The sequence below is a fragment of the Kogia breviceps genome, chromosome X, assembly GCF_026419965.1.
Source record: "Kogia breviceps isolate mKogBre1 chromosome X, mKogBre1 haplotype 1, whole genome shotgun sequence".
NCBI lineage: Eukaryota > Metazoa > Chordata > Mammalia > Artiodactyla > Physeteridae > Kogia > Kogia breviceps.
The window spans coordinates 104,542,124-104,614,212 of NC_081330.1; the positions used below are offsets into that span (position 1 = coordinate 104,542,124).

General features: G+C 37.6%; 1 protein-coding gene across 1 annotated transcript; it reads left to right on the plus strand.

Annotated features, from left to right (window-relative positions):
• The first annotated feature begins 7,929 nt into the window (after nt 1-7,929).
• On the plus strand, nt 7,930-37,383 carry TMEM47 (transmembrane protein 47). The gene is made up of 3 exons (XM_059050291.2): nt 7,930-8,438; nt 23,757-23,897; nt 33,959-37,383. Exons 1-3 carry the CDS (start codon nt 8,213-8,215, stop codon nt 34,135-34,137), a joined length of 546 nt encoding a protein of 181 aa, XP_058906274.1. The 5' UTR covers nt 7,930-8,212; the 3' UTR covers nt 34,138-37,383.
• The last annotated feature ends 34,706 nt before the right edge of the window (nt 37,384-72,089 follow it).

The following is a 72,089-nucleotide window of genomic DNA, read 5'->3' on the forward strand; positions in this document are numbered from 1 at the left end:
AGGAAGAAAATGGTGGTTTTTAAAAATTCTCTTAGCAGTTGCTTTCATGCAGCTACCTGCAGTAGAGGTTGAGCCCTGAGAGACCTGAGAAGATGATGTAGATTAGGCGCTTTCCAAATTTTAACTTGTACACTGATCACTATGGATCTCACTAAACTACAGATTCTGATTCAGTTAGTCCAGGGAGAGGTCAGGAATCTGCATTTCTAGCAAATTCTCAGGTGACTCCAGTACTGCTGGCATCTGTGGACCACAGTTCGAGGGGCAAGGATTTAGAGCCCTAGGAATGAGCAGATGGAGAGAGAAGGAAGGGATGTGGGACTGACAGTGAGAGAAGAGAGGACAGATGCGGGCTCTGATGACACAAGCAAGACGTGGAAGGCTTTCCTCTTTACAGTGTAGCATCCTTTCCTCATAACTCCTTAAGTCATCAGAAAAGTTTCATAAATTCAAAACTATACGGTGGGCTTCCCTGGTGGCGCAGTGGTTGAGAGTACGCCTGCCGATGCAGGGGACACGGGTTCGTGCCCTGGTCCGGGAAGATCCCACGTGCCGCGGAGCGGCTGGACCCGTGAGCCAGGGCCGCTGAGCCTGCGCGTCCGGAGCCTGTGCTCTGCAACGGGAGAGGCCACAGCAGTGAGAGGCCCGCGAACCGCAAACAAACAAACAAACAAAAACTATATGGTGCTACTTGATGTGTTTTTCCTGGAAATTTGGTGAGGGCTGACATTTGCACCTAGGTTGGTTAGGGGTAGAATTGAGCATTTGACTAGATGCAGAACCAGATACAGAGAAGAACAGAAGCAGCAAGGATTTGGGAAAGGATTTTGGATACTGAAGGATCATGAAATTATAGAGTCAAACACAGTTTACCTAAATCTCCTAGGGACCAGAAGGTCCTTAGCTGACATCTGGCTTATGCTAATATAATAATTATGATTAGTGTTCACCATATGCCAGACATTACACATTATATAGATTACCTCATCAATCCCCACAACAACTCGATGACATAGGTATCACCCTATTTTATAAAGAAGGGATCTGAGGTTGATGGCAAGCCCAAATCCATATACTCAGTAGGTTCCAGAGTGATTATCTTAACATTGATCTGGCTGAATCAAAACAATCCCCATTCTTGTTTACCAAAGACCAGAAAGCCTGAAAGGAAAGAGGGGAAAATGTGAAACAGGTAAAGGAAAAGTTGAAAAAAATGATTCAGGGAATGACAAAAAGCTCTGATCTTCATATTGTTCTGATATTTCTACCAATATCTGTTTGGACCTGAATGAACTGACATTTTGAATTTTGACAGACTACTGATGAATCATGCAGTACTCACCAACTTTACAAATTTTCAAAGGTGAAATCTAGAGGTGAGAGTTACACTGGAATACAATTCCTAAGAGGATCTTTTTTCCACTAGCCTCAATCCCCCAGCATTGCTGACATTTAAGACCACCTTTTGGAAATTCCAGAGAGAAATAGCTTAGCTGTCTTCTTCTACTTGGAAGTGTGAATATAAGTTGCTCCAGGTACTCTCCTTTCTACTTAATATTTTTTAAATTTCAGGTTTTCCTTCAATTAACTTTGAGCCATTGCTATACTTGAGATGTATGAATTGGGGTTAATTTGTTTCCAATCGTGAGTGTGAGTGCTTCAGGCCACAAAACAGAGGAGGGATCCACACTTTCTAGTGAAAGAGAACTTTCTTACACTACTGAGTCCTTATCAGGAGGGCGCTTGTAAGGGCTTCCATTTATAACAATTTTGAGACCATCTATGTTACAAAAAATAAACACATGGGAGAGGATAAAACAGTGCCAACCATCATGGATGAAACTATTTTTGAGATGAAAAACTGACACTGTTGCAGTCTAATTTGGGAGGGGAGGTTCTAAGCAGGCACTTCTTAGAATTTTTGCATCAAGTCACAGGTGTCTTCATTTAAATGTCCAAGAGTAAAAGGTCTCTGAAAACCCAGCAAGAAGTGCACAAAGATGGCTTTAGACTGAAATCTAAAGTCACAGAGAAAGCTTAGCTAATGGGCTCCAAAAAGAGCAATGGAAAATGTGAACAACTTCCCATGATGATTCCTAATGATGATGATCCATCTCTACTCTAACTTCCCTTGACCTGTGTTTAAGTCAAACCCAAGTCATGATTCAACACTAGTCTCCTTCGAGCTTCACCAAGCAAAATCTAGACCTGGTCATCCTACCCCATTATTTTTGAGGCTTCCATTGTTCCAATTTCGATTTAGTCCTCAAGCATGGGGCACAGCAGGAGAGATGTAGAAATGATGTATCCTGATGATGATGGCCAAGGATAACTGAAATGCCATCAGGATGAGAATATGTGTGTAGGCATGCATTTGCTTCAGGGTAACCGAAAGTTTCAATTTATAGTTGTAGAAACAAAGAAACCAGAAGTTTAAAAATGCAGTCATATACTCCAATAAAATGTTTTTTAAAAATGCAGTCATGAAATACTAGAAGCACTTATACTTGGTCATTTCTCCACAAAGCTCTAAGTGAATACAAATAAAATATAAATATGGAGGAAAACTTGTGCCATAATTGATTTTGTTAAGAAAATAGAAGCTTGAAAAAGAGATGGAAGAGGCATTTAGAATTAATCCCACTGGGAATATTCTGATTTTCCCTGTATTTCTAATTCCCGGGCATCTGACACACTTCTTTCATTACAGTAAACATATTTACTTTAAAACTAATCATCCTTCAACTCCAGTGGCCTCTTGTGTTTTCCCTTTCATGATTTATTTCCTTTCTCTGTGGGCAAGTAAATTATTATGGTCATAGGTGCTATTATGAAATAAGAAGTAACTTGAAGTCAAAACTCACACATAATGTGAAACAATGAATGTGCTCTTATTGACTTAAATCTAACAGATTCAACATTATACATTTTTAAATCATAAAAGACATTAGAAAATGATTGAATATAGTTATTTGGATGTGGAATTCTTCATTTTCATCAATATTCTTTTTGTAAAAGAGCAGAAGTTGTAATTATTAATCACAATTATTTGTGATAACTCTAAGCCAAGAATTTTGCGACAACAGAAGAAATCTCAATAATGCAATACAGAACACATCATAACCTGGAACTCTCTTGGACCTTATTAATTATCATAAATAGCAGGCAGGACTTATTATATCGTGGTTTCACTCACATCAGAATCCTTCTAGCATGGACCTCGAGAATGGAATTATAGTAAAGAAAGTAAACCACTGAAGTAGTCTTTGTTTCTAAGTTCTAAAGTATTTTGCCAACATTATTATCTGATACACTGGACAAGCAGCTGGAGGATATTTCTAATCTTTTAATGGTTGCTTCATAACTTTCCCCTCCATTCTATTTCTTCCTCTCTATAGCAAACTAGTGCCTGCTGTAGGAAGACCTTTCCAGCAGCTGGAAAGAGAAGCATGACTTAAAATTGCAGAGCCAAATTGCCCTGTCCCTGATGGATAAAGCTTACTTTATATGGATGGTGACCTGGATTCAGAAAAACTGGATGACACCTCCCCACTGCCTACCTAAAGAAGGGGCACAGGATTGACATTGACCAGAGGCTGCTGTGACAGTGACAAGTTTGGTGACCTGAACAGTGTATGAGATTTGCTGGGATCATTCCTGAAAACAGTACATCATTTCTCCCTTCCTAACTGATTACATCCCTTCTGAGTTATCCCAAAGGACTGACCTTAGTAGTTGTACCTTTCAACTGCTAAGCAAAGGTAGAGATGGTGCCCTTGCTGACAGGCTGTGAGCAGACAATGTGACATTTACTTCTCTTTATTCTCTCAAGACACATTCAAAGTCTGGAACGTGCTGCTCCTTCCCCCCCCCCCATCTCTTCCATATCCTCTACCTCACACCATGACACTTCCCTACTTTTCTGAATGAACTTCCTAATCTCTTCCATCTGATTTCACCTCTCACATTGCTGCCCTGTTTTTCTGGCCTGACTGATGCAAGCCTGAGGCGGATCTCTTCCTTTACTTCAGAGTCTGGGAATGACTCCTTTTTGCCTTTCCCTGGCTATACAACTCAGGAAGAGTTCCATGTCAGAGTTCTATGACTCAAATTCTCATGGAGCTCCTATACCGTGGGATAGAATTTGGGCCCTTAGCCTTTGCCTCCCTGAGGTCTAGGGATAGGGGTGACCATGGTGATATGGTGCCCAGGCTAGGTTCAGGTGAAAGAGGGGGTGTCTGGCCTTTTGTGTGGCACCATAACGAAGGGCCAAAAAGTCATCACTTCTAAGAGATCTCTAGTAAATTCGCCTAAGCAAGGGACTCTTTCTTCACAGTTCAAGGTAGGCCCGTATCATTTCTCAGTTATGGGTCTTTTTTAAAAAAATTTATTTGGCTGCACTGGTCTTAGTTGCAGCATGCAGGATCTTCATTGCCGTGTGTGGGAACTTCGTTGAGGCATGCGGAATCTAGTTCCCTGACCGGGGAACCAACCTGGGCCCCTTGCATTCAGGTGCAGAGTCTTAACCACTGGACTACCAGGGAAGTCCCTCAGATATGGGCCTTTTTCAATTCTTGTTTCTACTCCCCTCCTACACACACACACACACACACACACGCATATACACACACACCTTAGCTGTCACCTCCCATCCTACTTCCAGCCAGATACCTTTTTTGTTTTTTGGTAGGTTTTCTTTTTTTTTTTTTTTTTTTTGTGGTACGCGGGCCTCTCACTGTTGTGGCCTCTCCCGTTGCGGAGCACAGGCTCCGGACACGCAGGCTCAGCGGCCATGGCTCACGGGACCAGCCGCTCCGCGACATGTGGGATCTTCCCGGACCGGGGTGCGAACCCGCGTCCCCTGCATCGGCAGGCGGACCCTCAACCACTGCGCCACCAGGGAAGCCCTTTGGTAGGTTTTCATTCAATGTTGACTATGGTTAGAATCTCTGCTCCACCGTTTCCCTTTTTAGAGTAAATGCAGGTCCACCATCTCTTATATGAAACCTCTGGGGCCAGCTGTATTGAGGAACTTTTTCAGATTGTAGAATGATGCTATGGTTCCTATGTTGTAAATTAGACAACACCCAACAGGGTTTGTGGCTCCATATTTATTCACACTAAGTGGGATAAACCAAAACCATAAATAGCCTCACATTAGTTTGTAATTGTTTTTTGCTTTTTGTTTTTTTATTTGTTTGTTTTTACTAAATGAGTTTGCTACAAACTTATGAAAAGAAAAACAAAAAACAAAAAAAAATACCTTCTGTCTTGAGAGCTTTTTGTATTTTTAAAATGAGGATTAAGGATTGGTGATCTGTATTATGCTGTGCAAATTCTACACATATTAAAAGAAGAATGGAGTATTTTAGGAGAATTTGGCTTTTTTTGTTAAAAATGGCTTATTTTTCTAATTTTTGAGACAGTACAGAGACAATTTTATAGGTGGTACAATGAAGGATGGAGTTGTTCAGGTAAGCAGTTTAGTACAAGCGGGAAAAACGAAGCAAGGGGAGGGTGGGGCCGCAGGAGGAAGGAAGCCCAAACTAGATGGAACGAAGATAAAGAAAATACTGGCACATTGGGACTGGAACTTATTAGAGGGCAAGTGATAGAACTTGGAGAAAAAAAAGATAACTGTGAGGGCATAGTCAAGAAATATTCTAAAATATTATTTTCAAATGTACCTTATAAATCCACGAACATATATCCAAGGTAAAAGAAAGATATCCCAAGCCTGGTCCTCCCTATTAATCGTCCTGGTTTATAACTTTGCAGTGTTCCATTAGGAACTGTTTTCAAGGGGGCTTCCCTGGTGGCGCAGTGGTTGAGAATCCGCCTGTGGATGCAGGGGACGCAGGTTCGTGCCCCGATCCGGGAAGATCCCACATGCCGCGGAGCGGCTGGGCCCGTGAGCCATGGCCGCTGGGCCTGTGCGTCCGGAGCCTGTGCTCCGCAGCAGTGAGAGGCCCGCATACCACCAAAAAAAAAAAAAAAAAAAAAGGAAAGGAACTGTTTTCAAGGATAAGCACGTAAGCGTCTTTCTCCTTGAAAGGTTGGGAGGCCAAGAATCCTGTTGGAAGTTAGAGGTTCCGGAGCTCAGAGTGCTGTAGCATTCTTCGTTAAGTGCGGTAAATATCACGATGGAGAGGTAGGGGAACAAATGTAAGAAAACCATGTTTTTTTTTTTTTTTTTTTTTTTTTTTTTTTTTTTTTTTTTTTTCGGTATGCGAGCCTCTCGCTGCTGTGGCCTCTCCCATTGCGGAGCACAGGCTCCGGACGCGCAGGCCCAGCGGCCACGGCTCACGGGCCTAGTTGCTCCGCGGCACGTGGGATCCTCCCGGACCGGGGCACGAACCCGCGTCTCCTGCATTGGCAGGCGGACCCCCAACCACTGCGCCACCAGGGAAGCCCACCATGGGTTTTTATTTCACATTGGGTTGGTTCTTATTCTCGTCATTTGACACTAAACTGTTTTTTGCATTCAAAATGTTGCTTCGGTCAAAATGTAGTCAGCCCTATGGAAAGATGTGATTAGAAGAAAAGAAACTGTTATCCGCAAAAAGTATGAACTCCTGCAGCGTTGAGGATGGTGTTTCATTAAAAGAGAGAAGGCATTTCTTCCATTCTTCAGATCTTAACCACTATTTTTTGGATTTCTCCCCAACTTTTGCAGACAGTGAAAGATCTGGGAACACCCCTACCCCCAATGAACTATCAATAAGTTGTTTCTTTTATAGGAAAAAGGGCAAGTAGTCAGAGAGATACAGGAGACAGATAACCTACCAAACACAAGCTGAACTATAGTCAGTTACAAATTGCAAATTCAATTTCAATGGGAGTTTATTCCTCATGTACAGGGGGAAAAATAGAGCATCTCCTTAAAAACAGAGACAAGGTTGAACTGGGCTGAATCCTTAGCCCCAAGCACACAGTAAATATGCGTAGATTCATTACTTAAAGATATGCCACTTTTCCTATGCCAGGCCCTGGGCTAGGTCTTCGGGGCACAGGAAAAGGTTAATGCCATGGAGGGATTCAGATCCCACTTGGCATAATGTAAAGCCGAATGAATAAAGGTTTTAGGCAACGTGCAAAGAACACAGCAGCGGGGAAGCAAGTAAGGTTTACATCACATTTTGTGGGAGCTCTCATTCCCATTTTAGCTCCTGCGTTCTTTCGTTTCACGCCGCCCTTCCTAGGGGGCGCGAAAGGAGGCGAGCCCAGAGAATAGAAGCCGCAGTAGGCCGGCGGGTAAAGTTAGGAAATAGGGAAAACTGGCGGGAGGGGGCGGGTGGGGGAAGAGATCGCGTCCAAGACTGGGTCCATACTGAGTTTGAAAAGAGAACAAAACGCCTTTTGTCACTTTTCTCCACCTTCTTCCAAATCCCCCCGGGATGAGAAATTGGCGGGGCGGGAGGGGGTGTGTTACATCGCTGAGAGAGAACCTCTCTTTGCTCCAATGGCCACAGCCCAAGAAACCTAGGAATCTACAGCTGACGCCTTCTAGAAAAGGACCCACCCCAGCTCGCTAAGAAAAGGAAATCCACGTGACGGGAGGTGGGGGGGGGGGGAGGCCAGGCGACCCCGGGGCAAGCGCGGCCAGGGGCGGTCCCGGGGGCCGGGCAGCTTCGAGGAATTGCCCCGCGCAGCGGTTCGGGGGCAGAGGGCTCGCATGGGGTTCTGTTCGCGCATCACACTAGGGTAGAGGACTCGCTGCGCGCGCACAGCGCACGGGGGGCAGAGAGAGAGCGCACCCATTCCGCGCGCACCGGGTAGGGGCGGGGCGGGCGCAAGCCTCTCGCGCCGGGAGTCTGGAGCCAGTAGCCGGAGCTTGACGTCGGCCCGGGCGCTGACCGCTGCCCCGCCCCGCTCGGCGCCGCCTCCCGCAGCCGGGGAGGGGCCGGGGCGGAGCGAGCGAGCGGGGCAGCGCCGGGGCGGAGCGGGCGCGGGCAGAGCGCTGCGCGGGGCCGGTGGCGAAGGTCCACGGCGGGATCGGCGTCGCTGCGGCTGCCCACGACCCGGTCCCCGGCCGGCTGCCCCGCAGATCCACCTTCGTGGCGCGGCTGAAAGCGCGCGGATCCCCGAGGGAGCGAGTCCCCGCGCGCGGCTGCTCGGCTGCTTCCCTCCGTGGGAGGTCGGGCTCGCGGCTCTCCGGACCCGCCTGGCGTCCTCGTCTCCGGCGGGGCGGGCCGGCTGCGGCGCCCGGGACATGGCTTCGGCGGGCAGCGGCATGGAGGAGGTGCGCGTGTCGGTGCTGACCCCGCTGAAGCTGGTCGGGCTGGTGTGCATCTTCCTGGCACTGTGTCTGGACCTGGGGGCCGTGCTGAGCCCGGCCTGGGTCACGGCCGACCACCAGTACTACCTGTCCCTGTGGGAGTCCTGCCGGAAACCCGCCAGCTTGGACATCTGGCACTGCGAGTCCACACTCAGCAGCGGTGAGGGCCCGGCGCGCCGCGACCCCTGCCTCCCGCCCCGGACCGCCCCGCTGCCTGGACAGCTACCGCCTCTACCTGCCTCTCCTTCTGTGTACCCCACCCTAGTCCGCCCCCTCCATCCTGGCCCTTCGCGGATCCTCGGGCTCCAGCCAACTCCCTGATCTCCACCCCTCACCTCTCCCCAATCCCGGTCGCCAAACCCAGTACAATGTCCCACGCCCTCTCTTCCCGTGGCCATGCCTCGGGCTCTGGAGTAACACTTATGCTATTTGGGGTAATTGTTATCGTTTAAGGCGAGAACCATGTGGCTGTGTTGAAAATGCAACGCCTTCCACACCCGCGTTAAAAAAGACACAAGCAAAAGCGCCCCAACTCACACCAGGATGCTGTGGGTTCTCTCTGCCTTCCCCACTTCTCTCTCAAGGAGGAATTTGCCTGAGTTTACCTCTGAGTGCCCCCGTTTCTGCCTATTCTACTCCACTTTACCTGGGTTTTCCCGTGAGTTTCGGTTTGGATTTTAGTTCCTTAAATTTTTGAGGGATGTGAAGAGTTGGGAGAGGGACAGGCTTTAATTTCCTTGCCTTTTTTGGTGACACCGTCCTTGGTTGAGAGTTGCTCTTCTTTCTTTCCCACTCCAAATGCCTCTTCAGCCCTCCAGATCTTTCTTGCTCTTCTGCATGAGGTACTCACAGATGCCTGGAAAGTTGTGGCTTATTCAGCCAGCACTGGAAGCAGCAAAAGGATGGGGTGGAGGACGGAGAATTAGGTAGTCACGGAGGGCCTTTACCGCTTTACTCTCTCCTTGAGCCCCGGTTGCCTTCCCCTGCCCTCCCAATGTTACGCCCTTAGCAGAAATCTGACAACTTCCGATTTCTTGCTGCAAACCCCTATTCCTCGCTAATCTTGATTCTTCAGCTGCTGGTGTCAGTGCAGAGAAAGGGGAATAAAAGGCAGGACCAGGCTGTGATTTTACACACTTACACGCGCACCCCTGAGAAACTCATTAAATTCCTTCGTGACAGTTTCCTGTCTTCTCTGGGACTATTTATAAAGCTTTACTGGAAACGTGTCAAGTTCCAGGCAAGTTGAAATAGGACAAAGAGCCACAAAAAATCAGATTTGCTTTTGTCTTTGGTTTCTTGTTATAAGAGAAATTAGTGCACTTGGTTTAGTTTCTTCCAGAAATTTGTCTGTTTACAAAAGGCTTTTTCTTTAATATTACCTCAAAATTTCCATTGAAGGATTTCGTCTTTGTTGCTTAATTTACTGTGGAGGGGACTGGTTGGCAGCGAGAGGTCAACATTTAGGTCTTTTAATTCTTTCAGGGTTGGTTGTTTACAACTAAAGATAAAATAAATTGGTAAAATGCCTTTCTTCAGTAACCAGGGGATCCAAATAAACTTTGGAGAAAATATGCTTTCTTTCCCCTCTCCAATAGAAATGGAAATTTATGTAGGAATGCCAGCTCCAGCATGTCTCCTTAGCAACGTGAATCTTTTGCCCCTTTCTCTCTGTCTCTTGAAATAATAGCCCCCTGATTGCATAAAGACTTTTCAGATAGGTAGGAGAAACAAGCTTCAACTCCCATTTTCTTTTCAGGCCCGTATCCTTTTCTCTCGGCCAGGAATGTGGGGAATGGGGAGAAGCCAGCTCGAGTTTGTGGCGCGTCTGCAGTGTTTGCTAATCTTTCCTTCATTGCCTCCATACCCATTTATCTCTGCTTTTTTACTCTCTAAGCAAGGAAATAGGGAGACACAAGCTTAATGCAAATATAGTTGTAATAGGACTCTGCAAGGTAAAAATCAGAGGCTGGTACAGCTTCTGATTTTTTCTTCTAAACCCGTTATTCTACCCTCTTGCTGAAACTCATACTGCAGCATTTATTTCTTGTTGCGTTCCTGAAAATAAAATAGTTTTCATCCTAGAAAAAGTATACTTCAGAAGCAAATTGGGCTGGTGGAAATGGTTTTGTTGGAGGCTATCTGGAACAAGTTCTTGACTTTCTTTATGTAGTAGCAGTTCGTTTTTCCTCCCCAAGGTGGTGGTGGACGGGGAGGATGCAGGAGGAAAGGAAACAAAATCTGGAAAATCGCTCATCTCCCCACTTTACAAAGTCTATTTTCTTACAGTGTTTGGTGCACTTGAAGCTTCTGTGCACCAGTATTCTGAAACAAGGGGGAAGCTTGAAGTGAAATGAGCAATGTTTTCCTTGCCCGTTCCAAAGGGCAGGCAGCTTTTCTCAGTCTGTTTGCTGTGTTGAATAGCAGAAAGCAGGGAGGGAAATGTCTTCTCTGAAGATTTTAAGAGATCCACTTCTTTGTCTCGTGAAATGAATTACCTCAGGAGGAACCACCAAGGACAGTTTTACTGAAGGCCCTTTACCAGCATCTTCAGGGCTTAATTAAAACCCTTTGTCTTAATTAGAATTGAAACTGCCCGTGAAGAGGCAAGCTTGTAAATACAGAAGGGAAATTTCAGGAATGTTTCTACCGATGACAATATGTCCTACTTAGGCCTAGTTCCTACGGAAACTTTCCCCTCAGCCATTATTTTTAAAGCCGCATTTTAATTTTGGTACCAAATGTGCATCGTTTGCCGCTTATAACCTATTTTATGGTTTTAAGCAAAAGCAGAACCATTCCTTTTGTGTCCTAGTGTATTGTAGGTTGCGTCAGCACTTCTAGTACGAACCAGTAATCCGGGTGTCAGTCAACTGTAATGCTTTTCTCCGGTGTCCCAATTCAGTGTATGGGGGACTATCCAGGCATTCATCTTTAAGCTGTACATTTTCCAAAAAGACAAATGAGAAAATGGCTAATAGACTGTCATTCACGGTGGAAACAGGAAAAAAATAAATAAATTAAGTATGCTTGTTAGGAAGTTTAGGATAGGTAGTACTCCACATGGCTGCTGGCCACAGAATTTCTAAGGATGATTTTGGCAACCTTTTAATACATCTTAAATATTATTTTTAAATGATAGTAATGTTTTAGACTTTTGCTTAGTCGCATTTAGTTTTGATAACTTTTTCCCTAGAATCTAATTATAGGGTTTCACAGCCATAGCAATTATAAGAGAATCCTTAGTACAAACAGGGTTACTCAAGTGTATACAGAAAGCTGACACCCTAAACTTTGACTTCAAACGTACTGTATAACCTCTAGGGTAATTTTATGCTTCTTCTTTAAAATTTATAAATACGTAGCTATTTCACATAAATCAGATTGCTTTTTTGATGTCTGTGTTATTTACTGACTAAGCAAAATGTAAGGGTGTGCAGATGGCCAAATGAACACAATTTACTGAGAGTAATTTTGGGATATAACAAGTGGCATTTATCCATCTTTCCATCCACAAAATACTTGATTAAATAGTTGGTTCCTTTTTCAAGGAATATTAACATTTGCGCACTGTCCTAAAAATAGCTGCATTTGTAACAAGTCACTGGCAGTTTTGAAATGGCAATGCACTGTAGGCTAATAACAGGTGAATATTATCATTTTCAGTTGACAAGGGGTTCTTTTAAGAGTGCTTTGTAGGTCATTTTTTTAAAACTCTGATATAAAAATCCACTTCAAAAGGCATTATAAGAAAACCTGTCTTGGGTGGTAGTTTAAGATAAACGGAACTGCCTAAACACCTGCAAATCTTGGAAAATCTGAGATACAGTGATTCTGAGTTCAGATGTGTATCATCTGTGTATATTTTGAGTCCATATCTTAATTGGGAAACGAATTTCATTGGAAAACTTTGCAATGTGATTTACTCCAGGGAAAGTTCAGCTTGTTGCTTGAAATGAGTTGATATTGATGCATGTTTACAAATAGCTCAGCAAGCCTGGAGGTCACAACAGTTATACTCTATTCTGGCTGCCTAAAAAAGAACAGAAGTAGAACAAATGGAATTTTATTTAACCTATACAGCACAGACTGGTGGAAAATTATTCAAAGAGCAGCACTTAGCACCAAAACTTTCTTGATTAATAATCCAGAGAAAACCCAGTATAACATTTCAAGATCTTGATGATGATTTCCTTTTAAGGTCTCCTAAGACTCTGAAGTTCCCCAGATTGACTTTTACAAAGGACATTTTAATTTGTGGGCAGATATAATTCCTCTTTTGTTCACATTTGTAGAATGATTGTAATCTCCAGGGAGCCATTTAGATCAATCTTTGTCAGCTAAGGGATTTGATGAGTATGTGAGAAGCCTGGCCTTTCATAAAACCTTTCAAAACAAAACCAAAACAAACAAAAGCATATCTCAAGCAATAGATTTTGCCTGCTGTCAGGAATAAATTTGAAGAATCACTTTCAGGTTTCTGTTTAATACTAAGCCCACTTAGTGAGACCGCAAAGTACTACTGGATATATTCGTGAAAAGGATTGTAGGTGCTCCAAAATAAGTCCCTGGATTATATTACCTAAATATCACAGTAAACTTCTTTATGAACTCTGATAAATTATAACATAATCCTCTAGGAGGGCAGAGTAGTGTTGTGAAGAATATATGAGGCTTTGGATTCAAACTGCCCTGAACTTGACCACTTACCAATCATATGACCTCATACAGCTTACTGTCCTCAGATGATTTGTTATGAAGATTAAATATGCAAACATACCTGCTCATTAGGGTTGCATTTCTTCCTTATATATTCAGAGAAGCAAACCCAAAGTGATAATTTTTTTCAATAATTGAGGACATTTTCCTCCTTAAGTGGTAAACTTTTTTTGCATTGAATGATGAAGTACGTTGTTAGTCTCAAATTTAAATTTTGATATGTACTTCCCAGCATCTAACAGTGCTCTTGGTAAATCGTGATCACAAAGTTATTGTCTAATAGCTACCTTTTATTCAGTACTATTCCAGGCCAGACATCTCTGTTATTCCCAGTGTTGAATAAACTTGCAGTTTAGCTAATGTTATCTCCATATATTATTGAGGAGACCAGGTATTTTTGTAAGTTTACCAAGTTCTCAATCAGTGGTAGGGACAGGTTTTCTCCAAGAGTGTTCCAGTTATTAATGATGGAAAACAAACCACCCCCAAAGTTAGTGGTGTTAAATGACAGTTATTTTTTTATGCTCATGACTTTTGTGGGTCAGGAATTCAGATAGGGCATAATGAGGATGGCTTGTCTCTACTCCAGGATGTCTGGAGCTGGAGCTGAGGGTGATTTGAATGGCTGGAAACTAGAACATCTGGAACTGCAGGATCCTCTTCCAAATGGTTTCACGGGGTTTGACTTATTGTTTGGAATGGCTGTGAGGCTGGACTCAGCTGGGACTGGCCTTTCTAGCATGGTGGTCTCAGCATAGTTGGACTTCTTACAGGATGAGTAGTTTTGCTGAGAGCAAGGGTTCAAAGAGAACCAGTCTCTGTCTGAACCAGCCTGGGAAATCACAGAGGAGCCATATGTATAGTCCAGATTCCAGGGGAGGAGAACTGGGCTCTACTTCTTGATGGAGCATTGTAGAAGAGCATGTAGGATAGGAAATGCTCTTGGGCCACATTTGCAAGTATAGTCTGACACTGGAGTCTAGCCAGAAAAACTGCCCTCAACCAACACATGGTTTAACGATTAGTCGCTTGTATGGGGTTACTCTAGATTTGGAATCAAATGAGCTAAAAAACTTAACCTGTCTACAAATAGAGAAGGTTTTTCTCTATATATATTCAACCTTAGGTCATTTTTGGATTATAGTCTCAAATGATCAAGGATCAAAGTGATTAAGAATCTGAACTCTTAATTTGCTACTTCATGTTTCATGATAAAATTTCAGCCTTTCTTAGAAGGTTTTGTATGAGTCTGACAAGATGGTTTGTACATGAACACTAAAATGTAACAATTCCATACAGGAGCCAAGTTTTGTAGTGCTAGAAAGGTATGAGAATTGCAGGGATGTTTTTTGTTTGCTTGTTTTTTCATTATTTTAATAACATGATTCTTCTCTTGATAATTGCCCATATGTTGAATCACAGAATCACAGCACATTTGGAGTAGAAAAGATTTTAAAAAATAATCCTGCCCGATTAAATTGATTGCATGGACAAGAAAAATAAGGCAAGACAGAATATTAAAGACTCAACAGAGAGATTGTACTTAGCCATAGTATTTTTGCAGGGCGGGTTTTCAGAATTTCCAGTAATATTGCAGACAACTATCTCTTGGTATTTGAAGGATTGTTGAATACTATCATGTATGGAACTTTGGATGAAGAAGTTAAGAACTACATGTGAAACAGCTGTCTACTTTTTAGAAGATTATTTATCATCCAAGATTTGATTTCCCATAGAATTTAAAGAGTCTTCAAATAGACTCATTTATGTTGAAAAGTCCATTAAATTTTAGATGTTTATTATCATCAAATTTTACATTGTTACCGTGGCTAGTCCGTAAAAATCAACAAAAACTTCTTTTTCTTTAAGATAGAGTTCTTTAAAACAACTGCTTGATTTTAAGTTGAAAAACACTTCCAAAAGTCTGTGGAAGCCAGCCATGTAAGTTCCTTAAATTGATTATATGCATATAAATTTCACTGGATCAACTTATTACTGCATTCTGGCTTTATTGTTTTTTAAAAAGATACATTTATTTATCAAGAGACTGATTTTTCTTACCAACTTATTACTGCATTCTGGGGGACTCCCCTGGTGACACAGTGGTTAAGAATCTGCCTGCCTATGCAGAGGACACAGGTTCGCTCCCTGGTCCGGGAAGATCCCACATGCTGCGGAGCAACTAAGCCCGTGCGCCACAACTACTGAGCCTGTGCACCACAACTACTGAAGCCCATGCGCCCTAGAGCCCACATGCCACAACTTCTGAGCCCATGTGCTGCAACTACTGAAGCCTGCGTGCCTAGAGCCCATGCTCCACAACAAGAGAAGCCACCACAGTGAGAAGCCCATGCACTGCAATGAAGAGTAGCCCCCACTCCTGCAACTAGAGAAAGCCCACATGCAGCAATGGATTCCCAACACAGCCAAAAAATAAATAAAGATTAAAACAAAACCAAAAAAACCTTATTATTGCATTCTGGCTTTATTTTTTTTTTAAGATACACTTATTTATCATCAGACAGATTTTTCCTTAAGCAGAATTTCATCCTCACATGTCAAAGGCATGGACAGTTAAATCTTACCAGTCTTTTCAAAGTATTGGATCATCTCCCTTGAAAATTAGACAAGGACGCCTTCCTTACCCTTTTTTGCTCCTATATTTGTTTGGGATTTTGAGACATTAGTAGACCATCAATTTTCTGTTCTATTGTAGTCTTGCCTTTGGCACCAAAGACTCCCATTAATAAAACAAAACAAAACAAAACAAACAATAACCCCTACAAAAATGAAGCATCCATGGTTTCCAGAAAACCAGGAAAAAAATATCTAGATCATTTTTATCTCTACCAGCTTATTAACTGTTGTGAGATTTAAAATGATAGTTTTAATGAGCCATGTTTCAAGATAAGGTCACAAATATTGACTGTCTTTTCAAAATATATGCGTATTAGGCAAAAAGATGTTAAAAAAATAGAAGTTGGGACTCCAAGACACATATTCTCTATGCATGAAAAGGCACATCCACAAAAGGACTCAAATTTCCATCAGAAGGAGTTTTATTTCTGTCATGTTTTATGGTCCTGAAACCAAATGTTCATCATAATGCATAGTGCTTTGTGAAGGCAACCTGGAGTCTTTTCCTAGCACTAGTAGGTGACTTAAAGAGTTATAGAAATGTCCCTGGAGGCCCTTTTCTATCTTCTCCTATGTATCCAAGTAGTTAACTTCATTGAAACATATTCATTGATTTCCTAGCAGGGAGTAAGCATTTTCCTGGTACAAAGTCAGCTAGTCATTCTGGTGGTGAGAGCAAGGTCATGAATGAAAGTTTCTTTTAAACAAATTAATGGAATAATACAAATGTACGAAGTACTATAAAGGAGGAAATAAATATAAATTCACCTTCTGCAGGGGGGTAGAAGAAGGGCTCTCATCTAAAGAAGCTTGCTAACAGGGAACTGGTGGGGGCACTAGCTTGCCAAATTTATCCCTCCATATTTACTGGGGGGTGTTTTAATACTGATCGTGGGTGACTGGCTGGCTGCCTGCCATCCACCCTTTGATTATTATTAGCTACGCTAAACCCATCACAAAAGCTTTTTAGTTGCTTAGAGGCAGGTCACCCACTCCTAGTCTTGGCATGGGTTTTCTTCTTCTCGTTTTTCCAAATAACCAAATTTTCCAAATTGTAACCTTCTTAGTTTTTTTCCAAAGAGTGGAGAAGGAACAATGTTTTATGTAAAAGTTTACATATGTACTATGATTAGGAATTACTATTGAGAAATACCAGTACCCATTAGATAATACTAGTTACCATCAAATGCTAATGAAATCTTTCTAATATAATACTTGGTAAGAAACAGCAGCCATTTGCAGTGATGGCATCTTTCTTTTTTGTCTAAATACTGAAACGTACTTTAATAGCAGGGCTTTGGCTAAGCAGTGTATACAATGGTTTTATTTTGGGAAAAGAACACTATGTTATGGTGCTTAGATGATAAATTAAATTTCCACCAAATTTTCTGTGATAGAATTCTGTGAAGCAGCTAAAGTGTCCCTTTATTTGTAAAGAAAAAAGTATGTGTGTTCTTCAAACATCAACACAAAACAACTCAAAATTCTTGAACGAAATTTTCATGGATTGAAAATTAATAACCTGTTTGGCACTCTTGGATCACCAGAATTTTCCAAAATTTTGGTAAAATTGACCTGCACTTTGGTCATTAAAATTGTTGCATTATGTATTTGGATGGTTACCTGGGGTAATTTATGTGCTAAAATTGGGTTGGCACTGTATTTCTGACACATTTTTTATCCATAAATGGGCCTAAAGAGTGAGACTTAAATCATATTGTTGCCAGCTTAACATGGGTTTTTAAGTAGGTGCTTCTCTGACATTTCACTTGACTTTGTGCAACTCGGTGCACATAGTGTCTATACTGTTTGTCATTTTATGAAAGACGTAGTTGTTTGCCATAAATGTTTGCATGTGAATGTTACTTTTGATATTAGTTGTTTGAAAAAAGAGATGGTCATTTTAATTATTGAAGTTAGAATCCTGATTCTTCTTTTGGCTGCCTTTGTTTGTGTCTGTATCCCATGGAACAGTGGAAAATTAAGCAATGCTGAAGGATTTAGGTCAGGATGCAACTTAGCCAAGAAAACAAAGTTTAAACTCACTCAAAAATGGTTCCGATTTTGCACTTCGCCACATAAAGAGTAACTAAGGAGAACTTGTGGATGGCTTGTGAGATAGCGTCAAGATGACAGAAAAGATTACTCTTATAGGTTGAGTAGTGAATGATTTTGATTGCAGTTATGGATATCATTTTGGTTAATATTCTTTTGGAGAATTCAAAGGTAAAAATATAAGTGTCTGTTTGGCACATTTCAGTGTGATTATAAAAGTTATTAAAATCAATATTTTACTTTCTGATGAGAATTATAGGAATAGTGAGAATCGTGCATTAAAATATTAGAATACACTTGGGGAAGTACCACCCACTTCTGCTGTGGGAGTTGAATTTATAAGGTTAAAAATGTGTTTCTTGGGCTTCCCTGGTGGCGCAGTGGTTGAGAGTCCGCCTGCCGATGCAGGGGACGCGGGTTCGTGCCCCGGTCCGGGAGGATCCCGCGTGCCGCGGAGCGGCTGGGCCCGTGAGCCATGGCCGCTGGGCCTGTGCGTCCGGAGCCTGTGCTCCGCAACGGGAGAGGCCTGTGTACCGAAAAAAAAAAAAAAAAAATGTGTTTCTTCATTGCTTTTTAATTATATCTAATTTCCTAGAAGAAGTGACAATTGGGTGTTCAAGGATTTACATACAGTAGAACTAATCTCAGCGTATAAACAATACCTACAGAGGTAAATAAATTAGCCAGTGTCTGATGAGTTAAAGGTTTTGAAATGAGACGGGTGGAGGAAAGCTTTAGGCACTGGTGTGGTACACTGACCTTGGCTCAAAAGTGTGGAAAATGTATCATCATTTAGATTTTGCTTTTCCTGAAAATCGGAAGTAAATTTTGACCGTGAATTCCCCAAGGGAATGTGAATTCTCCAATTTGGCAGTTATAATGTGGCCCATAGAATTTTCATAATGCAGTAGCAACTTCAGGCCAGTCTCATGTATTAGATTGTAAAGTAAGTCAGCACAATTCTGCAGAATACTAAAGCATTTATAGACATTGGAAACTCTGGCACTCGCTAGTAAAAATACTTAGAAAGAGGATTTGAATTTAGTTCCTGAGTTGCACATTAATGTTGGTACTTGATGTTTTGACGTATGGACTGCCCAATTTTTGTTTATATATATATATATATTTATATTTATTTATTTTAATTATTTTTTTTCCTTTTTTATCTTTTTTCTGTTAGAGAAAACTGTCATAGGGAAGCACATACTTATCTTTAGCCTTGGCTTTTGTAGGTGCAGTTCCAATGCATCCGGTGTGTCACTGTGTCAGTTTTGCCAAAATACTCTTAAGTGGAACCTGACATATACTATGCCAGCCTCATTTCAGGTTTCATTTCCGCATCCAAAACATCCCTCCCAGCCCATTTGAGACCTAACCAGTTTATGGACCAAGGTTGTACATTACTTCCTCCAAACCTATTATCACTTGTTCTCTCAGGTCTTAGAAACCAAAGTCAGATTTCAAATCAGGTGGCCCAACATTGAACAATGACCAATTTCAATTGTGCAGAGCACTGCAATGTGTAAAACAGAACCATGGCCACTGATGTTCTGCAGAGCTGGTTTACGTCCACTGCTCCACTACAGTATCAGTATATCATTTATAGAAATGTATAAAACTAATGCCGAGTAATAAATCTCTAAGGACTCTTAACACTTTATCTGATTAAATACTGTGAGGGCTATAAAATTGGGGAACTAAGATTGATATAGAAATTAACCAATTATGAGAACTTAAAATAGATGATTTTTTTTGAAGAAATGGAGCTGAAAATTGAGAATTTTATGACATTTTGTTTTGCAAACATTGAATATGGGATAGCAAGTATTTGTGGCATGCAAACCTTCTAATGGAAAAAACGATTTGTGTATGGTTTTCCAGTCATTTATTACAGTATTAATGTAAAATTGCCTGACTCCTGTAGTATATAACAAAATATTTTATATGTATATACTCTTGTTAAATCTACATTTGGTAGATAAGTAAATACATGTCTTTGTAAACATGAATCCCAGCCTATTATCTTAATGGCCATTAGTAGGTATCTATAAAAGTATTTTTGACTTGTTTTATTCCCCATCTCCTAGTCTTGTTCAGTAAGAAAGAGGAAAATGGTATCAGACCTATCTTCATAGTCCCTGACTTTAACCCATCTGTGAGGCAGGTCCTAATGTTTGGACAGTGGATTCTGTTGCCATTTACTGAAAGAGACACAATGCCACATGCACTGTTCTCAGGTCCAATATGTCTAGTGCTGAACCGTGAAAACTACCCTGAGCCTCCTTGACTATGGTAGCCATTTCAAACCGCTTTTTCAGCTTACTGATGGATGTTCAACTGGTCAGCGAGTTAAATCTTTGATCCTGGGCAACCTGCCCAAGTGAATCATTCCAAATGGGTATAACGATAACAATCCCCAAACTTGGCAACAGCCACCAGAGATACAGCCTCAGTACTTCAGTCTAAGCCCCAGCTTCTGGCCAGGACAGTGGCAGACATATGTGGTCCAATTCTAGTCTCTTGGAAAATAAAATGGCTTTTCTGTTTGAGCAGGCATAGCTATGGCTGTGGATCAAAGGGAAGGGTAGCAATATCATAAATGTGGAGATGCTGGTGATTGGTGCTCCTTTTTGACTTTATGTCTAAAGTGACTTGCTCATTAGCCAAAGCTTCAATACTTGAAAATCAGAACTGGTTGTATTCATCTACTTTTTAGAACTATTTCCTTTGCTACAAGAGTTTCCCCTCCTAATTAGGTTCTAGTCCCTTTTAATACTTGTTATTCTCTGTAGCTTCTATTGCATTTTATTGGCTTTCGGTATGAAATAAAGTATTAACTATTTTAAGGAAATTCAACATGTGAAATTAGGATTTTTTTACAGTTTTCTATTGTTATGCTGGATATGCATCACTTTGCACTCCTGTATTACTCATTAATCAAATTGACTTCATTATGAAATTATTATTGTCTGAGAGGCCTTTACCTAAAAGAAAGTTCAACATTTTAAAATGGTACATGAGGACTTCCTTGCAGGGTGCAGGAGTTAAGAATCCCCCTGCCAATGCAGGGACACGGGTTTGATCCCTGGTCTGGGAAGATCCCACATGCCGCGGAGCAACTAAGCCCGTGTGCCACAACTACTGAGCCTGTGCTCTAGAGCCTGCGAGCCACAACTACTGAGCCCATGTGCCACAACTACTGAGGCCCACGCGCCTAGAGCCCATGCTCCGCAACAAGAGAAGCCACTGCAATGAGAAGCCTGTGCACTGCAAAGAAGAGTAGCCCCCGCTCACAGCAATGAAGACCCAACACAGCCAAAAATAAATAAATAAATAAATAAACAAACAAACATTCTATCTATCTATAAATAAATAAATAAATAAATAAAATGGTACATGAGGTATAGACCAGGAGTCAGCAAACTATTGCCTGACAGCCCACCACTTGTTTTTGTAGATATGTTTTATTGGGACACAACCATGCTCCTTTTATTTACATACTGCCTAGGGCTGTTTTCACACAACAAGGCAGAGTTGAGTAGTTGCAACAGAGACCATGACCCACAAAGCCTAAAATATTTAATATCTGGCCCTTTAGAGGGAAAGTTTGCCAATTTTTTTCTTAGTCTTGTTCTTTACAAAATGCAAATAAATACATATATTTTAGTTATTCTTTGAGGATATTTAAAGTAGAGAAAAGTGATCAAAATTCCTGTTTTATTTTGGATTGAAAAGTAGAAATAGTCAAATGTGTGGCACTTTATGCCTTTTGGGCTATGTGAAAGAGCTTATTGGAAAAAAGCAATCTATTGTGCTTTTATTTTTAAAGTGAGTGAATAAGTTGTATCTTGATTTAAACAAAATGGATACTTTCAAAATTCTTATTTATTTAAAATAAATTGGAATAAGTTGCTAAAAACAATAATCATTTTACAAAAGTAATACTCCAACAAGAAAATGTTCAGCATTGGCTCTTAAAGCCTCCAGGAATTTGATTGATGTCTGGATGGATTGACTTTATTATTATTATTTTTTGTACCTCAAACATTTAGATATAATGAAAATTTGATTTATTATTCAGAAATTTCAACTTATAACTTTTCAGAAGGATTTTTATTATGTTAAAGTGCAATAAAATTGTGCTATGCATAAACTTTTTCAAAACAATTTAGAGACTTCCAAATGTAAGGATTGTTCTTTTGTTGTTATAATTCAAAGCTACATGCTTTTATGGAACAACAACAATAAAACCCATAGTATGGCTATCCTTTTAAACTCTAGTTGAAAGCCAGATATACTTTTGTTTGAAGTTAAATTGCTTTATTACAAATAGATGGTATAAAAAAATGCTCTCCACTTTCTTGTGATTCATCTTTATATTTTAAGGAGTATGGATTTGTTCTGTTTTCTCCCTTGTTTGTTTGTTTCTTGATTGCTGTGTGAGTTCTAGTTTAGTGCCAGCTGTATTTCCAGAATTAATTAGGAGGAGAGGATGTGGAAGAGGATGCTTGAGGCAGGGTTATACAAGTGTAAATAAAAGAAGAAAATCTTAGGGCATTGTAGGTTCCTCTACTTGTCCCTTATCCTGCAGTGGTAAAGAGTGCACTTTGGGAGCTTTCTGGAGGGATAATTTCAGAGTGCAGCATCAAAATATCATGACTTCTTGACTTTGGATAGACTGCATTGCAATTTAACCATGGGTTAAAGTCTACTTTTATTTCTTGCACATACATTAAAGTGAGGACCAGAAAAGGCAGCCTGGGACTTCCAAACAAAACCCACGGAAGAATGTTCTTCTCCACAGTATCATTTTCTGTGATGCTTCCTAAGCTGGATAGTGCTTTTACATATTCACTTTACTTCTTAGAGAACATTCTACTCATAAAATGGAAAATGGGCAGTTTTGTGTCATACTCTTTCTAAATCTTTATTTTATAAGAAATAACAAATACATTTCAGCGAGGTTTCGGTTTCATTGAGGGCATGGGAGACTCAAAGTATCTGTACAGAGGCCTGCACATAGTAAGTGGTCAGTATATTCTTACTGTTAACGCGTGTGAATGAAGAAAGGAGCCAAGGAACCACTTAGAGTCTATTCTGGCACCCTGGGAATACTTACTTTCAGAAACCATCCCTATGGTGGTAAATACAACAGTAAGATTAGAATGAAAGGAAAGAGAAGAGGAAAAAGCAACAAATCTTCCTGATGCTAATTTGCTGGGGGAGTTGTTTTAGTTGGGGGGGGAGGGAGAGAAAGTCAATTTAAAAGTTGGGGTTTTTTTTTTGTGTGTGTGTGTGTGCAAAGGAAGGCTTTCTAAGAAAGCACAGCAATAAAAAAACGAAGTATGTACTACAGCCACATGCAACAACATGGTTGAATATCAGAGGCATAAAAGCCAGACAGAAAATACAGACTTAAAAGCCAGACATCAAAGAATTGATACCATTTATATAAAGTTTAAGAAAAGGCAAATCGAATACGTAAATAATGTTGGTTCGTAGCCTGGGTAGGAGGGTGATTATTGACTGGGGAGGGGCACGAGGGAACTTTCTGGGTGACAGAAATGTTCTCTATCTTAATCTGGGTGGTGGTTATGTGGGTGTGTAAATATACATGAAATTCATCAAGTTCTCTACTTTCTATACTTATGATTTGTGAACTTTATAGCTCAATAGAAAATTAAATAATAATAATAATGACAATAGGTTGTGCAGGGGGCACCAATTTAGCATGAATGCTTAATAGAGTCCTTGGAAGAAAAGCATGGCAAACCCGTGGTCTAAAAACTGTGCTTAGCGAAGATTTCAAGGTGGGTCTGGAAGGATAAGTGAGATTTGGGTACATGGAAAAAAAAGATAAAAAAAAAAAAAACCAACTGTGTTTCGCTTAATGTAGGAGACTTTTCTGAATAAGGACAATTATAGTAATTTTTGTTGCAAAACATCTCAAATCCCAAAGGATGCTTGGTATGCAGTAAAATCATGTCTATTTAGCTGCAGCAAGGTGACTGCTGCTGAGCATAGTTTACTGCTTGAAAAAAGCAATGCCTTTCGTTTTTCTTTCCAGATTGGCAGATTGCTACTCTGGCTTTACTCTTGGGCGGTGCTGCCATCATTCTCATTGCATTCCTGGTGGGTTTGATTTCCATCTGCGTGGGATCTCGAAGGCGCTTCTACAGACCTGTTGCTGTCATGCTTTTTGCAGCAGGTAAATATATTCATTACTTTCAAACCAGTATTAGGGGACCTTTCTACCATCCTCCCTTCTCATGCAGAAACAGTAATGTGGTTGCTGTATTACCTACAGATCAAGAGGCATTTGTTATATTTTAAGGTAAATTGGCTACAGGTTTATCATACTATCAGTTTTCAGTGTGTTAAGCATTTCACAGAGCACAGTGGCAATTTCTAAACTTCGAACTAAAACTCGAATAAATAATAATGGCTCTTGACAAGGGCTGTTGCCTTAGGAATTGCAGCAGATGTGTTTACCAACAGTCTTTCTTCACATCCAGTATTTTTTTCCTCCTTTTACTGCCCCCTTGGTGATCTTAAGGCAAAATTGTTTTTTTCTGACATAAAACTGAAAAAAAATTCCAATATGTGTACCCTTAAAGGTATAAATCTGTTTTGAGATAAACATGGTTATACTGAAAAATCATAATGTTTAATGTGACCCTTCAGACAATTCAATTGTGTGAGTTCAATGGCATATTCATTAATTTAGCAACCCATCTTTCTGTGAAGCACAGCTTGGATTAAAATATCAACCCAGGTAAAATGGAAGTTTTACTAAAAGTCAGGGAGCTATTTAGAAAAGGGGCTTATAAGACTAAAAGCCCAGTACATTATTTGATATGAGTTTAATTTTCATTTATAAGGATCTCCTTAAATATTCTTATAAATGACCGAAACTGAAATATTCTTGTTGGTGCCTTCAGTTTACCCTGTCAGTCATATCTGATTTGAAGACTGCAAAATAAGCCCCTGTGACTGTCAACAGTGAAGACACTGACAGAACCATCTAGCCTGTTAGATGGATTTTTTAAAGCTGTTTAAAGATGGGAATAAATGAAATTTCTCAGGATTTGAAGGGTCATTTGGTCTAAAAATATAAAATCAGAAGTGTTCTGCTGCCCCCTGCTGTTTGTGTTCATCTTCTTATACCCATGAAGACTGGTCAGAATGCAAGGGTCATAAAAACAAGGTCCACAGGGCTGAAAGAATGTAGAAAGAGATCTAATTAAAATCTCTTAAGTGATGTGCTCAAGATCACATAGTAGTTACTGGTGGACCTGGGGCTAGGAGGCTAGTGAATCCTAAATGGGTTGTTCATTCACTACTGAATCCCTCATTCATTCATTCACTCTTTATTGGGTACCTGTTATGGACTGGACATTGTATTGAGACACCTATAAAACTGGCTAAATAGCATGACAGATACTTTCTAATAGAGTAGAAAACACTATTACAAAAAATATTTTGAAGTCTTAGGCGGTGACCACAGTATCATTATATTGTTGATCTCGTGTAATAAAGGTCTCTATTGTGAATCATTTAGTATAACATGAAGATTCTCCTAAAGATTCCATCATTCTCCAATTTATTTCTCAGTTCATGGATTTGCCACGGCTCTTTTCCTATTTTTACAATGAAATAACTTAGATATTTTAATTGTAGTATAAGTTTATCTTTGCAGCTAGGATTTATTAACATAGTGATTAGAGAGTCAATTATAATAGAATTTCTTGATAAATTGTCCTGAAATGATACACAGTTCTTTAAAACTGGAATTATGTTTTGAATAACTTTAAGAATACTCATATTTCTGATTTATGAAGATATAGAGACAGTCTAGACATTCTCTTATAAATATCCAGTATTATTGTGCTACCTAGTTGCTACCCCATTTAGCCTTTAACTTACTCTATAATGGCATATGCAGAATCTATAAAGAAATCTGTTGTTTAAAGCACCTGTTATAAACATTCTTACAGAAATAACTGGAAGTTCCAGTTTTTTCTTTAAAATTTCTATAGTTTTTCCCAAGTATAGCAAAATTTGTGAAAATGTGAAAATAAGCACGGGTTGTAACAGAAAACATATTGTAAATGCGTATAAGTTAAAGGTGATGGATTTGGTCAAAAAAAGATTTTAATTTAACTCTCGCTGCCACAAATATTAGTAAATTATAAAATAACAAGACGAATCCCTAAAGCAACATTCATACAGTATTATTCTACCTGCCGAGACCGAAAATGAGCATTATACTGCTACATTTTAAAACCGTACATGTGCTGAGATTTAATTTTACTCATTCTCTTTTGAGACTGCTTATGGAAGCTTTTTTAAAAAATAACCATTAGTTTAGCGTTCACTTTGCTTATAAGCAAGGTAAAACTTACTGGTTATTTGAAACATGTCATGAAAAAGTTTCTCTCTCCCATCTGCAAAAGCCATTAAAGAGTTGCCTGTGCTGACTTCTGGAAAAGATATTTATTAAACATAATAATCCATTTATGATTTGGGTGTAAGATTAACAAAGTTGGAAAATCTGCCTACTTGAAACAATGCTAGCTAAAAATCATGGTTGTTTATCTTGTGTGCTTCTTAGGAAACATACTTATTCTAGTGGTTGGCTTGTCTCACCAGTTTAGTGATTCTCTGTAAATGTGTATTTGGGACTATTTTCCCTTTTTATTCATCCTGGTCTGCTTGAAAATGGTTTGTATTTCTCCACTTTTCTCACAATATTTTCTTCTCCAAATAATATGAAGCTTTATCTTGGTATTCACACACATAGGGAATGATACTTATCTCAACTAAGAAATATTCTTTTTTTTTTTTTTGCTTCTGCTGAAACTTGCAGTACATAAAATCAAAATAGACATAGCACTACCACTTGGAAACATCTCTACACAGAACTACATCATTAATTCAATACCATATGCAGTGCCTGGTACTCTGGGGCACTCAGTAAATAGCTGAATGAATGACGGAAAGAAGACTGAGGAATGTGGCTTATAATCTGATAGGGAAAAACAGGCGTAAAAACAACTAGCTAACTGTAATTTGGTTTTTCTTAAACCATTTATTTCTCTGTTGGCAATTTATGAAGCAGCAAGTTCCCTGTGACCACAAATCTAAGACCAAAACAGCTCAAAAAAAGTAACAGTTGTAAAAATTATTTTTCATATATTCATATTTTCATTCATTTATTTAACAGATATATGTTGGGTGCCTATAGTATGCAACTACACTATCTTGGTGTTAGATAATATACTCTTAAAGGGTTTTTACTAAAAGCTGATGATTAAGTCTTATAAACACAGCCAAACAATTTTTTTTTTTTTTTTTTTTTTTGCGGTACGCGGGCCTCTCACTGTTGTGGCCTCTCCCATTGCGGAGCACAGGCTCCGGACGCGCAGGCTCAGCGGCCATGGCTCACAGGCCCAGCCGCTCCGCCGCATGTGGGATCTTCCCGGACCGGGGCTCGAACCCGTGTCCCCTGCATCGGCAGGCAGATTCTCAACCACTGTGCCACCAGGGAAGCCCCACAGCCAAACAAATTTTAAAGGTTTTCTTGTCTTCTCTTTTTCTCTGAGGTCCTTGATTTAGGGTGGGTTTGCTACCTGCTTGAATAATTGCTAGAAGATCTAAGAGCTAGCCATCGCCGCAACCCATCTAAAACATTGTCCTATGTTCCACAACTCTTCTACCTTCGGTCCTACAAATTTAGACTTCAGAATAAGATGTTATCTATAATGATACTGTTGATGATAATAATAATTAACTGAGCACCTACCATGTATCATACTGCTACACCTGTAGCACACTGCTATCTCTGCTATAACAGTCTTAAGATTAGGTATTTATTTTCCTCATATTATCAGTGAAGAAGCAGCCTCAGAAAGGTTCAGTAATTGTCTGGTGTTGTCCAGCTAGTAAGTTGCAGAGCCAGGGTTTCAATTCAGGGCAGCTATCTAATTTGAGAGCCCAAGTGAGGTTTCACGAGTTATCTGTACTTGGGTACATATAACACATAGAAAAATAAGAGCCGAATCAGCCTTGAATTTGTAATTCAGCTGCCAACTGTGTACTACAGTTGGAGTCCATCCTGTAACTCCAGTTACTCCATCTCTTGGGAGCAACACCTGAAGGATGGCAGCAACTCAAGGTGTCATAAAGACCACAAACTGATGAGTACAGCACGATTGAAACATAGCACATCATGAAAACTGTGCACATGTCCAGTACAGTTGACTATAGCATGTTTTTTATTGTGTAACTGACAATGACAGATAATGCATGACGAGATTCTGATACCTGACATCTAGTTCTCACTAAAGACTTGGTGAAATTAGAGGGGTTGCCTTTTTCTGGGTCCTTTTCTTTTATTGTCTGGTTTTGCAGATCTTTTTATGCCCCACTGGGACTTAGGATGATTGTTTCCCTTTTTTCGCCCATGGCCTTTAAGACAAGTTGCAGAAAATTCTGAGTCTTTCATAATTCATATTTTTAAATGACAGAATCCCCACTAATTGTATTATTGAGGATGTTCCTTTCTCTTATATCTGCAGAAAGCCTCCTCTAAATGATTGTTTATGCAGAATGGGGATATTTTGGGAGGGGGTCCTGCACCTGCTTTCCATCTCTGATTAGAGGCTTGTGTATTGCAGCCCTCCTCTCCATCCTGTCAGGCACAAGGAGATGGCTGGAGGTATTTCAAGTCTAGATTTTGACAGAAAAATCAGTGTCCAGCTTATATTTCAAACTAAAAAGGAGTTCTATTCACAGATCTTTATCCATATCAAACTACCCTTTGGTTAGAACAGTTTACAGTATCACCATGAAGAATTCATATGTACTGCTTAATTTTAAGTAGTTATAGATTAAATTAAAAAGGAGAGAAATTGATAGCTTCATGTTAACCTTTCATGGGCAAATGTTTTTTATTCTACAAATATTGTTTCCTTTATGTGAATTTGATATTTAGGGGAGTTGGCTGGATAGTCCTATCGATTCTGTCTTTAAATTATCTTCAAAGTCTGTAGCTTCTTTTTATACATCACCATTACTGACTTAGTTGAGGATATAACTCTTCCTCAAGTGGAACATCTCAGTTCCCAAATTTGAACTTCCCTCTAATTTATTTTTCTGTGGTTAACATCTGAGTTAAACTGTCTATGTGACTCCTTCCTTTCCCTTTCCTGGAATCCAGTTACTCAGTTTTTCTTTTATAGTCTTTACTTTCCCTGACCTTTCCCACTGATGTTACCTTAGTCATCACTGTGCACAGGTATCCATGCACTGTCTAACCTCCTAGGGGCCTGTCCTCCTCCAGTCTCCTCCCGTTTAGGCTGTCTTGCATACAAACACATGAGATGTAGTTCTGAAATACAAATCTGGTCTTGTCACTTGTTCTTTTGGTTTCCCCAGAGGCAGAATCTGAAGCAAGGAATCAAGTGCAAGTACTTAATCTGGGAGGTAAAAGAAGGGATATGCAAAGAAAGTGAGACAGGGAAGAGAAGGCAGCCAATAAAGTGTACATTATCAAACCAGTAGTCACTGTAAGCACCTGGAGCTTAATTTTCCTGGAAAAATTTTGGAAACCTGTACAGAACACACCTCTCAGAGTTACCTCACTGTAAGGACTAGGGAATTGGAGTATTTATAAACCAAATGCTGATAGTCATTGGTAAGGGCTGTTGGTGATGATGGGGAAACAGCAATGGTAATTTCCCAGAACAATGTACCTGCCTCGGAGTCAGGCAAAGTAGCTTTTGTGGCCAGAGGAAAAGTCAGGCAAAGAAGTGCAGGTGTTGACAATTGAAAGTCAGGCTGACATATACTGGAATTATGAGGATGAGAGTATATGGATAGGGTACCAACAGCATCTACAATTCAAATCACCTCTAAAATGTCTCCCTATAGAAACCAGTCTGTATTTTTATGACATGCGAATAAGTCTTTTATAGTCTAAACCAAACATCTCCATGTGACTGTGCCCTTCATTCTACCCATGTGAATTTTCTATGGGCACAGCCTCTTATATCTCTATGCTTTATGGAAACTGCTTCTTCTTCCTAGAGGTCTTTTCATGTTTCTCTTCTGACCGAGTACTCTCCATCCTTCAAGAGCCAGTTCAAATAGTGCTTCGTCTCTGAAGCCCTCCCTTCTTTCTGCAGGCAGAAGTGGTACTTGGAATATCATTAGAGTTCAATAAACATGATGAATGGATTATAAGTGAACATGCCTCCACTACTATTGTTGAGCACATTTGTTTGTATCTGTGTGTCTGTCTCCACGATAGAGTATGAAATATCAAAGGGCAAGGGCTGTGTCCTATCTGTCTTACCTCTTTCACATAGAATGCAGTGGGCATCCAATAAATGTTTGTTGAAATATTGAAATATCCCCATGTTAGAAAATATTGACTATTTGAATATTGAATATTTTGAATATTTCAATATTGAAAACATTGAAAAATATCCCCTTAAAGAAAACTAGAAATAACACAAGAACCTCTAAGTTCTTGTCATGTTTCTGTCTGCACAATTTCATGGCTGGTAGTTTTGTTGCCTCTTTTCCAAAAAGTAGGGAGGGGGAATAAAATGAACCTCAAATTCCCTTCAAATTGTAAAATGCTATACAACTTTACTTATGCCTCTGAGATACAGCATAGAAAATACCACAGCCAATGCCTATTATGTTTCATCAATTGGTGGTAAAGTAGAAACATAGTATGGTGTTATTTTCTTTAGTTCTGGACTCTAGGTGTGTTTGTTAGTTTCCTTTGCAGCATCTGTGAAAGGCAAGGAGGCATTTTAACCTGCATCTATATATTAAATGAAGAAAATTATTTACAAATTCAGGATTATATTTTTTGTCTCAATTTTGCTATTACATGCATTTTTCTCAGTGATTCCAAAGAGAGTAAAATAATTCAGAAGCATAAAGCGTTTAGGGTCATTTTCACCTGGCAAACAACACAATAAAGTTCCATCTCTAAGAAAGCCGCTCAAGAGAGAGGAGGAAGCCAGTGGAGCCTAATGGAGTTGTATTTCTACTTTTCCCACTAGAGGGAAACTATATCATTATATTATACCATGAAGACTGAATATTTTCTAAATAAAACACATTGAAATGAATATGAAAAGCAGACTAGGTGAACACCTCACTCCAGGAACTGGCTGATTCACAAAAGAAGCAGTATAATCCTTTTAGAATATAATTCAGATCAGTTTTTACTTCTCTGCTCACATTCCTCTTGCAGTTGCTCATCACATTTAGAATGAAATCCAGACCCCTGACCATGGTTCACAAGGCCATTCCTGAACGAGCCTCTGGCTGCCTTTTCTATCTCATCTCATGCTTTTCCCTTCCTTGCTCTCTGTACCGCTGTACTGCATCCACAGCATCCTTACTGATGTTCCACTGTACCCAGTGTGCTCCTGCATCAGGAGTTTTGCACTGCCTGTGCCCTCTACCCAAGATTGCTCACTTCCCACTATATTGACCTACACCCCTCACTTCATTCAGGTCTGTGCTTTAATGACTCCTCCCCAGAGAGGCCTTCTTCAGCTCTCATCTAAAAGAGCAGCCTGCATCCCTCTGTCTTGTTTTCTTGTATTTTCACATCTCTTAGCAATACCTGCCGTATTCTGTATTTACTTACTGATAATGGTGTGCCTAGCCATGAGGGTAGCAACTTGTGTTACCAGTGCCTTAAACTGTGTCACTTTAGAAACATTCAAGTATTTGTTGAATGAGTAAATGAATTTTACTGTTTCTAATTCATATTCATATTTCAGTCCTATCCTGGCAGGATCAGTCATGATTTGACTAGTGACCAGAGTATAGAAGCCAAAGGAGAAAAATGCCTTTTTTCCTTTTTAACTAACTTAGTAACTTTGGAAATTCTTTTTTCTGTAGTTCATGGTTGATAGTAATTGACTTCTTATTAGTTTTAAGACATTTAAAACATGAAAGCAACCTTTCCATCACAAAGGCACAGAGCCAGCCAGTTTTTAAATTAATACACATTTAGCACTTACTGGCTGGAAATAGAAGTGTGGATTATATAATATGCTGTTAGTTGCTCTAACAACGACTTAAAACTTTTTCTGAGATTTTTAAACTATAAACAAGGTGTGATTTCTGTTTTGAATGTTGAGAGACTCTCCTGTTATATGGACCTACTTATCCATCCACTGTCAGTAGTAATGTGGAAGTATGGTAGGCTAGTGCTGGCCCAGAGCAGTGTTGAGCTACATGGCAAAAATGTTTGGAATTCTTATATCTGCTTCCAGAAAGGTCATTTTACCCCTAGTCTGAGTGTTATTGAAAGTAATAATTTTGAGCAATCATGCCCCCTCATGAGTTTTCTGTAGTTCATCAGTCTTATGTCAGAGATAGATGACTGTTATGTAGACTTTCTAGGAACATTAGTCATATTGGTATTAATGATATTTTACAGGTACTGAGAATAGATGAGAGTAGATTTTAAAGCACGAAATTCCAGTTTAATTAAATATAAACACACTATCCATCCTCTTGCTGTTTTCAAAAAACGTAATAAGCTATATCATTTTTACTGTGTCAAAGTTTATTCTTGTCTCCTATACCTTAATTATTCACATTTTTGTTGTTGCATTTTTGGAATTTATGGTATTTTTAAGATGAGTTAAATAATATTTATTTTAACCCAAAATTTACGTTATATATCAGGGGTTGGTAAACTTTTTTTTATAAAAGGTCAGATAGTAAATACTTCTAGCTTTGTGGGCCACATGGTTTCTGTTGCAGCTACTCAACTGTGCCATGGTAGTGTGAACAGTAACATAAATGAATGAGCCTGGCTGTGTTCCAATATAACTTTTTTTCAAAAACAAAAAGCAGGCCAGATTTGGTAGTTTGCCAATCCCTGTCACACATATTACTATATCTCAGATTTTTTAGGGTGAAGATTGTCTCTTGAGGGTGGAAGCCATCATATAGTAGAGAACAAGGCAGATGCATCCCATAAATTCTCATTAAATTGATTTAAATAAAATAGAAGGGAATTCCCTGGTGGTCCAGTGGTTAGGAATCTGTGCTTCCACTGCAGAGGGCATGGGTTCAATCCCTGGTTGGGGATCCCACAAACCGTGCGGCATGGCCAAAAAAAAAAAAAAGAAAAAGAAATTATATAATAGTTGATCCAATAGAAAGTTATGATTTTGAATGGAAGACATCACTTCATGTATAATCCAGTGTCTCCCATATAAAAATATCCACTGGATAAATACCAACTGCATTTTAGATATTTTTTTTACAAAAGCACCTCCCCCTTCCTGATTAACTGGTTTCTTTTATTTTATTAAGTATGACTCATCACATTTCCCCTTTAGCCCTGCCTAAGAACTAAGATTTAACTAAGAAGTAAGAGCTAAGTTTTGTGCCCTATTGTGGTAGACATCCTTAACTTAGGTTTTCTAGTATGATTATCTCCCATGCCTTCATAGACTTAATTCTTTTTTGAAAGTAGGTGAGGAATCAATATATAAATGTCATCTGTTATATCTCATAGGGTGTAAGTTGGTGTGGCTTCTTGACAAAGATGACTTTTGAACCCATTTTAAAAGATGAGAGGTATGGACTGGATGAAAAGAAAAGAATAAAAATAGTTTTTGATCAGAGTAAGGACATCAAGGTAGGACTTGGAATATTGGACTGAGTTAGATGATATTGAGAAGTGACAGCAACAAAAGCACATCTTGAATCACAGGTACACCAGTTTCATCAGTCCAGATGAATTCAAAGTCCCCAATTTCTCAAGAGTATAAATAAATAACGGGTTTCTAGCTGCTATTTGGGGTCACTATTCTTGGGAAGCTATTTACAGGTGTTGTATAGTGAAACAGTTTAGCTAAACTAGTACTACTTGCCATAATAGTGATAATTATATATGTGTTTGTAGAGTGAGAACCATTACTTTGTATGCTCATGTAAATTACACTAATTACACTAATTACTTCATCAAATACTATTATAGTGATTTGCTAATTATTAATAGAGTAATTCTTGCTGTACTGTGAAATAGTGTTAAACAGAAAAAAATTGTCAATATTTTAAAGTGTACCATCTAGAATAAGCAATGCTTCAAATTTTTTGGCTTTTTTGTTTATTTGATTAAAGTGTAATTCTCATACATAATGTATATTTGTATATCATTTTATTTCCTGTAAATAACATTTTCCTAATTTTGATTTGCTTTTTTTTTTTTAGTTGTTTTACAGGTTTGCAGCCTGGTCCTTTACCCAATCAAGTTCATTGAAACTGTGAGCTTGAAAATTTACCATGAGTTCAATTGGGGTTATGGCCTGGCCTGGGGTGCAACTATATTTTCGTTTGGGGGTGCCATCCTTTATTGCCTGAACCCTAAGAACTACGAAGACTACTACTAGAACCAATAGTCTCAAATTAAAAAAAAAAATCAACCATCCAACAAAAGGATTACATCTGCATCTTTTCTAACTCACTATTTTCTAAAACATTTGTGGAGCATCAAGCAGTTTGCTCAGTTGATTTAATATCTTTTGCCTTTTGGCTGTCAACATCATAACCAGCTTTTACATCCATTTTAGGGACCTGCACAAATTAAGAGAGCTGATTAGACATAGGCAAATGCTGCAAACTTCCAATATGTTCATGTCACTTTTCTTGACAAGCAAAGGGTCTATATGACAGCAACCATTGTGAGAAACTAGTTGGAATGAGAAATGCCTGAATCTCCTATTGCCTGCAGGGGAGCAGCTGGCATAAACAACGTTTAGAAGCTCCTTTGTGCTGACAAGGATTCCACTGTTAGAGTCCTTATCGCCTGCTTATCCCTCCCCGTGACTACATTGGCATTGGCCGTTGGTTATTTGCTTGAGTGAACTCTTGAAAAGTGAACTTCCTTTCAGCATCTAATGGGAGTTCTGAATGTAACTGGTTAATGATACATATTCCACCTTCAAGAATACTTGTTTTAAAGGGAGGTAATGCTTTGGCAATCAGCATCTCCCTGGGAAGGAAGTCAAGACTCGGAGACATGTGCTTTTCATTATGTGGTTAGAAATTTTGCCTCAGCCATATCTAGAATGAGGAAAAATTGAGTCTCTACTTTCCTTGGGGCAACTAGAAAGAAATATGCATGAGTTGCTTTTGTCCTAAGTACCCTTTAAATCACTTATCAAACATTACAGCAAACAGTTGTGCATATGTAACAAGCTTAAATATTTTTATAGAAGGTGAACCATTAGTATAAATGGTAATAAGTTGTTCCCTAGCCCTACACATGCATTTGCCTTTTGCACATAAAATAAATGTTTGCTCTAGTGAAGTGATTTGAACACTGACCTTGTACACATTTTTAAGAGGCTTAGATCGGTATTCACACTTATTTACCGTACAAAAGTGCATATACCCTAAAGCTTTTGCTCTATGTTCTCTACTGTTTCACTGGAAAGTGTTAATAGAATTGTATAAGAAGAAAAATTGAAATGGTGTTAATCTGAAAATTAATGATTCTTCTGTAAGCCCTGTAGTTCAAAAGAGAGTAGCAATTAGGATAATCATTTTGTTTAAAATTCATTAAAATAGAAGGCTGCTTTTTTTCCAAGTATTTTAAATGTCTTCATTAAAAAATAAAGGAATAGTGATAGATTTATATAAATGTCTAAATGTCAATAGAGGAGTAGAATTCATCTGGTTATCACCTGGTCCTCTGAAGTTAACTAATGAGCTAACTGATTTGTGCACACAATTATGATGGATTTATGGTAAGGGAATCATTTATGGACTGGTCAAATGGAAGGAAATATCAATAATAGGGAATAAGCTTGCAACGAGTCTTACACTGCAAACTTGTGTTAATCCTGTTAAATATACAAATTTGGTTAGTTTAATTGTAAACATATTTTTATATCAAATATACAGTTCTAATATAAAAATTATAAATAATTATTTTTGTTAACAAAGACACTATTTGGCCCTCTTGCAGAAAGAAGCATTGGAGAAATCATTTAAAATATACCTGTCTTCTGTTATATTGCAAAATCTGTTAAGAGCAGGACCACATCAATAGTATTTAATAATTTGCTTTACCTCCCAAAGCAGAGTTCTGCTTTTAGCTTGTCTTAAGAACTGTCGCCAAAACAACAGGAAAAAAACAAAACTATTTTATTATTCAAAGGCTTAAAAAAAAAACCCTCTTATCTTGTGACTTTTCTATGGAATCACAAAGTAAATGTGAAGAACCAGGCTTATTCTTATTTTAGCAATGACAGACAAAAATGATTAAATGCATCCTAGAGAGAAACCTTTATAAAAGTATATAATTCTGTATAGAATCATAAGAACTATGAGTGGAAATTTTCCAGAAAGATATTAACTATTATAGAATCTTTTGAAGCAATTTTCTTGAGAAATAGTAAAATCTGGGCCAGACTATCTTGCAGTTAATTGCATATTATCAGAGCAGCATGAGAAATAACGGTATTTGTTGGAAAGGGATTTCAGCTACTAAACACTCTTTATTGGGAGAGAATCTCTTTATTCCTGAATAATGGAAAAACAGTACTTTGGTGCTGACATCAATGAGGCACTTTTCTTAGTCCTAGTAGAGGATGCAGTGTGCTGTTAAACCAATATCATATCTTGAGTCTTACAAAGTTTTCATTCTCTGTCAATATGAAAAGCTGGAAAGTGACAGAGTATAGTATAGGCTAAGGCACACATATTTGCAGTTTGCTGAGAAGTAGATTTCTTATATAACTTTTTTTCCCCTTCCCAGTGAAGAGCCCTATGCTATATTTCTACCATCACTAATATTTGAAAGTGTTTCATTACTAACAAGTTCAATATAACATGAAAGTTGTCATTGCTCATCCAAAATACTGTTTTGTCTATCAGAATCAACACAAGTGAATTTTTCACCCACAGTAACATGTCTTTGCAGCTTTAGGTTTGTTTAATGTTTTCTTACAAGCCAAACTATTAACTACAATCCCATTGTTTATCATATATATATATATATATATATATATATATATATATATATACATACATACATACATATAGCATAAAGTACTCAGCAGGGCTAGTTATTTGGATTTCTTGCACAACAATTTAGCTTTTTGTAAGTTCAACATGTAAATTTTAAAGACATAAATATAGAGAGACCTATGTGTTTGAAATATAAATGATATATATGGATTAGCATGTACCTGTATATTATTAAACATGCAATGAACTGACTGGTAAGTGACGTCTAATTGTATGGCTAGCAATGTAATTTATTCAGACTGTATTTTTGTACAGAGCAGCGCACACTAACCTATGCCTCTGTGTCCTCTTTAATGCCTAAAACTGTGCCTAGAAATTTCATCTGTCTTAAAAAATAAAATATGCTCCATGCTGTTTATGCTATTAGTTTCTCTACTGCTGTTATATATTTATTATTTTAAAATATATGACATGTTTAATACTTAAATATGAATTCATGCTATTCTGGTTATTTTTTTTTAACAGTCCTCTGGGGGGAACCTGTTTATCACTCCAGTGGTTTTGAGTTTGCAGTTTCACGATCAGTTCTTAATTTCATGATTTTTGTAGCTGACATGAAGTTATCTATGTGGAAAAAATAAAAATAAAAGTGGCTTCACTGATGTGGTCTGACTTGGTGTCTTCTCTACTGTGTGGACTCTTTAATAGGTTTCTAAATTACATGTCTTCAGTTCATTTTCTCTTTTATAAAGTATATGTTATTTAGAAAACATAGCTTGATATGACATGTTCATTTTGTGTAAAAAAATTTTAAACTATATTTTGTTTCAAATTATCTCCCAAATCCTTTCTATCTTCTGCAGCTGAGTTATATGAACAATAAAAGAAAGAATATTAAGTGTCTTTTTTAACTTTCTATCTTAAAAGGCACAGAGAGGAGATACAGTGTAGGTTCTCCTTTTTCCTATTGTCTAATCACACAGGTAGAAAGAGGAGTAGTGAAGGGTTTGATACTCTATTTTGGTTTTTGTTTAGTTTTCAGTAGTTAGTTGCAAGGTACGTTAAAGCAGGCTTTCCTGCATTATTTCTATTTTTTAATTAGACACTAAATTTTCAATGTGCATATGTGTATGTGTAGAAATTCATAAAGTCCAAATTTCCCATCACCCTTTGTATATTAGATAAATGTTAAGTATACTTGGAAAGAAATTTATACTAGAGCAAAAAATTCACTTGTATGATTGTCAGAAAATTTTCTGGAAGGTAGAAAGAGAGCCATATATAATTGAGCAAACTTTCTTGTGTTGATAAAATCAGTTTGAATATAAAAAATATATTTTTTGTCATGCCTTTCATTTCTCATGAACGCTCAAATCTTGACAGGTTCACAGTATATTTTTCTGCTGAAAAAAATACTGTAAATCATTCATAAATCTATGAGGTATTTAATATCAGACGTTCAAAAGTATGCATATTTAAGTTATGAATTCTAACATTTTCACAAATTTTCTATCGTAGAAATTTTCCTTTTCAATGAACTTATTCTAATTTGATGGAGCAGCATCATTCATTTGATGTATTATATTTTCAGTATAAGGTACTTTCATTTTCATACAGAATTCTCACGGGGAAAAACACCTTTACAGTCATGTCCTGTCTGGTAATTATCCATGACCCAGTTTCTCTGTTTGGAAGACAGAGAGAGATAACTTCACTAGGATTAGACAAGGGAAAATCCATTGCCTTCAGAGATTTCATTGTGAACAGGAAACAGGAAAACAATTTTAATTTGCTTTGCCATAGTGGCCATATAGTCAGCTTGTGGTTTGTTTTATTAAATCAGGCCCATGCTTTGTCAACACAATGTTCCATTTTGGTGGTCTTTAAGTCATTTTGGTTAGAAAATTAACTGATAGCGAAATTATTTTGTATTCTATAGAATAATCCACTGAATACCTGGATTTTTAATTTATTGGTCAAATTTTCATGTTACAACCTTCTGTTAATAGCTTTTCAGAAGTGCAACTTTAAGTGAGATAAGATTAAAGGAGCAAATAAAAATGAGAATTAAGCGCTTAGTATTTTCACAGGAAGCACTAATTTATTTGAATAATTTAACTTGAATAACTTCTGTGTCAAGTATTGGGAACACAATGTCATAGATACTGAATGTCAAAGTTAAAATCAGACTAAGTAACAAGACTATGAAATAAAATGCCAACAATTTTTTTGATATAAGGCAGGTTTGCAGACTGGGAAGTCCTCACATTTTTTACAACTACTAGATGTTGCCACGAGCAGAGGGTCCATATATCCATACTTGGAAAATCTGTTTTCAAAGACTCACCAGATAGGTGACTCACACATTTATATTCCAGCCGTAAGTCTAATGGTTCCAAAGTATAACTAAGAAAACAGGAGCTGAACTGTTCAAGTGGGAAGAATAATATGTGGTGTTTGTAAGCCAAGATTAACAGAATACAAAGAATGGTGTTCTTTGTAAAACTAAAGCTGTGTTGAGTGGTTCACCAGAGAAACTCAGTTTTGGCAAGCAATTTCCAAGTTGAATGACTTCATAGAAATAATGATTATAAAAGAAGCTTGGAACAAATTCTGGAAAATCATGTCATCAAACCAGCAAAAACCTTGAATACTTCAATTTCTGCGTGTGACGTGGATTAATGAAGAAAATAGTATCTAAACTATATATATAATTTATATACTAATTTTAATGGGTGAGGATGTTCTGTGTGACCGGAAGGCATTTCTTATACACAGAAGAGAGACAGGCATAGACTTGAACTTCAAACACTGCATATACATGATGGTGCTGAAGACGGCCCCTTGGTTGCTTTGAATTTATCATCAGAAAGGTAAAATAGGAAATTAATATCATACAACCTATTTAGTTTTTTGATAAAAATGTAGTTCACAAGGAAGAGTTCAAAGAAATTGTTTTAAAACTGAACAGAAGACATTTCTCTTAAGATTATTAAGGAAGGATAAGCTGGGACGAAGTGAGAGAGTGGCATGGACATATATATACACTACCAAACGTAAAATAGATACCTAGTGGGAAGCAGCCGCATGGCACAGGGAGAACAGCTTGGTGCTTTGTGACCACCTAGAGGGGCGGGATAGGGAGGGTGGGAGGGAGGGAGACGCAAGAGGGAAGAGATAAGGGAACATATGTATATGTGTAACTGATTCACTTTGTTGTAAAGCAGAAACTAACACACCATTGTAAAACAGTTATACTCCAATAAAGATGTTAAAAAAAAAACCCGACGACAACAACAACAAAAGATGATTATGAATGGGGAATTAAATTATTAAGGGTTAAATGGAGGAGAAACACTGCTTCGCTGGCCTTTGATACTGTTTGTTAACTGAAAATACAGATAATGCTATCATGCTTGGCGGCCCCTCTCTGGGAAACTTGTGGATCAAAGCATTTTTTGAGAGTAAGTTCCCCTTTGTGGCCATTTCACTGCTCAGTGGTAATGTGGCAATTCCTGACATCAAGAACAAGTTTTACCATTTTTAACTTTTAGGTGATTCTTCTTCTTAAACATTATCTAGCCATTATGGTTGTGTCACTTATTGGAGCCATGGTGTGTTTGAAAGAAGCAAAATGTGATATTGTAATAAAACATTTAACACTAATGATCATGAAAAGTATGTTTTTAAAAAAATTTACTGAAGTATAGTTGATTTACAATGTTGTGTTAATTTCTACTGTACAGCAAAGTGATTCAGTTATACATATACATACATTCTTTTTCATATTCTTTTCCATTATAGTTTATCACAGGATATTGAATATAGTTCCCTGTGTTGTACAGTAGGAATGAAAAGTATGTTTCTCATTAAACTCCAAGCTGTGGGTGCTGTTCACTGTTGGAACAAATTTGGCATAAATTTGATATAATACAGAAATCCACACAGAGGCATGTTTCATATAAAATTTCCAGTTATATTTTCTGAAGACCTTGATATTTTTAAATGCTTCTTGATGAAGCAGAATTCTGGAAAATCCCTTCTTGGAACATTTGCAAACCTCAATATTTAGCACATCTTTCCAGACAACTTTAAACATGGAATGCTCTGAGTTTCTTTCATGCATTCTTTTCAGGCATGGATAAAATTATTTTTCCCCACTTGTATCAGAAAGTCAATAAATACATATTTGGGCAGGTATTTGAACTTTAGGAAGTTCAAGTATGAGCCTAAACACAGCAATCTCCTCCCGCTGTTGCTGATTACATGACATGTTTGAATCACAAATGCTCTAAAAGTTGAGGCAACAGTTAAGACTTCTTACACCAATTCAAATTAAAAGCATTGTTTGACTTCAGTTAGGCTTGTTGGACTATTGTGCTCTCTGGATGGGGAAAACACATGTGACATGCTCTTTTCCTAAAGTTAGGCTCGTTTTGATTTACGAGTATAAATATGTACAAATTTTGTGCATTTTTATATTTAGAATGGTTTGCATATATGTTTTTTATTTTGGAACCAGAGCATTTTTAGAATTATTTACAATCTATGGAATACAAAGTTAAAGTGAGCATAAAGACTGGAGAAAAATATATACAGGACAAGGAGATCTAACAGTTGGATCTTCCAAGTTTTATCATTTAGTCATAACTGTGTGGTATAAGACTGTGCAGTTATGAGATCTACTCTCATGTAGAAACCTGACAGGTTGATGTAATTGATTAGCTTTGGAGTCTAGGCTTCACCCATAATGATTTTTCTGAGAACAATAGAGGACTTGGCAGGCAGCCATATTTGCATCACATGACCCTGCACCCCTGGTCAGAGGTGATTACATACAGCAGAGGTGGTTACTGCCTTAAGCTAGTCCCCTCTGTTTCTCTTGCCCATTGATTTGGAATCGGTCTCTGCATGTAGCTAGTAATAAAATGCATTAATTATGGATTTTGGGGGTATGTGCAAGGAGGCAAAGAAAAACTGCAGAGAATAAAGGAATGAAATAGATACGCAGAGAGAAGCAGTCAAGAGGGACCCTGTAAAACGCAGAGAGAATAAGAGTGGGTGGTCCCAGTTCTTAGTAAGGTCAAGCTGCCTTGTGTTCCCTGAAATACTCCTGTGTCCTTCCAATAATTTCCTGTTTCGATTAAACTAGTTTTATTTGGAGCCAACAGAACCTTTTGTTAGACAAAGCACCCTTTGTTAGAGGATTCAATATTCAGGTTGTGCTAAATCTCCAAAAAAGAATTGGGAAGTACATGAAGATTTCTTGACATACTTCCTATCCCACCCCAGCGTGCCTAACACTCTTATTTCCCCATCAGAATTGCTCCCAGTTCTCTCATTCACAGTAAAATATAATGAAGTGAAAATATGTTAGTGTAAATCCTCCCTTCTGTGTGTATATTTTTCCCAGGATCAAAGTCATATGCTAAGGGGGAAAGATCAATAATTATCAGATGGCATGAAAACTGTCCTGGAATCTCTGAAGCCACTCACGGTAATTTCTCCCCCATCTTACATCACAGATGCACTGGCAATCTACCTTAGCCCATAAGAGCTGTCGTGCTGCACAACTCCAGAGAGCACCATTCACATGCATTCTCCAAGAATGCTGGTCCTGCTGATTTTGCCTGTTTCTTTGCACTTACGGCTTCTCTTGAGCATTTCAGAGTAATATCTCACACACACAATACTATCAACCAAGGTTTCTACTGCCTCCACTCTGGTGCTTTTTTGGCTCAGGTGAATCAGGACCAATTAGAATCAAGCATGCTGGAGTGTACTCATTAATTGTATTTGGTAAAAGAGTCTACTCATCCAACTCTTCTGGAGACCTGATCTGTCTGACTGCTTAAGCAAGTCAACCTAACAGTTCCAGTTATTTTTGGATCATCCTTTGGCTAAAATGGTGGCTCCACACATGAAAAAGCAGTTATACACAAGCACAAACAACTGAGCCTAAGGTCAAGGACTTAATCTCCTCCACATTTGTGTTCCAACTCAACCTAGGATTAAACAAGACATAGGAAGAAACCCTCCCTCCTGCTTCTTGCTATTGTATCCTCCTAAAGACAAATGTGTGTGTGTGTGCGCGTGTGTGTGTGTTTTAAGAAAAGATCATTACTTGTTCATGAAAATTCACTGATGTAATATGTATTTCAATATCAGATGCATTGTGACAGATAAATACCTTCAAAAAGAGGATTATTCTTTCTCGTGATGAGACCAAAATATTTAGGTGTTTAAATAATATGCTAGCATGATTTTTTTTTTTAGTTCTTAGAGCAAAGTGTTATAGGCAGTCAAATTATCTGTCATCTCCACAGCTTTCATCCAGGGGCTAAGTCATTCACTTTCAGAGGTTTTTTTTTTTTTCCTATTTAATTTCAAAACAAAGTTCTATTGATTGATGTGGATTTTACCTTTCACATTTTTCTGTGATTCTGTATGATAGCAGGTGGCCTCAAGCCCTTAAGACAAACTGATTCATCCCCAGAAGCATCCACTGGTATAACACAGGATCCTTGCTTTTTGTGAACAATACCTTCAAATTGTCCAGAGAAGCCACATGCACACAGAACATAAAACAAAGGAGTGGTTCTGACAACTGGTACTACTGAAAGAAAGGTCACTTAAGACTTAATTGATAGAACACTCCAGAGATATGGTGTGACTTCTGGGCCATTTGAGTTGTCTTAGTATTTGATATCACTGAATATTCTGCATCATTATTTTCTCACTTGTGTAAATTTCTCAGGCCTTTAAAGACCCTTAAACACATTAACAAAAAGTCCAGTCCTTTAGCACATTCTTTTTTCCTGTGGCCTGAGCAGCAAAAGCCATTTGTTTTTGAAATACCAGGCAACTGTCACATATCCTGGGTCAAGGGAAAGTGCATGCCTTGTTATTTCCATTCTTATTTGGATCTAACAATACAAGGCAAAAATAATTTTACATTCCTGACTCCTTCATCAGGAAAATGACATAAGAATCCGCAGAACAAACATAGCATGAGGCATTTAGGAGTGCTGTATTTTACACACTATATTTAAATGCTGCAGGAATAAGAATAGAGTCTTAAAAATACATCCGGTCAGGACTTGCTTCCTCTTTTCTCCATTCTTTAAATGCAAACGCATGCATATTGACAGCTCTCAGAAAAATAGCCCTAATGAGAATTTCTCTCTTTCCCAAGGGGTGCCCTCTGCCACAATCTATTTATGGAATAATAGCGGGCTCCCTACTTCATTCTCACATTGTACGTTTAAAAGAGCAATTTCCATTTTTGAAGTATTGCTAAAAGGAAAGAAGTCATCTTTTATCACAGTCAGGAAAGGTCGGCAAGTCAGTAATCCTCCATTCACTTACTGACAGAAATATCCTCTTTCCTTCCACAGCAGACCAGAAAAGTGATTTATTTGAGATTGGCATTAATACCTAAAATGGCCAGTGCACCTAGCTATGCCTGGGCAATCCCTTACATGGTCCAGAGGCAAAGCGCTTTTATTACCTGCTAAGGCTGTGAATTGAATCTGTTGGAGCAAGTATTGTAGATAGGAGTCCCAATCCCCTCCCAAGCACTCTTCCATAATATCTAATCCTGACAAAGCTGAAATATTTTCATAATGAAGACCAACAAAGAAGCTTTCTTTGATTCTGTGCCCAGATGTTTACTTTTACTTTACATTCAGGTGCACACAGACACACGCACATACACACACAGACACGTGGATACCGAGACACACACACACACCCTATTTATGGAAGTTTTGTTTGTTTCTTGCTAAGCTCATGTTGTTTTCCAGCCCTCCAAACTAAGTTTTATTGCATCTTTAATATGGGCCCAATAGCGTACAAGGCAATGGGACATTACTAAAGGTATAATTTGAGACTTCATGGGTCTTATAATTCAAGTAGGGAACACAAAGTGTGCACAAAGAAACAATAATTCTGTCTCACATGGTGATATGATTTACAGTTCTCCAAGTAAGTTCATTAATTTTAATTGCAACCTAATATCTTACTAACAATATGGAGTATGTAGCAAGATTTTGACCAAAATTAAAATGTGGTTAAACAGAATGATACATGGAAAAAAAGAAAATCTCTACCTGTATAACCTAAGATACCAGGGACTGTAAGAATTTATGTACTTTAATAAGAAAGGAAAAAACACAACCAAGTTTGGGTGGAGGCATGGTCTAACAGGAGTCCTTTGAATAAAACTGGGTCACCAAAGGCTATATTAGTTTCAGTTTAAAACTAGGCTACTCAATACAGTGGCCACAGAGAAAAGAACAGCAAGGGAAGCTTAATATCTCAATCTTGGCGCTGGGTGGAGAATTTGAACAACTAGTTGGTACTCATGCAAGTTTGAGGTCTGAATTCACAATTCCAGTGTGGTCCAAAAAACTTCAAGCAGAGAATTTAATTTAAAATGGTCTCAGGTGGGTAGTGCTGGAAGTTGGCTGGCAAAAGTAAGTGAAAATTCTCTCTGGAAGACCTTAACTTTAATCCAGGCTGACAAAGATTGAGGATGCAGTTGATTATAAGATGGACCTTGATTTCATAGGTGTGAAAAAATATGTTTTAGGATTAAGGAAATATGGTTATTACTTATTTGTAAGTGATTAAAAGACTTTCACTTCAGAATTAGCTCTTAGTTATGATTAAAATATCTGAGATTTCAGAAGAGTTACTTGTCATATGTCATAGTCATTATTTTTCAGTTTCTTAAATTTTTGGAGACTTATCTATATATCTTCTGAAATATGTTTCCAGCCTAGCAATTCCAGGCTAATATGTCACTTATTTACAAAATAATAATGGTGACAAATATTAGAGAAGACTTTAAGCAGTTTATTTGAAAGATCTGCTCTATAAAAAAGCACCCATTAAAAAAAAGTATGATGCTTAATGGCAGCTTAGGCTAAAGGAATGGAGATGGACCAGAAGATGATCTTATAGGGGTGCTTCCCAACATGACATTCTAATTATAATTGCTTGTTTGTTTGCTTAATCTTTTTAAATGTCAAATAAAACACTCACAAAAATGTACAAATACATATGTAGAGCTCAGTAATTTATCACGGAGAGAACAACCATATAATCATAACCAAGATCAAAAAACAGAATTGCCAGCATTTCAGAGATCTTTCATGCTCCTCTCATCACTGTCCCCCGAGTTCCTCCACCCTAGAGACAATCATTTCCCTGTGCCCTTTTTTTAAAGTAGGTGGAACACCTAACGACTCATTCCTATATAGTTTTATTCAGTCTGATTTTTGAACTCAGGAAAGTGAACTTATGCAGTATTTGCTTTGTTTCTGTCTTATTTTGCTCAACACTGTGTTCTTGATATTTGTTCAAATTGTTGCATATAAGCTGTACTTTGTTCAACTCATTGCTGTATAATATTCCATTATAGGAAGATGCCACAATTTATTTATCCATTATACATAAATGGATATATAGCTGGACATATAGTTTGCTCTCAGTTTGGACTATTACAAATATTTTGGTATGATTATTCTTGTACAGGCCTCTTGATAAAACTGTGCACATAATTCTGTTGTGTATTTATAACTTGGAACATAATTGATGGGTTATAGGGAATTCACATGTTCAACTTAATAAGTACTTCCAAGCAGTTTTCCAAAGCAGTGGCATCAATTTCCATGCTCAGCTGCCACGTAAGAGTGCCAATTTTTTTTTCAGATTTTTTTTTTTAGTCATCTGGCCTGTAGAAAACTTTTTCAATGACTTTTAAGAATACATAAAAATTTGCAAATAGCATTGTAGGATTATGGTGTCAGGATTCAAAACTATTGACAGGCTAGGACAATGAAGCAGTGGCAATAAGGTAAAATTAAGCAGGAACTATACATAGCTACATCTTCTGAGCAAGCACAGTATAAACAGACTAAGTATTACAGAATTTTACATGAAAAAGATGGTGGGATCTGATGAAGGTGTAGTTGTCAGGAAAAAATAAGTGCTATCCAAATCTACATCAAGCGCAATCAGTTTTCTCTTAGCAGAACTGTGTCCTAACAAGGAGTTATCATTTTTCTTCCTAGTTTTTTGTTAGTTAATGAATAGGTGAATAAATGAATGACTGAATGGTTTGTTTTCAAAGCTGAATAGTAGAGAAAGTAAAGACACTCAAGAGCAAAACTCTTCTGAGTGTTCTTTCTCTTTTCCCTCTAAATTTCCTTTTTATTCAAAGAAGGACCAAGAAAATTAGATGATAATCATCAAAGGAGAAGCAAATGATTAAAATAAGAGCCAGTTAAATCAAACCTAGGATTTTGGGGAGATATTTATGAAACAACAGGTTTTGTATAAATCATTTAAGTCTTAGTTATGCTTTCCAAAGCAGAACTCATTTCCTATTCTGTTTAATCTACTTCTTTGGGGTTTCTTTTGATTTTTCTTCTCTTTTCTTCTATTAAGTTCATTTTTTTCTTTCTCTTTTTTTTACAAGTGTCATCTCTGTGTTTTATAAAAAGAGGAATCCTGCAGACAAAAGCCTTCCAAATCAAGAAGTCCCTCTTCGGGTCATGGCTTACTCAGCTTAGGTGCACACTTCTATGCAGAGTCCTGTTTCCCTTCAATTCTCCCCATTATTCATTTCACCCAGTGCAGCATCTAGTTTTATTTTATTTTTGAAGAAAATAATAACTTGGGGGGGTTCAACATATGTAAAAATGAAAAATTAATGGAATTTTTAAAGTTCATGCCCATAGAAAATATTCCATATAAAGTCACACCTCATGAACTTAATGCCTATTAACATCTCCAGACTTTTCTTTTTTATGTTTATTCCAGTTTCTAGGCATAATCATCTTCTTGTTTTGCACCATTTATACTTGCATGCGCCCTTGAAGCTGAGGAACAAATGCCCTGTTTCATTGCTATTTCCCTAGGTTTTTTGGTTCAGTGGTCTGATGTGTATAACGCTTCATAAAATTAAAAAATATCTTATTAATGCCTTCATTTCCCCTTCAGGTTTTTTGTCTGTGTGATCTATGCTACAGATTACATTTACTGAAAACTTAATCTATGATTAATGACACTTGCCACGAAAACGGTAGCTTTATTTTTCTGTTTACTTGGTAGTTGCCTAGCAAATAGCAGCGGTCTATCACTGATTCAGAAAGAAGGTGGAATGTTAAATTTCACCATTTATCAGTTTTTTCCTATGTAACTGGCATATGAAAGAACAGTGCATTTTAAATCAGCTAGTGCTTGCCTGGGGTTTTTTTAATTTATTTTATGAGACAAAGGAAAACTTAGCTGGAATTTTACAGCATCTTTTACAGTTTCATAATAATGACTTATATTTTTAGTGTGCTTTAACACTGACAAAGCACTTTCAAAAAATAATCTCATTTCATCTTTACAAGAACAAAGCTGTTCTGTGTACTGGTTGGAATATGTCCTCTGGAGTGAGGCTCCCTAATTTCAAACCCTTCTTCTGTCATTCACCGTCTGTTAATATGACCCAAGACAGTTTACTGAACTTTCCTCTGGGTCACAGTGTCTTCTTTTGTTCAGCGAGATGATAATAGTGCCTATAGATGTGTTGTGTGAATGAAATGAGATCATCGTTTGTATCTGTTAGTTATTGCCACAGTAATATATGCACTGATATAAATCCTCAGTGGTATACAAGTTTATACAAGTTTATAGCTGCAGGTTGGCTAGAGCTTGGTTATACTAATCATACCTGGCCTCCTGAGCAAGTCTGGGAGTTGGCTGGATGTCAGCTGATCTAGGATAGTCTAGACTCGAATAACTGGGTGACCTTGACTCTGTTCTAGATGTGTCTCATTCTCCGGGAGTCTGTCCTGGACATGTTCTCACGGCATAAAAGGGAAGCCCTGTTGCTAAAGTTAATTGCAAGCCTCTGTTTGCTCACCCATGCTGACATCCCACTGGCAAAATAAGTAAAGTTGTTGGACCCAGACTCAAGAGGCAGGGAAGGTCAGCCCACTCGTGATGGGAGGACACTAAAGATGTATATTACAAAGGGCACAAATACAGGGAAGGGTAAAAAATGGAAGCCATCATTATAATCTACTATAACATGTAAAACATAGCAAAGAGCATATAAGACAGAGGATTCAATAAACGTGAAGCTATTACTATTAAGTTGATCTAAATACAATTATCATTTTTGTAGATAAAAATGATCCATATCAGCAATTTTATATGATTCAACCCCAAATTACTATTACAACATCCTGTAAAAGGGAACTGTCATCTATAATTTTCAGTGGAAGAAACTGAAGCCTAATTAATTTTCAAAGTTTTAATCAAGTAGTAAATTTTAGCTTTTTCTTTCAATGTAGTCTTCTGAATTTAGTTGTCTTCTTTTATATTACAGCTGCATTTTGAGATGCTTGGTGATAGATAAATAATTCTGTGACACGACTTTATATATAACACAGAGACATAATTTCCCAACTCTTTATCCTCATAAACCTCATGCACTGCCAGTGAGTACTGATATCTGAAACACCTGGTCTTCTGCCAACAATAACCCCGTAGCATTCCATCTCCTGGTTACTAGCTCCTAGAAATAGAAATGAAGCTGGTAGTAGCTAAATGCTATATTAGTACTCTCAGAAAAGCCAACTCAAAAGCACTTTAGAATTTCTGAGTTATAGCAAAATACATTATTTCATGCTCATCTTGCTTGTATTTTCCTAAACACAGTGGCCATGGTATTTTTTTCACATATATTTTGTATTTATATATGATTATATTTGAGCCAGTTAAACAGATATATTATGTACAAATATACATTTGGATTATTTTTACATATGTGCCTATTACATATTTAACACTAAACTGTGCATCACAATGTTTCTAGAGATGTTGCATGTATCGTCTTTCAGATGGCCTCTACTCAATCTATTGACTAGATTAGTAAATAGCCATAAGGTTACAATACAACTGATTTCCCTATGTGTGTTCAGATGAGTCAGTTAAATGAACATCAAAATGAAATTATTTCTCCAATTACAAATAATGTTTCATATAGCTCAGAAGGTGAGAATATTTATAAAGAACAATAAACTATTGAAGCTGCTCATTATCATATATTGCTGCTAAATTAAGTCTCCTTACCTGTTAGCTAGTATCTTATTTACAGTAGACCCAATTTCATCCCCCCTACCTATTTCCACTAAGGTCAGGAGTATCAAAGGACTCTTTGTTCTCTGAAAAACTGATCATTTTAAGACTGCAGAACTCTGTTACTTAATGCTTTTGAAATTGAATGATTGCATTTTGTTGGTGCTGTCAAATCAGGAAGGACATACGTTTATTAGTAATGCAAAAAGCCATAGCACCTTATCAACACCAGCAACACCCTAAGGACTAGCATTTCTTAAGCATTCTGTTTCTGCTCTGAACCTGAAAGCTGTGTGTACATGGAACACTTGCCGTATGCCATCTAAAGGAAGTGTGAGGAGAAGGGAACATGACGCCACAGAGTCCAGAGTTGATTCCTATTTCTGTCATGTACTAGTTGGATGACTTTGGGAAAGATATTTAAGTTCAGTGTCCTTGTCTTTAATATTTGTATAAGCCCTAACACACTATTACTTGTCATCAAATGAGATCTGTGTACACTGAAACTCCACAGAGTTGTTGCTCAAGCTCTGATTTGCAGAAAGAATCCAGAGAACCATCCGAGAGATATCTGCTTATATATCTAGTGAAACAAAAAATGAAAAATAGCCCACACAGCCTCTAAAGCTGAGGAAGTTACCAATCACATCTCCCAATTATAGTACTTTATTTTAGGGTTTTCCTTTTTTTGCATATTATAATTGCCACAGATTATTTTGAGTTGAGAGTATAGACCTCATTAGTTTTCAAACTTTTTTTGCTGTGATAAAGTAAGAAATTCATTTTAATTTTAGCTTATTATACACATGCTGCACACATACACACACACCTGAAAGAAAAGTTTCGTGAACTGTTGTTACCTCTTTTGCTGTCTAATATTTTCTACTCTGCTTTGTTCTATTGTAAGTTATTTTATTTTTTTAAAAGTTTGATCAGTATCCCAGCAATAATGTGTCACAACATACGTTTTAAAATACTTCAAAGTAAAACAGATCTGAATTTAAATCCCAAATCATCCACTTACTAGCATGGTGACTGTGAACAAATTAAAATCTCAGTTTCCTTATAAGTGAAATGGGAATTATAATAGAAGTAAACCGTATTTCATAGAGACATAGTGAGGATTCTATCAGATAATTAATAATAAAGCACAAAGTACAGTAGATGCTCATTATTTGGGGGTTTCAAATCACTATCTTTAGTTGCATTAGAGAGAAAGTTTGAAAAACATATTGACTGTATTCTATCAAATTCAGAAAAGTTAGATAACTATCTGGACAATCCAGATTCTCAAATTTATTTCTCCCTTGACTATTTCATGTAGAGAGAAATAAAAGATTATTTTAGGATGTTTAATATCTATGAAAAAACAAACTTAATGTCCAAATACCACTGACCTAGTTTTGTGAGAAAGGCCATGAATGCTTTGGAAGCATCATTCTGGAACTTGACAAGTGCCTGACTGCACAAAGCCATTCAGGGCACTGGCCTGGTATAATTCAACTCTGTTCCCGAAAGCTCTAAATCCAGGCCAGCATTTGTAAACACCAATGCACAATTGATTGCAAAGTCACTTTGTTTGTTCTTTTTTCCCTACTCACCCTACTTCATTTCCCTATCATGACTCAAAGTTTAAATTTATCTGAACCTTCCAAGTATGTCTAAGAAAATTGTATCATTGTTAGTCCCTTACTTCCCTTTGGGCTTAGGATACTTGGCAAAAATCAAATCTCATATTTCAAACCAGACCTCCTTTTGTTTACTGCTAGTGTGAGGAGCAGAAATTTAGCTTAATTTAATTTGTATTTTCTCCCTAATTTAGTAATGCAAATTATTATCTTTTGCACTGTAGAGGCTACAATGCACAATGCAACTGGGACCCTGTTGGCTAGCAACCCAGATAAGTGAATTGTGGAGATGTTTACAGGGAGGAAAATAACATGCTTACTTAAAATTTATTTCTTTTTGATGTTAAGAAAATTTCTTTTCAAATTGCAATCTACAGGTGTTTTCTAAAAGACCTTTTCAGTCATTACTGCTTTTCTTCTCCTCCATCCTATTTTGCCGTGCCTAGTTAATACTGTTGACAATGGGTTTCAAAACATTCTGCTGGTATGTTATATTTCTATGTCCTGTGGATTGCTTACCATGTCCTCTTAATATCATCTGAAACATAGTGTGTTTTTATGAGGAAACTTGATGATTACCTAATTGCAGTGTTTCTGTTTTCACTGGATATGCTGCTGAATAGAAATGAGAGGAATATGGTCTCCTAAATAAAACTACCCAGCTAAGGTAGAAATCTGGTTTTCATATCTCACTCATCAGGTGAATCTAAGCCCCCCCAAATCCTCCTTCTGAATGGAAATATTTAATGCCTAGTCTCTGATGGAAGGTGAAGTTTATTTGATCTAACCTATTTCAGTCACTTTTCCACTAAGGAATCTTTAAAAAAATATTTTTGTGACCTATAAATGTTCAGACAGTCTTAAAAATGGAATAACCTTAAATTAGCAGGAAATCTCATTAATAAAATCACTTACATGCTCTGTGTTTAATTGCAAGCCCTCTGAAAAAAAATGTCGCTGTGGAATGAGACACACTCAGATTTTAATGATATAGACTTTAGGCTTTGATATCTTTATAAATTTAAACTCAGAAATAACCAGGGAAGTTTAATCATCCATAGTGTCTTCATTATGCACAGGCAATGTGTATTTTTTATTATTTTATTACATCTTTATACGTTTATGAAACGTATCTAGTTCCAGGGTCTCTGAGTCAATGGTAATGACCTGCCTTTGCTTAGGTCCACGGCATATTTTATCAGGTAAACTTTGGGGTCTGTCATTTCAATGAGACTGCATATGTGCTATTGGTATGTATGTGTAATCTTAGGATACTCCCAGTTTTTCCAAATACAAGGACAACAGTCATATTGGGAATAAGGACTAGAATTTAGACCAAAGGATCTAACAACAACAGAGAAGCCCTAAATGAATGAAAGGGAAAAGACCAGAGTCATGGATTCTAGGCTTATGTAAGACTGTGGGCTCAATGTTTCTAGGTTTTCCCATTTTCTATAAAAAGTCAGAAACACAGATTTCTAAATTGAAAATGTTGGCTGCTATTTTAAAAAAATCACTTAAACATTAATTTATAATAACTTTTAGTTTTTACCTTAGAGTCCTCATTCCTCCAAATTTTTAAGGTATAATTTACATAAATTATACATATTTAAAGTATATAATTTAATACATTTTGATAAATGTATATACTCATGTAACCTTTACCCCAAACAAGTTATAGAATGTTTCCATTACTCCCCAAAAGTTCCCTTATTCTCCGTTTCAGTCAGTTCCCCTCCCCCAGAGGGAACAACTGATTTCACTCACCAGAACTTAATTTGGTCTTTTCAAGAATTTAATATAAATGGAATGACACAGCCAATTTGGATTTGGCTCCTTTTGCTCAGTATAATATTTTTGAGATTCATCCATGCTGTTACATTCATCAGTAGTTTGCTACTTTGAATTGCTTAGTAGTATTGATATTATATTCAATTCATTTTAAAGCATGATGTGGACTAATTTTTAATATAAACTTGGCCTGCAGGAAAACAGTTGGTTGTTTCTGGATTGAAGAGAAGATAGTGGGTAAAGGCAAAGAATCTTAAATGCAGAAAAGATGGGAGAATGATCATTGTGCTCTGGAGAGTGTTAAAATAAAACAGTGTAAAATAGTGCAAACAGAAGAACTGGAAGGCAGAAGAAAGCAAAGGAATTTTTCAGTAGGATTTTCAAGGGTTTTAAGAATTTGGGTGTAAGAGGGACATAAATGTGACTAAAGGTGTGAAGAAAATAGCTAATGAATGAATCCATGATTTGAAGGTTGAATTTTAAAAAAAGTAATGTGGCTTTTGATACATAAAGTTATTTAAATGCAAATGTTTGAAATGTTTTTAAAATAAAAGGGCATGGCACAGTTTTTGTTGTACTTAAATGACTTATTTCTCCCCTATCCTATTTTCTTTTCATTTATTTCTCCTATATCTTATTTCTTTCTCTCTTTTTTCTACTACCTCACTGATTTTTAATAAATTTTTTATTTTAGAATAGGTTTAGATTTATAAAAATCATTGCAGAGATAGCAGTTTCCATGCATTGTATACTGTTTCCCCTGTTATTAAAACCTTACATTAGTATAGAACATTTATTATAATTAATTAGCTAATATTGATACATTATTATTAACTAACATCCATACTATATTAATATTTCCTCAGACTTTTGCTAATGTCCTTTTTCTGTTCCAGGAGCTCATTCAGGATACCATGTTACATTTAGTCATCATGTTTCCTTAGGTTCCTCATGTCTGTTACAATTTCTCATATTTTCCTTGTTTTCAATGATCTTGACTGTGTGAGGAGTACTGATCAGGTATTTTGTAGAATTTCCCTCAGTTGAGGTTTATCTTATGTTTTTCTCATGACAGGGCTAGGGTTATGTATTTTTGGAAGGATGGCCACAGAGGTAAAGTGTCACTCTCATCACATCATATCCAGGGTACTTACTATCAACATGACTTGTCACTGTTGAGGTTAATCTTGCACACCTGGCTGAGCTAGTGTTTGTCAGGTTTTTCCATTGTAAAGTCCAAGGAGAAACTGGGAGATAGGCTTTTTTGCCTACTTCCTCTGTACTAGGCCCAGGTGTATAGCTGTGGGAAGGGGTGCTCCTGCACCCATTAATTTTTTTGTCTGCTACAGTTCTGCGCAAGTCGTGAATGCAAGCCCCATTGGCTATCAGAGATAGGTGATCCAGGGGCCTGTCTCTTGAGCAGCCACAAAAGCTGGTGTACCAGATGTGTGTACAAGCTCCTTTCAGGGGAATATTGGTGATTTGTTGTCAGCTCAAGTGATAAGGCAAGGGTGGTGTCTCTGGCCTTCCTGTTCAACAGGGAGGATTGTAGTCAGCCCCTAGATGTGTGCTAAATTATAAGCCTGATCCTCAGGGGGCAATTTTTAAAGTATGCAAATAGGTCTCTTTCAGGGAGAGACTGGGAAATGGGATTTTTTTTTTGCCTGCTCCCTCTGTGCTGAGCCCTGGGAAACAGCAATGGCAAGTTCACAGAAGCCTGTCAAGAAATGTTTCTTTTTGACTATAGTCTTCCAGGTCTCATGGATGCAAGCCCTACACGTTTTCAGGGTTAGGTGTTTTGGGGGCCTGTTCCACATTCGGGAGTCTAAAAGTCGGGGCATTAGGTGTGGGATCCAAACCCTTCACTCCCCAGGGAGAAGCTGGGTGTTGGAAGGTCCCTCCAGATTGTACGGTTCTGTGCCAGGGGTGGGGTTTATTGTGCGAGAGTGTCTCAGCCTTTCCTATACACTTCAATGTGGGTGATGTGGGTATTTTCTCATTTACTCAGTGTGTAGTTGTTCAGCTAGTTTCCAGATCTCTTGCAGAGATAATTGCTCCATGTGTAGCTATAGATCAGTATGTCCAATGTCCATGGGAGGAGGTGAGTTCAGGAGCCTCCTACGTCACCATCTTGTACTGTACTGGAACGCTTCTTATGGCTTTAATAATAAGCTTGATATTCTGCTACATGGATCATAAAGATTGTACATTTTTTCTTCAGGATTTTGTTTCTTTCCCATCTTTTATTCTTCTGTACATCTCACAGTAGTCTAAATCCTTTCCTATTTAGCATTGACTGATTTTCATTTTCCTGACTTGGAAGGTTAAGTTCAGATTGTAAAATTATCTCTGTATTGATGATACTTTAAGCACAGGTTATATTTTCCTACTTCTCACATTTAAGAGAAAAAATCTCCATTCTGTTTTTCATCAGTATCTCATGCTCTGCAGTGAAACTGAATCACAATTCCCCAACAGTACAGAAAACTTCAATAAGGCCATTGCTATCTATGACCATTCAAATATCAGAGAGCAGATATAATAGAAATTACTTCTTGAATCTCAACATTTTAAAATTGTTATACTTCAGTCCAACCCTCTTCAATCCACAGTTGTGTTTCTTGTGCGAAATTGTAATATTTGAGGCTTTGTCTTGAAGTTTTCCCTAATTTAGAGGATTTTAGAGTCTCTCAGCTACCAAAAACGCTATCTTCCGATATTCCTGGAGATGGTTTGGTAAACCACTTCAGAATTAGATTACAGCATATGAAATAAAACATATCCACTTATTTTCTGTTGCTTGGGATGTAGACGAGAACCATGAACTATGCATATCCTATTTTAGCCTGAAACTCAGTGGAATGACAAAGTATTTTACTGTGAATCAAGGCCTAAGTACAGATAATGAGATGCTTCCATGTTGCTTAGAAAAAAAATTTTTTTGGTAAAAAAACAAAATTAAACTTTCCTAAACAATAAGGAAATGTATATCCTTGCATACCAGGAAGACTAGAGGTAGTGCAGGGTCAAGTACAGAAACATCAGTGATTTAATGATTCAATAAAATATCCATCTCTCTAGTTTGTTCTCCTTAACAACAGTTTCTTTTCAAGAGAATGCCAATGGCAACCAGGGGTACTTATTGTTCACTAAAACAAAAGAGAGTAACTTCTCCTCAAAACATGGAATAAAATTTATTCTGATAAGTCCAACTTAGGTCACATGGCCTATATGGAGCAAGAAGAATAACCAAGAGAAATTATTTGCTCTTATTCCATTGGCAAAAAGGAACTCCTTCTGCAGCTAGAAATGGAGTAGGTACCTAAACAAAACTGAGGTTCTGTTAGGAAAGAGAAAGTGTGGCTTCAGCTGTTTTCCATTCGGTTTCATTTTCTATTCTAATATCTTCAAGGGAGTTCCCTGGTGGTCCAGTAGTTATGACTTGGTGCTTTCACTGCCGTGGCCCGGGTTCAATCCCTGCTCAGGAAACTGAGATCCCAGAAGCTGTGTGGTGCAGCCAAAATAAAAAATATAATAATAATAAAAAATAATATCTTCAAGATTTTATTTACAACACATGGGCATTTAATAGTAGTTCATGCCATTCAACATGTGAAAAGTCGAGTACTAAAAATGCATTGGAGTCCAAGTACAAAGTGGTTCATAAAATGCAGACACTGAATTTTTATACTGAAGAAATTATTCATAACTTTCAGAAATAAAAATCTTTCCAAATTGTTTATTTTAATTGGATTTGTTTCCTGGCTGCAGAAATAAAAACTCCTTTTAAATTTGTGCAATGTGCCTTCAAACACTAGAGATGTGCTGAGTCACTGATAAATAATTCACTTAGCCTGGAAACAGATGAACCAATTTCTGAAAGCTGCAGACATCTAAGTTTCCCCATTCCTTTCCTTGTTGAGATTAGCTAGAAGAGATGAATGATGGCATTCTAATCAGGACAAAAAATGGTATCCCCTTTAAATTTTCAGCAACCTGCCATGCTGAATTACTGATGTCATGCCTAGTCATATTATTTGTGTCAAAATCCTCTGATCTGCTGTATCTAGGTACTGCAAATAGTTGTGAGTACTTGATATTTCCTCCAGAAACAGCCACATTTGCAAATTATCACATCTTCTTCAGGACATGTTAAATGGAGAGGTGTGGGATAATTCTCCAAGTAATTTTTCTTAGGTCCCTGACCAGGGATTGAACCTGGGCCATAGCAGTGAGAGTGCCGTGTCCTAACCACTGGAACGCCAGGGAATTCCCTCTCTAAGTAATTTTAAAATAAGTTTGAATTCATTTTACCCAAACCACTAACATAGTTCAAGGATTTTTCTCTGATTTTTATCCAGCACTGCAGATTACAAGGTATCTTAGGGAGCATTTATTCAATAACCTGCATGGTCTATTCTCCAATATCCCTGATTAAAATAAATTGAAGAATCTTCCCCCCCGCACGCCAAAGCAATAACTTAGATTCACAGGAATAATAGTAGTTATATGGTTTATGTACAATTATTTAAAAGCTAACGTTGACTGTGGAATCAATAAATGTGCTTTGGTGACCTTGGATAACTTTTAACAATAGAGCAACAGAACAGAAGGTTGTTTTCACTGAGATTTCACATGTACAAGTCAAAAAATATTTGTGGGTCAAACAAACTAATCAGAGAAGGAAAAGCAATATTGCATGCTGAGCAAACTTCCCCTTGTATTATTCAATTTATATACCTTTTCTCAAAGAATTAACTTGTAACTTTTTTAAACTACTGAAGTTAAATTTATATACAGTGAAATAAACATTATTCTAAGTGTACAATTCAATGATATTTGACTGTATACGTGCACATTCACATGTAATATAAGCATGTGTAATCTATAGCCACTCAAGATAAAATCAAAAGATGCTGGTGTTTCCTTATTCCAATCATATCTCACCCCCAGATAAGCAATCACTGTTCTGATTTCTGTCACCATGGGTTAAATTTGTATATTCTAGAACTTCATCTAAATGGAATCATAAAATAGGTAGTGTTTTGTGTCTGTCATCTTTTAGTCAACATTATGTCTGTGAGATTCATACATGTTGGTGTGTTTTAACAGTTCATTTTCTATTGGTAGATAGTATTTCATTACATGAATATGCCACAGTTTACTATCTTGTTGGTAGACTTTTTGGTTATTTCCAGATTTTTCTCATTATGAATAAAACTACTACAGACATTCTCATTCAAGTCTTTGGACAAAAATTTTTATTTAAGTAAATACCAAAGAGTGGGGCTTCCCTGGTGGTGCAGTGGTTGAGAGTCCGCCTGCCAATGCAGGGGACGTGGGTTCGTGTCCCGGTCCGGGAAGACCCCACATGCCGCCAAGCGGCTGGGTCCGTGAGCCATGGCCGCTGAGCCTGTGCATCTGGAGCCTGTGCTCCGCAACGGGAGAGGCCACAACAGTGAGATGCCCGCGTACCGCAAAAAAAAAAAAAAAAAAACCAAAGAGTGAAATCACTGGATCATAATGGTGGTGTATATTTAACTGTTGAGGAAATTGCCAACCAGTTTTCCAAAGTGGTAGTATCACTGTGGTTTTAATTTTCATTTCCCTGATGTCTAATGACATTGAGAATCTTTACATGTACTTATTGACTATTCACTTATCTTCTTTCGTATAGTATGTGTTCAAGTATTTTGTCCATTTTTTATTAGTTATTCTTTTTTAAAATTTTTATTTTATATTGGCGTATAGTTGATTAACAATGTTGTGTTATTTTCAGGTGTACAGCAAAGTGATTCACTTATATACATATATGTATCTATTCTTTTTCAAATTCTTTTCCCATTTAGGTTATTACAGAATATTGAGCAGAGTTCCCCGTGCTATACAGTATGTCCTTGTTGGTTATCTATTTTAAATATCGCAGTGTGTACAAGTCATTCTTGAGAGATCTTTATATATTCTGGACACAAGTCCTTTGTCAGGTATGTGTGTTGTTAATATTTTCAACCTCTTTGTGGACTGAATTTTTATTTTCATAAAGACAATTATTGAAAAAGAGAATTTAAAAAAAATTTGAAGTCTACTATATCATTTTTCTTTAAGATCAATGTTTTCTTTTATGGCTGCTCTAAGAAATATTTGCTGACTCCATGTTTACAAGGATTCTGTAATGCTTCCTTTTATAGTTTTAACTTTAACATTTAGATCTTAATCCATCTCAAATTAATTTTTGTGTACCATGTAAGGAAGGAGTTAGGTTAATTTTTTCCATGTTTATTAAGTTTATCCAGCCCAGTTTGTTGAATATATTTTCCTTTCTCCTTTGAATTGCATTGAGTTCTTTCCTGAAAATCAATTGGTTGTATGTGTGAGTCTTTTTCAAGATGATGTATTCTGTTCATTTGAGGTATTTGTCTATTTATAATACCATAATATCTCAATTACTGTAGCATAGAAAACCTTGAAATTAGGTAGTCTAAGGCATTTAAAATGGAAAGTTAGTCACTGATTTTAAATCTTACTCATTAATAAAATAAGCATGCAAAGGTATAAATTTCCCTCTAAGTATTGCATCCCACAAACTTTGACATGCTATATCTTCATTAGAATTCAGTATGGCATATTTTCTAATTTCCTTTGTGATGTATTCTTTGACCGATGGGTTATTTCAAAGAGTGCTAATTAATTTCCAAAGTTTGGGGCATCTTCTAAATATTTTACTATTATTAATTTCAAATTTAATTGTTATGTTCAAAGAATATTCCCTGGGAGTGTTTAGTCTTTTCAGATTTATTGGTACATATTTAGTGCCCAGCATATGGTCTATCCTGATGGAAATTTCACATGCATATGAATAGTGCATTCAGTGGTTATTAAGGTGATATAGAAACATCAATAAAGTTGAGTTGGTTGATAATGTTGATTAAATATTCTGCAGCCTTATGATTTTTTGGTCCATTTCTTTTATCAATTACTGAGAGAGGGGTAATGAAATCACCAACTATGACTGTGGCTTTTTGTGTTTCTTATTTTAGTTCTGTTAGTTTTTACTTCATCTATTTTGTAGCTCTGTTACTTGGTGCATTCACTTTTAGGATTGTGATGTCTTCCTAATGAAATGACAGGTTTTATTGTTTTGGTTTGGTTTTTTTAGCATCTTTATTGGAGCATAAATTGCTTTACAATGGTGTGTTAGTTTCTGCTTTATAACAAAGTGAATCAGTTATACATATACATATGTTCCCATATCTCTTCCCTCTTGTGGCTCCCTCCCACCCTCCCTATCCCACCCCTCTAGGTGGTCACAAAGCACAGAGCTGATCTCCCTGTGTTATGCGGCTGCTTCCCACTAGCTATCTATTTTATGTTTGGTAGTGTATATATGTCCATGCCACTCTCTCACTTTGCCACAGCTTACCCTTCCCCCTCCCCATATCCTCAAGTCCATTCTCTAGTAGGTCTGTGGAAATGACAGTTTTTGCTGTGGTTTAACTTAAGTCTACCTTCTAAGCTATTTGTTTTCTATATAATTTCTTTTTGTGTATGTGATTTTTATTTTTTTAATTTAATTTTTATTTTATATTGGAATATAGTGGATTTATAAGCTATTTGTTTTCTATTTGTCTCACACATTGTTTCTTTTGTCCTCATTTACTGCTTTTTTGTGTGTTACCTGAATATTTTCAGTCTTTTATTTTATAATCTCTATTGGATTTTTTTTTTTTTTTTTTTGTGGTACGTGGGCCTCTCACTGTTGTGGCCTCTCCCGTTGCGGAGCACAGGCTCCGGACGCACAGGCTCAGCAGCCGTGGCTCACGGGCCCAGCTGCTCTGTGGCATGTGAGATCTTCCCGGACCGGGGCATGAACCTGCGTCCCCTGCATTGGCAGGCGGACTCTCAACCACTGCGCCACCAGGGAAGCCCTCTATTGGATTTTAATTGATACCTGTTTGTCCTACTTTTTCTTGGGATAATAATATGTATCCCTAATTTACCATAGTCTTCTTACCATAGTCTTCTTAGAATTAATATTATACCACTGACTGTAAAATTCAAAACATTTAAAAAGAGTATAATTCTATTTTCCCTCCTATACCTTGTGCTATTTTGTCAAACATTTAGCTTCCACTGTATGTTAAACATCCCACAGTAAAATGTTATTATTTATGCTATAAAATTTTTTCTCTTAAAGAAATATAGAAACAAAAAGAGAGAAAATTACAGCCTTTATATTTACCCACATATTTACAATTTCCATTACTTTTCATTTTTTTGCTGTAGATTTGAGTTTTTCTCTAATATCATTTCTCTTTAGCCAAAATAACTTTCTTTATCATCTTTGAGAAGTCAGGTGTGCTGGCAACAAATTCCCTCAGTTTTTGTTTATCTCAACATGGCTATTATACCCTATTATTTTTCATTTTTTAATAAATTTTAAATTACATACAGTGAAGTTTATCTTTTTTAATGTAAACTTCTGCTAGCTTTGACAAACTCATACAGTCAAATATCTCCTTAGTCAAGATATAGAACACTGCCATTACCCAAAACATATTTTCATGTAACCCTTTAAAGTTAATCCAGTCTCCTACTACCAGCCACTAGCAACCACTGATGTATATTCTGTCCTTATAGTTTTGCCTTTTCCAGAAGACCAAGAAATAAAATCATGCTCTATGTAGCCCTTTGAGTCTAGCTTCTTTCACATAGCATAATACTTCTGAGATATATCCAAATCATTGTATACATTAATAATTCATTCTTAAGAAAAGAATTGAGGACAGTCTCAGAGACCTCTGGGACAACATTAAATGTACCAACATTCGAATTATAGGGGTCCCAGAAAAAGAAGAGAAAAAGAAAGGTTCTGAGAAAATATTTGAAGAGATTATTATTGAAAACTTTCCTAATAGGGGAAAGGAAATAGTCAATCAAGTCCAGGAAGTGCAGAGAGTCCCATACAGGATAAATCCAAGGAGAAACACGCCAAGACACATACTAATCAAACTATCAAAAATTAAATACAAAGAAAACATATGAAAAGCAGCAAGGGAAAAACAACAAATAACATACAAGGGAATCCCATAAGGTTAACAGCTGATCTTTCAGCAAAAACTCTGCAAGCCAGAAAAGAGTGGCAGGACGTATTTAAAGTGATGAAAGGGAAAAAACTACAAACAAGATTACTCTACCCAGAAAGGATCTCATTTAGAGGGGTGGGATAGGAATGGTGGGAGGGAGATGCAAGAGGGAGGAGATATGGGGATATATGTATATGTATAGCTGATTCACTTTCTTATAAAGCAGAAACTAACACACCATGGTAAAGCAATTATACCCCAATAAAGGTAAAAAAACCCCTAAAAATAGAAGTACCATATGATCCAGCAATCCCACTCCTGGGCATATATCCAGAGAAAACCATACTTCAAAAAGATACCTGTTGGGCTTCCCTGGTGGTGCAGTGGTTGAGAGTCTGCCTGCCAATGCAGGGGACGCGGGTTCGTGCCCCAGTCCGGGAAGATCTCACATGCCGCAGAGTGGCTGGGCCCGTGAGCCATGGCTGCTGGGCCTGTGCGTCTGGAGCCTGTGCTCCACAGCGGGAGAGGCCACAACAGTGAGAGGCCTGCGTACTGCAAAAAGAAAAAAAAAATGATACATGCACCCCAATGTTCATTGCAGCACTATTTACAATAGCCAAGACATGGAAGCAACGTAAATGTCCATTTACAGAGGAATGGATAAAAAGATGTGGTACATATATATACAATGGAATATTACTCAGCCATAAAAAGAATGAAATAATGCCATTTGCAGCAACATGGATGCACCTAGAGATTATCATACAAAGTGAAGTAAGTCAAACAGAGAATGACAAATATCATATGATATCACTTATATGTGGAATCTAAAACAAAAATGATGCAAATAAACTTATTATTTACAAAATAGAGCCAGACTCACAGAGAATGAACTTAGGGTTACCAGGGGGGAAGGGTGGGGGAAAGGGATAGTTAGGGAGTGTGAGATTGACATGTACCCACTGCTATATATAAAATAGATAATCAACAAGGACCTACTGTATAACAGAGGGAACTGTACTCAATATTCTTTAATAACCTATATGGGGAAAGAATCTGAAAAAGAATGGATATATGTATATAGTGTAACTGAGTCACTTTGCTATACACCGGAAACTAAAACAACACGGTAATAAATCAACTATACTCTAATATAAAATAAAAATTAAATTAAAAGAATGATAATAGTATTTATTTATGCTGTGGATATACCACAATTTGTTTACATTTGAGAAATATTTGTGTTGTTTCAAATTTTGTTGATTATGCATAAAGCCACCATAGACAAATGTGAACAGATTTTTGTGTGAGCATACATTTTCATTTCACTTGTGTAAATTTGTACATTTAACTTTATGAGAAACCATTGCACTATTTTCCAAGGTGGTTGTACCATTTAACATTTACTCTAGCAATGTATTTCCAGTTGCTTCACACCATTGCTAGAACTTAGAAGTTTTTTTGCCATTCTAATAGGTCATCATGATTTTAATTTGGATTAATCCCTAACGATTAAATATATTGTGTATCTTTTTATGTACTAATTTGCCATCTGTATATCTTCTTTGGTGACATATTTGTTCAAAGCTTTTTTTTTCATATTATTTATTTTGATTAATATATTTTAGATATAAGTTCTTTCTCAGATATGTGACTTGCATATATTTTTCCTAGTCTTTGATTTGTCATTTCATTGTCTTTTTGTGTGTGTGTGTGTGTGTGTGTGTGTGGTACGCGGGCCTCTCACTGTTGTGGCCTCTCTCGTTGCGGAGCACAGGCTCCGGACGCGCAGGCTCAGCGGCCACGGCTCACGGGCCCAGCCGCTCCGCGGCATGTGGGATCTTCCCGGACCGGGGCACGAACCCGTGGCCCCTGCATCGGTAGGCGGACTCTCAACCACTGCGCCACCAGGGAAGCCCTCATTTCATTGTCTTAACAATGTCTTTTAAGAGCAAACATGCCTAATTTTAATTAAGTTCAATTTATCATTTTTCTCTTTTTTATATCATGCTTTTGGTGTTGCATCTGAGAAATCTTTGCCTAATCCAGGGTCACAAATATTTTTCTTATGTTTTATCATCCTCTTTTTTGAAGGATATTTTCAATGGATCTAGAATTCTGAATTGAAAGGGTCTTTTCCTTCTCTTTTTCTTCCAGCATTTTAAAGATGTTGTTCTATAATGTTATGACAACCATTGTTTCTGGTAAGAGATCAATCACTATTTGTATTGTTTCTCCCCTCTTAGTCCACTTGGGCTCCACCTCCCTGTCCTGTATCTTGAAAAGTGCCCCCAGACAGAAAGTTAGATTGAAAAGTGGCTCACCCCAAGTGTTTCCCTTCTCTTAAGTATCAAAGTTTTGAGCTACCTTGTTCAATGCATGGACACATGCCTCAAATAACTTGTCAAGTGTTACAGTACTTCATGATAAGAAGGTAAGTCTGATACCAGCTACTCCATCATGGCAATATGAAGAATTCTAGGGAATTCTCTGGTGGTCCAGTGGTTAGGACTCCGTGCTTTCACTGCCTTCACTGCCGAGGGCCTGGGTTCAACCCCTGGTCAGGGAATTAAGATCTCTATCATGCTTAACCTTTCTACTCTTATTTCTCCAACCCACATATGAAACAATCAATAATATAGTTTTGGATACATACTATGAGAGTGTGTTTTTTATTAAAGATTCAAAGACATGGTCCCAACCCTTAACTTTTTGTAGGCTTATATTGAAGGAGAAAATAGAAGGACAGAAAGTATTCAAGAGTTTTTACAAATTGTTGTTGCAGCTCAAATATATCAAGATTTCCATAGTCATGGGCTGATGAACTCCATAATTAATGTATGATTTCAAACCTCATTGCTGCTCAGCGTTACCTTCTAATATTATCCCCAATTGAAACCCTCATCTATTTCCCACAGTAATAACTCCAAGGTTTATCTCTCTAATTCTAGAACAATTAAATGCATGAGTTCTTAATGTAGATCCACTGAAAAATATGATTGAACACCTTCACAGCTATCTTCTTTTGAGCAAATTCAACTCAAATGTGTATATTCAGACCTGTGTGAAACTAACCCATTGGGACCATTCTCTAGTTCATAAACATTACCAGAAGGGATGTGGTTATTTGCTATTAGGTTGAAGCCCTGCTGATAGGAGCTCCAGGATTTGCTGATACTTGTCTTCCTCCTGCTTTACTCTGAAAAACTCTTCAAGCTTGGAAATAATTCTTGAACACCTGTTTGACCTTGGTGACAAAACTTTCAAAGGGGGCTTCCCTGGTGGCGCAGTGGTTGAGAGTCTGCCTGCCAATGCAGGGGACGCGGGTTCGTGCCCCGGTCCGGGAAGATCCCACATGCCGCTGAGCGGCTGGGCCCGTGAGCCATGGCCGCTGGGCCTGCGCGTCTGCGTCTGGAGCCTGTGCTCCGCATCGGGAGAGGCCGCAACAGTTAGAGGCCCGCGTACCACAAACAACAACAACAACAACAAAAAACCCCAAAACTTTCAAAGGAATTAACACCTGTATTTGTGGCTTTAATCATTCAAAGAGAGTAATTAGGAAACTACTTTATTCCAGGTTATGTGCTAGACCCAAAGGCACAAGCATGCATAAGACTCATTTTTCATCCACGAGGAGTTCACAGTTTAGCCTGGGAGAAGCACACATTAACAAATTACGTGAATATAATTAAATTATAGTGCAACTGTATGTGTTTGTGTGTCTGTGACTGAAGGGGATGGTTGAGGATCTGGGGAGGTAGGAATATATTCTCTAACTTGGTGGTAAAGGCACACTAACTGGCCCTTTGGTTTAAAAATATGTGGCCTGGGCACCAAACCTTGACAAAACCTCTTCAGGTCAACATTTGAGCCTATAATATTGATTGGGACAGCTGCTCTGAGGTTCTAGAGCCAGAGGTTATGAATCTTTTGCCAGCTGGATGCAGTCTGCAGTTTGACATGTGAGCTCCTCTATCTCATGGCAGTGAGCAATTGGTGTAAATTGCCTGATCTAGGCCCAGACATGGCCAAATGTAAACATTTCAGTTGTTTGATGTGGATAGTAACATATACCAAGGAATATGCAATTTGGAGTGAGACTGGTGAAGCAGCCTGAATTAAAGTTGGCAGGTGCTTTATCAAACAAACCTGGGCTTAAGACCAGAAAAATCCCAGGCAAAGGTGATAGGTAGCCAGGCAGCAGTGCAAGGTTTGAGACAGAAACACCAGCAGGTTTTAAATGCGGGCTGCCTTATTAAGCATGACACTAAGGGAGGCTGGAGGCCTGATGTGTCAGCGGCAAAGGGATGGGCAGTCACGTCATTAAACAGGAACGACACAATATTTTCAGTGTAAAGCCAGTATTTTGTAGCTTATAAGATGATTGTGTCCACAGGGAGAACCTCCCATCGCCACAGCTATGTTGCAGGTTTTTTTTTTTTTTTTTTTTGTGGTATGCGGGCCTCACTGTTGTGGCCTCTCCCGTTGCGGAGCACAGGCTCCGGACGCACAAGCTCAGCGGCCATGGCTCACGGGCCCAGCCGCTCCGCGGCACACGGGATCCTCCCAGACCGGGGCACGAACCCGTGTTCCCTGCATTGGCAGGCAGACTCCCAACCACTGCGCCACCAGGGAAGCCCTATGTTGCAGTTTTAATGGAAGCAGGCATTCCACTCTCAAAGCCTGCTGTTTCTAGAGAAAATGCAAATTCTATAGAAAATTCAACTTGCTTCTCAGAAAAGTGACCCATGCTAAGATAGGAAGGCAATACAAGGCCACACATTTTCAGTGCAGATTGTATCGTAACTTTGGGTGCTTAAAGGAAGGCACTTAGTTTCTCAAATTACTGCACAAAGTAATCTGTGAAATGAAAATCCTTGCAAACACTAAGTGCACTTGGAGAGCACTTGAAGTACTTGGCAATCATTCTGAAGCTCTTTATTAAAACCCTAAAGCTCACTAAACCCAGCACTTTCAGATGAAAAAAAAGAAGACATTTTGAATTATTTGTGGAGGGCACATGGACTGCTTCAGTTGATTCTTTTAAAGTTTTCCACTCTTCTACACTGCATTAATGGCTATACTTGACAAACACTTTACTGCCCATAGATTTGTGTAAATGGTTTAGTTTTACCTAAATATTTCTGCTAAAGTTGTCTCATAGAATGCATGAACTTCTCAAACACGTGAGTAAAGCTTTTTGCTCTCTGTCCAAGCTTCAATGTCCTTCATGTCACAAAATGAGGATGCTGAGTGAAAAATAAGAAATCTCTTCTAGTGATATAGTCTGACGCACACAGATGATCATACACTAAAGATGTTCGTTGTCACTTAATGTAAAATATTAATATTTAGAAACAATCTAAATGTCCCCAAATGAATAAATTAACATGGTATAGTAGTTGTTCAATGGACTATAATGCAACTGTATACAATCATATTTACAAAGAGCTGTAATGACAAGAAAAAGTGCCTGTGATAGAGTATGATTTTTGAAAACTAGAAAATAATGTTATGTGAACAGCATCATCTTAACTTTCATATAAATTTCATGCAGAGACTGGGGGAAATAGATTGCTGGTGACAATGCAAAATGATAGAACATCAAATGGAGGAGAATTTGGTGATGTCTAAAAAAACCACATAGGCATTTTTACCCTTCAACTTAGCAGTCCCACTTCTCAGAATTTACCCTGAAGATATGGCTCCAACAATGTGAAAATACATATGATCAAAGTTATTTATTGAAGCACTATGTGTAATTGTAAAATATTAGAAGCTACCCTCAGTGACCAATCTGAGAGGGAGGTTGAATTAACTATGTTACATATGCATAAGTGAGTACTATGCAAATGTAAAAGAGAATGAGGAAAATCTCTGTGAACTGACATGGAGCGATTTCCAGGGGGAAGACATTAAGTAAAAAAAGGCAAAGTACAAAATAGTATAAACATATGCTATCATTTGTGTGTATGAAAGATGAAGAAATAAGAAAACATACATATGTCTGCTTATCTTTCCGAAAAGAAACACAGAAAACAATGAGTTGGTTACACATAATGGAGGAAAAGAGTGGAAAGGATATAGAAGGGAATGACACGTCTCTGAGTGTATCTTTCTGAATATTGTTTACTTTTGAATGTATGTTAATATTTTACATAGTCAAAAATAAAATCAAATCACCAAGAATGAGGAAGAAAAAAAATCTAAAAGTAAAAGCAAATGGAAATAAATGAACTTAATTTTATTTCAAATGAATATCATATCCACACTGAAGAGAAAGGAAGGAAGGAAGGAAGGAAGGAAGGAAGGAAGGAAGGAAGGAAGGAAGGAAAGGGGAATCCAATTAGCTTAAGGACAAGGCATTTGACTATATATTCTTAGTCTTGGGCAGGGTTGTGAGGAGAGAAGATTTGCAAACAAATGTTGATTTCTTTTTAAAAGATGCATTAATTGTAGTGGGGTATGGAGGAAGCAATTTTTAAACTACTTTACATGTATTATAGAATTGCACCTGTAAGTAATCTGATGACATTGTTGGGAGCCCGTGTTCTCACTATGGAAGAAGGGACATAAGAATATGGAATGTGGGCTTCCCTGGTGGCGCAGTGGTTGAGAGTCCGCCTGCCGACGCAGGGGACTTGGGTTCGTGCCCCGGTCCGGGAAGATCCCACGTGCCGCAGAGCGGCTGGGCCCGTGAGCCATGGCAGCTGAGCCTGTGCATCCAGAGCCTGTGCTCCGCAACGGGAGAGGCCACAGTGGTGAGAGGCCCGCATACCACAAAAAAAAAAAACATGGAATGTGTAAAAAGCAAGAGTCAGGACTCCTTGGAGAAATGGTTGATTCCAGGTATGAGGTACAAAATGAGGTACATTAATTTTACATTAATAGTTACAAAATGAGCCTGGAGCACCTTGTTATGTCTGAAATAAGAAAGAATAAAGAAAAAAATTGATGGGACAGTTCATAGAGTATAGGAACTAACTTGACACGGCTCCTACTGGCCAAATCTAGGACAATTTGAGCATCAAAATAAATAAGAGCCATAATGAACCATTGATAAAATAGAAATTCATGAGTCCACAATCATAATAAATAAATAAATGAATGGATATAGGGTGGGGTAGGAGAGCCCTTGCTTACAGTAGAATTCTGAGGACTGACTGGTAAATATGAAGGGAACACTGGAGTTGGAAAATCATTATTTTGCAATGGTAATGATAAAAATTGGGTCAGTCAAGAATCATTAATAGATGTTAAATCTAGGGGGAAGTTTTGATGAGGAGCAGGATATCTTCATGCCCTTACAGTGTCTCCTCATAGACTGCATGTGAGTTTCAAGGGAAGAAAAAATAGTAATTGTACATTGGAGAAAATGGAAAACATTTGACAGAGTGATCAAAATTAACATTATCAGTATAGGACAGATGGGTAAGATGTGATATCCTCTGAAGGCTGCAAACTGGAATCTAATCATGAGGAAATACCAGACAAACCCCAGATGAGGAACAGTTCATACAAAAAGATGCATGCATATGAATGCTTATAATCTTGCTTATAATAGCCTTTAACTTGATATAACTGAAATGTTCATCAACAGTGAATGCATAGAGTGTGGTATACTCTTACAAAGGAATACTACTCAGTGATTAAAAGGAACAGTCTTCTGACATATTCAAACAACATGGATGAATCTCAAAAGTATTTTGCTGAGTGAAAGAAGCTAGACATAAAAGAGTTCACATTGGATGACTTCATTCAAATGAAATTTGAGAATAGGTGAAACTAGTGTATGGAGATAGGAAGCAGATGAGTGTTGCCTGCGGCAGAAATAGTGGGAATTGACTGGAAAGTGCATAAAGGAACTGTTCTGGTATGATGGAAATACTCTATATCTTGAATGAGTGGTGCTCACATGCATATATATATTTTTTACAAATGTATGCCATTGTTTACATAAAATTAGTGTATTCTATTATGTCTAAAATTTACCACAATAAAGTTTATTTTAAAAGGTGAAGGGAAGGTGTACTCAAGGAAAAAATTTTGAAAGGGAATACAACAAAGTCACAGTGGTGATTAGGTGGTCCTTATTTTCACTTTTATACTTTCCCTCATTGAATATATTTTGTCTAATGAGAAAAAGCTCAGTATTTAAAATCAGTTTACATTTATGTTTAAAGGCACAGTATTTTATTTCGTAGATGACAATAATGTGTGACATTTCAGATTCTTTTCTGTGAGGTGTGCTGTAGTGGGAAATACATCAATCAACTGAGAGACCTGGGTTCTCATTCGGATTATTCTGCTGACAGATGTACGTTTTGCGAAGGTCGTTTGATCTCTCTGAGTCGAGTTTCTTTATGTAAAATGAGGAGAGTTGATCCACCTGAACTCAAAAGTTTCATGATACCTTTGGTATCAATTTAATAACATAATATGTAAATCTTCTTAATTGGATATCTTAACAGTATTGATAATGCCTTTGCATATTCAAAATGCTTTGTACTTTTCGAGCATTACATGTTTTTCCTATAACCAATAACAACATACATACTTGAAGGTCAATTTAGAGGGCCTTCTAAATCCTTGACAGAAAGTGTAACTTATAATCATCTTCAGTTTACTGCTTTATTTAAAGTATTACTGACTGTTTATTAAAGAAAGAATTAGTCTTTTCTGTTAGTTTTCTCTGAACACTGAAAATGTTGCAAGCTTGTATTAGAGACGATAGTAACCTTCACATGTATAATCACATTAACAACCTCTTCTCCAGTGAACGAATCATAGGCTATAAAAGTTACATATCGACTTTTTCTTTATTGAGTGAAATTGGCTTTTGACTCTTCTGATTACATGATAATTGAATCAGACATCTGGTTCTAAGCGAAATGTTTCCTTTGCGTTTCCATTTGTTTATTGTTGTTTGCATTGCTGCAAATGCATTAAAACTGAATGCTGATGAAAAGAGCTGAATTCTGACTGTTGGATGGGAAGAACAAGCTTGCCGGCTGAAGATGCCATTTTAAATTTGAGTCTTTTAAGTGTAGATTTTTCCATTTGTCTGTAGTTCTTTTTCCAAGATGTGTTTTTCTTTTCAAATCAGATAACGCCTTTCAGAAAGTAGAAAAGGATGAGGGAAGGCTTTTTTTTCCATCACCACTTAGATGGCTGCATTGATGTCGCAAAATAATAGGGAAACGTTCTAAATTGGATCTAGTAGCACTTGATGTTACATAAAGAAGGGTTTTAGCTGGGTCTTTTACTATTTCATCAAGAACTAAATAAACTCAGCCAATATTCTAGATATTGGTGCTATAAAATCTACATTTTATTTACATTTCACAATTCGGGATAAAGGCTTGTTGTGCCAATTACTGAAGGATACTTTTGATAAGCATTACTAATCTTTTGATAAGTATTACTAATCAAAAGCAGGTAAATTAGTTTTAGAGAAACTGCTGGTGTTTATTTTATTTTCATAACATTTTGTTATGTTATAATTTCACAACACTCATATATAATATAAGACCCAGGAATCTCATTGATGTAGCAGGAAGTGAGTTAATAAGCCTAAGTCCTAATGACAATACATTCTGGGAAATGTACACTCAACTGTGATCTTTGCCTTCAACAATTTACAAATGACTTTAATATGCCCGAGAGCGCTGTTCTCTACTGGCACTATGTGAAGACATTGTTCAGTGTAAGAAAACGGAAGCA

Excerpts from the sequence above, each read along its gene's own strand:
- TMEM47 (XM_059050291.2), top strand. The coding sequence starts at position 8,213 with ATGGCTTCGGCGGGCAGCGGCATGGAGGAGGTGCGCGTGTCGGTGCTG. Across the intron at positions 8,439-23,756 it reads CGAGTCCACACTCAGCAGCG|ATTGGCAGATTGCTACTCTG; the intron begins GTGAGGGCCCGG and ends TTTTCTTTCCAG. Across the intron at positions 23,898-33,958 it reads TGTCATGCTTTTTGCAGCAG|TTGTTTTACAGGTTTGCAGC; the intron begins GTAAATATATTC and ends TTTTTTTTTTAG.